Raw genomic sequence first — 72089 nt, forward strand, 5'->3', positions numbered from 1 at the left:
GTTTCTCAACTCCATTGAGCATATTTAATGAATCAGAGTTAGGAAATATAGGTGAGCAAAAGATATTAAGTGGATAGACAAATACACATAATGGATTGCTCATAGTCACCTTTAAAATAAAACTCACATTTTTCTGTGTTCTATTTGGATTACAAAGTCACTGTCACTATAACCCCTGAGGTGCACCAGCTGTATATCTATGTGTGAGGGTCAGTGATGAGAACAGATTGAGGGAACACAACCTATTTTAGCTCTAGCAGTGTGCAGTTGAATGCTGCCAGTAAGATCAGTCATGGAAATCTGTCACCACAGAGCTTAGCACATGATAAGTATGCAATAAATAGTAGGAGTTTCTGTTATTTTTGTTGTTTTTATGGTCCTTATTTTTATTCATCTGTACTTACCACTTTTTATTATTAGACATCCTTGGAGAAAAGAAAAAAATGTACTTTCTTTGGACATATTAGTACAGTACATAAAATAACTCTCTCTTCTCATCCATTAGACATGTCCTCTCACAGTTCTTCATTAGTGGAATTCTGAAAACCTGCATGCACAGCATACTTTTCCCTTCCCCATCCTTAAATTTGCTCTCTTGCCATCCTATTTTCTCACCACAAGCTTCACCATGGCAGAGGTGAGATGATAAATCCAGACAGAAAAGAAAGAAACTATCCTAAGTGCTCAGACTTAAAGCATGTATTCTATTTCTTACCAAACTCATTTAGATGAATCGAAACATTTCCAAACTCATTGATGTACATTTTATTTTATATTGAATATTAAATTTAACAATCAGTCACTTAACACCCCCAAAAAGCTTTTTAGTCATGGTTTCTATTTTGTTTTTCAATTAAAGATCTTCTTAATAACTGGAATATCCTGATGCTTGTGATCCATGGGCTTCATTCAATAAAGCCAGAAAGTGAGGATCCCAACATGAAAATTAAAGTCACTCTGGGGTTCAGATGAATTCATACTAAGAAATGGATTTATCATTTTATGCTCCTTTGTTTCCAACCACTGTTAAAAATATGATAAGAAATCCATAAAGGCTTCTACAGAATTATGTCATCTACATATGAATCCAGCATTTTTCTTAAGCTGAAAGCATCACTCTGCATTTAGGCATATCTGCAATAGAGGAAATGAATTGCAGTTACAGAAATGTTGTACCTGTACTAAATAATCAGAGGAGACATCGGGGGTGAGAGGGCATTTGGACTGCATTTCTACTGGTGTCTGAATACAAACACTGGTATTCTTTCCCTGGGTACTCTTTCCAGGAAACAATTTTTTTCCAAGATTGATTTTTTGGGCATGTTTATGTATCATGAAAAGTAAAGCATTAGGTCAACTATAGGAAATGATCAGTGGATTTGACTGGGCTTCAAGTAGGAGGGCATTTGTCATGTACCTTCTGGGTCTCACAATAGGTATACCTACTCAACAAATCTACTTATGAAATGTGATCTGGATTATACTAGGTGGCTACATATTCTAAATTCTAGAAAACTCAAGGCTGTCTACCTTTCCCTATACCTTTTATGCCTTTAAAAATAAAATTAAGCAGCAGAACCAGAGGATATGGCTTTCAGTAGATGGAATAAAGGTATTATGAATAGAACTTAGCTGGAGCCAGCAATGTCTCTACTCTCGCTATTAAGTTTCTCTCAATGTCCCTCTTCCTTCCCTCTCCTGCGGAGCTGATGTAATAGGGTAAGTCCATAAAAAAATATGCCCTCTTAACTTCTCCCTTAGACTTAGATCCAAGGAAGGCCCTAGGAAAAAGAAGGACAGGGGGCCACTGGAATTACTTTTTCACTGGCACTTCTACCAGTATTTATTGTGCACCAACTCTGTGACAACAACTTCTCTAGGCACTGAGAAATAACAGTGAACAAGGTCAATGGGTCCCTGCCATTCTGCTACTGGAAGTACACTGAGGGGGACAGGCAAGCCAAATGCTTCTAGTTTAGTCCTAAAGCTAGAGGAGAAAAATGAGTTCCAACACTCACATTTAATCTTTTCTTTTTTTACATTTATTCTTAATTAGTTAGAGTTCAAAGCTAAATTTTCAGAGAGTAGTCAGAAGTGTTTTTCCTGTCTTTTCTTCTTAGTACTATGCTGTTGTAAGGGAAAAGCTGGGTAAGGCAGCGACCAGAAATTTGGGGTATTGGATCTCAGCTCTTTTTTCTTGAATATTGGGATTGCCAGTTGTGGGTTCTGCACCTGCTGAAACTAAATAGAAAAAAATGAGCATCTTTTTTTCTTTAAATGAGGACGTACAGAAGAGCAGTGGTGGAACAAAGAGACATCTCATTTTTATGTTACTGGGGGCTTTTCCTTGTCCTTGTTGTGGCCTATATTATTCTCCCAGTCAGGTGATATGGAGAACAAATGTTGAAATACTTTTTAACACTTTAAGACAACTTATTTTCATATAAAGAGAATGGGATTTTACAGATGAGTTTGTGGAGTTTTATTCTTTCTTTCCCTTTTTCTTTTCTTCCCTCTTTTTTTTTTTTTTGCTTTCTTTTTTCTCTTGAAAAGCAATTTTGGGAGGTAAGAAAAGGTCAAATATACACTTCATTTTTTTAGAGCATCAATCTCATGTTCTATTACCCTAATTCTTTCCTTCTTCCTTCCCTCCCTCCCTCCCTCCTTTCCTTCCTTCCTTCCTTTCTCTCTATCCCTTTTTTTCTTCCTTCCTTCCTTTTCTTTTCTTTCCTCCTTCCCTCCCATCCCACCCACCCACCCTCTCTCCCTCCCTTCCTCCCTCTCCCTTTCTTTCTTTTCTTTTGCCCTGTCTTCTTGCTTACATTATTTGGCTATTTCGTAGTCACATGCACTTAGATATCAGAGACACTCAACCAAAGATTACCTTTTCTAATGTATTCTCATAAAACTTATTTGTGTACAATAGTTGTAACATTAGTACAGGACCTTGCTGCTATGTAGTCATAAATATAAGGATTCAGATGGTATTCTCTCTACTCCCACATCTACTATTTTTATATCTTAAGCAAAAATCTTATCTTTCAAAGCAAGCAACTTCTACTCTTTTAAGTTTCCTATTCTTATACAGATCACTTTTCTCATCAGACTAATAATATGACACTGTTTTCTGGGGAATTTTGGCATTAAAATTTCCATAAAAAGATCATCATTTTCTTCAGCTCAATCATTAGATAATTTGCTACATGAGTTAATTTGGCTTTGTTCCTATTTGGCATGCTTTAAAAAGCAGTGAGAATATGGTCCTCTCTCATTTGCTAATATAAAGAAAATAATTTTGATTTGGGTTTTAGTAGATTCACTTGTTTGTTCACAAATAGTTGCAACAAACAAATTAAATAAATAGCCAAGACAATAAAAAAGTCTTCTACACATTATAGTTTGAGACATGTTATTAGGTAGCCATAACTAATATTATCTCCACAGATGCCTGAAGTTTTCTCCTTTCATCCATTCATTCATTAAATGATCTGTTATTGAATTATAGGCCTACTTAGTGTCTGAAGAGAATTGTTCTAAAGATTGTTAGGAAGCAACCTAAAGATTGTTCTAAAGATTGGAGGAAAACATAGCTCATAGTCAAGTGAAGCCAGTGAGAAAGTAAAGTGAGTAATAATGATTTAACAATGTGGGTACTATGATATAGGACTAAGGAGGATTTTCCACATTATGGGTGGCTGGGGGAGAGGAGGAAGTTAGGGCACTTTTCATAAGAAAATATTAAGGTAACTTCATCAATATACTTAGCTAATTTAACTGGTACATATGGAGTCCATCACCCAACTCCACCCTGACCCACTTTAACTTTTATTTAATTAGTTTTAAATATATTAAAAACGGGTAACCATATATATTCCATATCAAAAGTTTTAAGTTACCTTGTTATCTCCGGAGACCTACAAATTCATGATTTCGTGAAGAGGTGGGAATCAACGATCTTATATTAAAAGAAATCTTTAGAATTAAAATATGTCACTGGAGTCCAGAGCTAGTAAAAGCTCCAGTTCTATAACTTCCTCAGCTCATGACCACATTAATGCTCTGCTCTTATCTATGAGGAAAATTCTGTTGCGATCTGGCAGGGTTACATCATGGTGGGGAGGAATGTTTGAGCTGATTATTTGCCTCTAAAACACAATAGCTTTCCTCATCTAAAGGATGCATTTAGCATTTAATACCGGCAAAAGATATTCTGTGCTGTCTTTTCAGGAGCACATATCACATCCAAGGTAAATTTCAGCTCTATAAAGCCAGAGACCATGCCTTATGCTTCACTAATTCAGTCACAGTCCCTTATATATAGTAGACTTTGAAAAGTACCTGTGGTTAATAACCTGGAAAAAGAGAGCATCCCAGAAAGTATGGTATAATAATGAACTGATTTAAAGATGTGCTCTAAGAGCACAAAGACAAAAAGAACTAGCTGCCAGGTTTGCCCCTTGAAAATATGGAGGCAGCAATTTGACTATCCCAAGATTAGAGTTTAGGCTCATCGCAGATTAACAGAAAAAATCTTTACACTCCATCCACTAGAGGGCAATCAATTCATTAGTCACAGACACTTTCCCCCTACCCCGACTGGGAACCTAGTAACTTGAAAGGAATCAGGTAGCCACAAAGAGGACAGAGATCTGTATGGAACTCTTCTCACCAACAATAGCACTGTAGTTTCTTTTGGACTCCCTTCATGAAGAATGACCCTGGAAAAGCCAACTAAAAGTGAGCAAGACCTCTCCCTTTGGCTTTAAAACTGTCTCTTGCAGGGACTTAAAATAGCTCACAAGTGAATAAACATTTACTTGTGGGTAAAGCAGCATTTACCTGAAGGAAATGAGATTTCACTCTAAATGGATCAGCATTTGAGTTTGCCGCCGAGTTCACTCTATCCATTGCCTCTGCCAGAAGGCAGCGGTAATACACACACGATACCAGTACTGTGTATAAAGCTTGTCAAGCCATCTTGGTGGTTAGACTGTTTCTCTGCTGATGACTTTTCCTACAAGGCAATCTCTGTAACTTTTGCTAATACTGATACCACGAATGCAAAAAGTACTTTAAGAAAGAGGATTTTAGCACTTTTATCATTAATAAAATACTGGAAGGACTTGGAATCAGGAAAAAACAAAACAAAACACATGACCTGCTGTTATTACCGGAAGCACTCACATTGAGCATGGCTGACCCCCTGCAGACAGTTATTTTGGAGGCTTCAGTATTTGGGGAAATCTATTGGTTTATTACAAGAGTGAGGTCCCAGATGAGCTGTGGGTTGCTTATTCCTTGTCTGAGAATGAATAAAATAAAATCTTCCCATCTCGTGCATAGGGCTTTATGAAGTTCTCACAAATCAAAATTTTAAAAAAATTCTCAGGAATACCAAGGAGATACCTTCCTTCAAAGTTGACTAGGAAACCATGTGTGCACATGGAAGTTTTTCTTTTTTTCTTTACTTATTTTCATATTATGAAATAGTTGTACTCCTCTACAAATAAAGGGTACTGTTATATAGTAAAATCTTTCTTAGAAATTAGCAAAATTTTTAATGTGTACAGTTCCAAGTATATTAATTATTGAAAAATGAAAATTGATCATAATTCTCAAATTTATTTTGCAAAATAAAGATACTAGAATCTATGATGATTGCTTTGTGAGACTAGTTCTTAATGTTTTCTTGATGTAATGACAGTGTTCACTTAATGAGCTGGCTCACACTTCCTTAGATATCCTAGGACTCCTTTCTTGGGGAATGACTGCTGAAATTAATTCAGTGATCTTCTTTCCCAGTTTCCATTGATACAGTATGAACTTCAAAGCTCTAGCTTTCCTCTAGACCTTAGCTTATCTGGTATCTACAACTACAGACAGGTACCAACACATCTATTTGCACCCATTCCTAACTTCCTCAGTGCTTCTAATTTTAAATCAAGGATATAATTGTAATTTTGATTTCTAAGGCAAACAAATATGTATGTTGGCATTTTTTGCTATAACTTGTACATCGTGACTTCTTTCTAGGTAGTCTTAGGCTCCCAGATTAACATAAAGGTTGCAAAGAGGGAGTAGACATTTGCGTCATACTGAAATAAACACTGGCCTTGAAACCAGACACATGAGTTTGACTCTTGGCACCACAGTTGACTAACAAAAGTGAGTGAACTTGGTCAAGTGTCTAACCTTCCTGAGACTCTTGTTCCTTGTTTAAAAATGAGGCTAATAGCTTATCTCTTTGGGATACTGTGCGCATTTAAAAACTTACCATAGATAATGGTGGATTCTACCTTTTGCTAAACCCGCATGTGCAAGTATCTGGACAAATATTTAATTTGCCTCTCAATGCTTTCCTAACACTACCTTCACTGTCCCTTATATCTTTCACTTCTTCAAAACTAGAAAACGTGTGTTATTGGCCATCAAAAATAAATAATTACACCATGGGAAATCCATATTTTTTTCATTTTCTCATACTAATTTAGTTTAATTCTACAAACCTTATTAAGTATCTATGATGTACAAAAACACTGTGCTGGGCTCAGGAGAAAATAAAAGTTGTGTCCCTATCTTATAAGATTTTGTGATCTAGCTGGGGAGCCTGACATCTATATTATGACTCTGCTTCAAGGTATACTGGAGAAAACATTAACACATGGGTTCAAATGAACTGTGTGATAATATGTGGCATCATCCGTTTTGATTTTTTAGTGGTAGGAGTCCATAAAGAGTCAGAAGCCAGGTTTTGTTAGGAATTGGAGACACAGAAATTACTATGAAGAGTTAGGCAGACATAGGATTGCATCAATCTCTTTCATCACTGAATTATAGTTAAGTAAAATTGTCTATATAGCAGAACATTTTTAGTGTCACACACTGTTCCATCAATTTCAGGACAATGCTGTTTCCCTACCATCCTCTGTATCTCAAGCCACACTGCCTCCTTCTTGACAGAGTAGACGACTCTGTTGATGTTTGCTCTTGGTGGTACAGAGCACTCTTGCAGTGAAGTAGCACTGTACACATTTCTACGTGTCCCCACAGTCACAGTTACCTGAAAGGGACAATCCCTAATGCAGAAAGAACACATGGAGGAGGCAGTAGTCAAACCCGAGCAGTAATCTTGGCAGCAGCAGTGGATGGCATTGAGGTTGTTAAGCTATTTATGCCTCACTAGCAGTCTCCAGAATTGGCTTCGATGCCACGGGTTCCAGACAGTAGAGTTCCCTTTTTGCATTCACAACTCTTTTCATGCTAAATTTAAATAGTAGCATATACTACATTCTATATATTGTACACTAAATGTAGTGTACACTGCATTTAAGAAAATAGTTAAATTCAAATGTTTTGTGTATTTCTCCATTATTCAAATATTGGTGATCTAATGCTTTGAGTTCTTCTCAGAAAGAAGGATGCTCAGAAATTTTGTTTTACTTTAGTTTCAGTTTCACCCCAGGAAATTGCTTTGATAATAAAAGTCTGTTCTATATAACACTTCTCACACAGTTAAAGTTGTTAGAGCAGTATACACGGAATTTACATCTTTTAAACTTAAGTAATTGCATCTGATAATTGTAGGAATAAGAACTGTATCTAATAGGATAAGGAGTTGTATCTAATAATGAGAAATATAAAAAAATTTTTTTTCAAGCCAGAGATATTTCTCTTCCAAAACCTGATAGCATGCCGATAGTATGTACCAGTCTTCTCAGAGGAGGTGACCTAGATCATAGAGTTCTCCTGGCAACTGACTACATGGACTTTAGTTTCCTAATCTGTCAGTAATAAATTTTGGCCTAATTACTTTATTGGGATGTCATGAAGATTAACCCAGCAATGTTTGTGAAAATGTTTGAAAATTAAAGCTCTGCAAAAATGATCAAACAGAAAAGGAACATCTACTTTGTGCCAGGAAATTATATTTTCCCACTCTACACAACAACCCTGTGCAGTAAGTATCATTATCTTCATTTACAATGAGGAAATTAGTTTAAGTCATGCAAGTCCATTTAGCCAGTAAGTGAAAGAGCTGGGCTTTGACCCCAAGTAGAGCTGATTACAAAGCTAGCTAATATGGCCTCCCAGCAACCAAAACAATTAACTATTTCTGAACAGCAAACAACAGCTACTTTCTTGCCGATTGTTACAAAACTCCAGTCTATCCTGATTTAGGTGCCATGTGGCAGGGATGGAAGGGTGGTAAGTCATCCAATTATTTGAATGGGAATTTAGCTTCAGAGGGTACTGTGGCTATGAAATACCTACAAAATTAACATTAAAATGTGCAGATTAAAATATATGAGAGGTATGCCAATGGCACAGTAACCAGCATGCCTTGTTTTTCAGAAGGATGAAATGTAACTTACAAGTATATCAATATACCTCGCACGAATACCTTTTTTCCATTTAGAAAAATGCTTACCCACACATCTGTGTCCACACTCACACAGATTTCAAATTTATGGATTTGGTTGCCCTGCAAAAATGACCAGTGCAATGAAGAATAAAAACAGGCTGTTGCCATATACATCATCATTCTTACTATTAATTTAACTGCAATAATTATGACTGTAGTTTTTATGAACAGTGTGCCACATCTACAGAAGGTTAACAATGCTAAAACACAGTGCCTGTGTGTTCTCAACATTAGCAAGCTACATTCAGAAAGATGTTTTAAATAAACGCATGCTGCTAATGAATAAGATAGCAGGAAAGGAGGAGATGAGGGATTTTAAAAAGCAAAGAGAAAATATCCCTATTATCCTGAGCTCTAAACAGAAGTAGAAATTTGAAATTGTCATTTCTTACTTAGTGAGTCAATATATGGGGATAAAAGTATTAATTCACAAAGGGTCTCAGGATTCTTGGAGATTTTCCCTCTTTGGTCTGATTTTTTATTTTCTTAAGTGAGGAATAAGCACGTACAAAGAGCATCATTCTTAAGCATTTCACTTCATCAGAATTCATTAGAGCAGATCTGAAGGTTTCATTATTCTTTAAGAGTACATTAATAAAACCACCACACACTTATTTTTAATACTATGCATATGAATTATTCTGACAGTCAGTTGCAAAGCCAACATATCAATCCTGAAATTAAAAATGCAGTAAGACAAATTAGTATGTTTCAGCCAACACAAGCCAGGCTGAACAATCCACTCTGTGCTTAGAACCCAGGACAGAGTTATCCTGCAGATGAAAATGATAGTAACCACTAAAGTGGTAAAAAGCTGGGGCCTAATTGGCATTTGAATCAAAAGAATGCATTTCTACAAATTAAATGTTCTTTCTCTCCAGCTCTGCTGCCTCCCATTTCCTTCACAAGCATTCCCTCCCAAGGCAAGCTTTCAGCCCTGTCACTTGTGCTTACAGTGTCCACTTGTGAAAATCCTTCTACAGTGCTTACAGCTCAGACAGTACAGAGCGCTGGCAATGGCAATCTTTTTGTCCTTACTTTCCCTCTCTGCATGTGTAACAACCCATATTAAAAAATATTTGAAATCAAAGTGTGTTGCTAACTTATTGCTCCATGAAGTAACGCACCGCACTAGGTTGCATCAGTTCCCCAGCCTAATCTGGCTTTCCCCAGTGGCTCCTGTTCCCTGGGGGAGTGATACTGTATCTGTTCCATTTATGAGTAGAAAGATAAATGGTTTTGCCCTTAATAAATGTAGAGGACTAGATGAAGAGCTGAGGACAACCTGCTTTTTACACCCTTAAGCAATAAGACCTTTTTAATCCTCATTCCCTCCTCCACTAATTTTGCATGAACTATGCTGTTAGCCACAAAAGATGATGAATGTTTGATATAGTCAAGTAAAGCTGAGCTAATGAGAGTGTTGTCATTAAAATTGTGCACTATAGCTAAGAGGCAGGACCCAAACTTCTGAGCACAATAGGTTTTATATTATACTTCTTTTCCCACCACTGCGGATGTAACATTACATATTTAGTCCTTTTCAGCATTGGGGCTCAGTCAGTGGAGGGGCGGTTTCTCACCCAGTGTCGATGACGCTTTTGACTGCCCTTACCTAGAGTTTTAACTATTTCCTCTGTGCTACAGGGCTCTGAGTTTTCCCTGTGCACCAGCTGTGTGCCAAACCTGTCCCTACAGTGTCACACTATGAACTGTGATTGTTAATAAACTATTTGCTGTGTGTTCTTTTACAAGTTGTTCCACTTCCTCAGGTAGAGAAGAATACCTGGAGGGTCAAGTATGAAGCTAAAATGTTTCATATCTAGTTAGGGAAAATCACACTCTTCCAGAGAGGCAGGAACTAACCCTCTGCTTTAATCAGCTAGGACAGATAAAAACATAACAGGCTAAAATTAGTTAATCAGCAGTAATTATATTCATCAATTATATTGGTTTATATATTTATTTTTCAGAATTTATAAAAGATACCCATCATTGCACACCCTTTGGGCACAATTAAAGAAGTTAATTAAAAGTTTGGTGTAGTAGAAGAGTTAGTTTTATCTACTTCAATAAACCCTTTAGTTTCAAATCACACTAGTTACATTTTTCAATATTAAGTTTAAATGTCTCCTGCATGGTTCATCTCTTCAAAATTGGCTATTTGAGAAGGTAAATGCATGTCTGAATACCTTTTTACTCCTTTTTCTGTTTGATCTGATTCCATCCCCTAACCCCCAGCAAAACTGTTAGAGTCACAGAAATAAAGAATGGAAGGCAGTATTCAAAATTCTGATTTTACACATCATAGCACATCAACATTAAGATGGTTTATAGGCACTATGTGTAGTCATATAATTGGAAAAAACTGAGAACCATCTTAAGTAGTACAACAAATCAGACTGCTTATTCTATGATTTGAATTGGAAGGAAGAAGGGGAGGAAGAAAGAAGAGAAGGAAAGAAGGGAGGGAAGGAAGAAAAAAGAAAAGAAAAAGAAAATCTAAAAGCAGTTTTTCATCCTATAGAATTTGTTTCAGGAGACTTTCAGATTATCACATCAAAGTAAGTTGATGGACTTAATGATGTTAAAATCATTGTGTAACTCCTTTGGTGCCTTAAACCCAAGAATTCCCAACTTTCTTCTCTTTCTTTCTCTCAGAAACAAACATGGTTTCTTCAAATCAAACATTGGAAAGTCTTGTTTATGTTGCCTATTTTAGGGGGTGCATGGGTTAAAGGGAAGAATAGACAAATATGACTGATCACTGAACCATTTTTAAAAATTGATCATGTAGCAACCTCAATGACTCATGTGGTGAGCTAATGCTGCTGATAAAACTGCAAAAATAACTATACCTACTATGTACGATTCTGTTCAACTGTGGATATGTTGATATTAAGGCTGTAATTATGTGGCCTGAGTTTACAGAAACATGAAATGAAATGAAATCAGTAGTTGAATATTAACCACTGAAGAAAAGCTGTTGAGATAATTTGGATTTGGGGCCAAGGGACTTCATTATCTACCACAGATACATAGATTGGTCATATTAAGTAGATCCATAAAAACAAAATTATATGTTGCCATTTAGACACAACCCCAGTAAAGATATAATTTTCTTAGTCCAACTCTATGATTCTCTTTTCAAACTGCTGATTCATCTCAATGATCCAATTAACTGGATATATTAAAAATAAAAACAAAAAAATATATTTTGCCCTAATAGCCATAATCTTAGTGAAGATCCAGTTTTCTTAGTCCAGCTCTCTGATTATCTTTTCATCTTGCCAATTTCTTTCAAGTTTTAAGTAGATGGACATGTGGTAATTTGTGCTGTGAGTATCTAACACAGTGGCTAGTGGTATATGTGAACATTTTTGATAATAGTCCATCAAACCATCAAGAGATTCAAAGGGAATTTATATGGATACCAGATGGTGCAGTTCAGATAGTCAAGGTTTTGTAAAGAATTTTCACAAATTTTCCAATGTCAGTATTCCTGTAAAGATCTCTTTAAACATTTTTCATCTGTTCAGAGTTTCTGAAAAGGACTAAGGTAGTTCAATTCAGTCACATCTTTATTGCATTCATGATGAACAGTAATTATCAGCAAAATAAAAGCAACAATAACAAAAAGCAATCAAATAGCAATCTGTATCTCAGATTTTAAAATTGCATGGCCATTCCAGGATCTATTTATGTCACCTGTTTTGGCTGATGCCAATCTGACATCAAATTACTGACTGATTCATCAGTTTTGTCATGCAATCATTCATCTCAGTGGACTAATTTTTTGTAACAGTTGGTGGACTGAATTGACCATTAAGTTCTGGCAATATCTAATCATTTCAGGATCAAAAATTTACATTTACATATATATATACACAAATATATTCTACATGTTATTCTTAAGCTATGTCCATAAGGAAAAAATTAATTAATTAAATCAGCCATTCTGATATTTTTAGCCACTTTAGAGATTAAATGAGATCAAATCCAGAGTCATCAATATGACTAGATTGTGGTATAACCAAAAACAAGTCACATAGTCAAACATGAGGCTCAGTAATGTACCAGAGTCAGAAAAGAACAAACACCAAGAGGAGAAAACTATGTATAAGAAGATTACAGCCAGTTTTCTAAATCATGACATATATAACATAAATGATTTAACATATGTTTAATTTTCACTGTGTTCAGTTTAGTACTTTCTTATAAAATCCCACAAATAATAACTACACAACCTTAGAACATAGACCTATTGAATAATGCATAATAAGGTCAAGCCAAAATGGAGGTCACAACTTGTAAAGTTAGCTATTCTATATAGATTATAGTTGCAGTGACTCAAGCAGAGTGATGTATTTCCTGAAAAGTCCCATTCCATATGTTCTCAAGTGACTTTGTTTTGTTGGAACAAGTTACTACGCTGGCCTATATGATAATTCATGCCTCTTCTGGTAGTGGTACTGGTAGTCGGTTAAGTGTGACAATGTAATAAGAATTTGTTACAAATTCAAATAAACAGAGTTTTTTTTTAAAAATCAACTTCCCTGCATTTGTTAGGATATATACCAGCAGTTAATACATTTGGAGTGAGGTAAAATTAGATCCTAGACAGCAGCATAGATTGATTTTCTTTTTGCAATGAACAGAAACTGTCACCAACAAACATGTCGATAGCTTAGGTTACACCCAAATAGCTGAACCAAGTTTTTGCCACTGTGCCCTCTGTCTCATTCTCAGAGTTGATGCCTTGTGACTAAAAGATGATACAGCTAATGAGATAAAGGAAGTTTATTCTGGAGACAATCATTCTTTAAAAGATACCCCCTTCCCTTAATCTGTAAGTCTGACTTTTCACCGATGACCAGAACAAAAGACAAGGGCAGCAGGATATAACCCTATTAGTGCTTTCTTGGGAATGCAAATATATAGAATTTCCATTAGCAATTTTTTTTTCAAAGCTATTGCCTCCTATATTTTAAAGAAAGTCTCCCCTCCTCTTGCTGCTAATATCTGCAGTTCTGTGCATGTAGAAATGAAAATTTAGGGCAAATGCATGTATATTAATAAACAGTTATTCCTAACTCCTAGCTGTTGAAGAATTTCCAACTAGACTTGACGTAGTACCTTTCACTTAGCCTTAACGGTTAAAAATTGTTCAGTTAAAAAAAAAAATTAAAGGGAACTGCTTGGAAAGTCGTGGCTTTATATTCTGTTGCTGATTTTGGCTTTAATCCCATTCTTAGGCTGATTAAAACTCTTATTTGTGGAGTTATTATTCAGACAATCCTAGCTAACATTTCTCCAACTGCTAATTCATTAAGACAAAATCCAGGCTGAAAAATGTTTTAATGTTCTTTTCAAAAGCATAATTGAATCCTAGTGACCCTGATTCTTCCTAGTCTTCCCTGGGAAGAAGTAAGGGCACTGGATGGAGTCGTGGATATAAATTCAGCCAGAGGAGAAACTTTGAGAAAGGGCATAAATTGGAAAATGCTTACATCTTCTATGCTTAAAATCATATTTATTTGGGGCTGATCAGGAAAGCCAAGCTTCCAGTTTGGGCTTCATGCTTCCCTCTGCAGACTCAGGAATCAATGTAGTTTGGCTGTGACATGTAATCATCCATGTTTGTCATATTATCAAGACTAGAAAAGACCTTCCCCAAAGAAATAATAATTCCTTATTTACAGAACATGTTGTATGAACACGTTACTTGGCTGCTAAAGAAGTCATGTGACTTCCAATAACAGGCTCCAGATTTACCCTCCTGCATAAAAGAAGCAACAAACCTCGACAACAAAAATAAAACAATGATTTTCAAGACAGTGAATACCAGGCAATGAAAGACAGTGACCCCTAAGGGACAAGAAACAGCAAACTAAGCCCTATGATTCCTGCATTTTTTTACCTTGATGAGTTCAAAGCTGCAGAGCAGGGAGGGGAAATCCAGTGGAGCCCTGTAGACTCCCTGAATTGAGGAGACAGAGCCAAGTCCAAAAAGATCAAGGTGGCTAGAGTTCACAGGACAGAGTACAGGAGAGAAGTGAGCTGCAAAAAAAGAGAACTTCTGAGACCTACAAAGGGTCCCCTTCAAGTCTTCAGCAGAGTGCTGATCAGTACATGTAAGTTAGGAAACTACCAGGTCCTTCCCAAAAGGATTAGAGATAAAGGTGCCCACACTCATGCAAGGCTGGGAACAGTGATTGTTCTCATTAACCAGACTGGAAAACTTCATGATTCACAGGAAATTGAGTAGAGTACACAGTCGGGTCTTGCTTCAGTAGTGGGGAGTAATTAGCTCTACACTGAACACTGCTCTGCTCTCACCTAACAAATCTTAAAATCAAGACCTAAAAGGATCACACTGCTTCCAAGTAATTTAACTACATCCCAGAAGAAAGTTAAAAAATATTTTTGGAATACAAGAATATCTACCACCCAGTGCTGGTTACATAATTTGCAGAGTTCAGGGGCCTCTTATTTAAAAAAACAGGAAAAGTATCACTAAGGGTATTAAAGAATAATGCTTATTTTCCCCTTCTTCCAATCTCTCCTATCACTGTATTTTTAATTTTCTGTTTAATATTGCTCTAAGTAAAGAAAAAGTAAAATTATAAATTTTTAGCTGGATTCTTATCATTCATCTTTATATTGTGCAATAGTCATTTTAAATGCAAATATAAAAACATTCAACTCATTTGCAGAATCACCAAAATTAAAAAATTCCTCCTTGAGACAACCAGAGTAGACAAACACACACCAATGTCAGAAGGCTGGATAAAGAGATGGTCATCCTAACTATGCAATCAGCCTGACGGAGCTCTCCCTTGGGCATGATACACCCTTGAGCATGGAGATCTTTTCTTACACTTGGTGGTCCTGCTTGGTGGATTGTGGTGTGCACACTCACTTGGGCCTGATGGCTATTGAATTTCACCTTCCACAAGCCTCCAGACTGATGTGGTACACTCTAAGCCATCAGCAAGCTCTGAAGAAGATGAGCCGGGCATCTCTTGTTCCCACGTTACCACTTCAGTGCACAGTTGGATGAGTGACTTCCAAGGGTCTTTACTCTTGATGTGCCAGGTACTTGAAATGGGGGTGGGAGAGAGGTTCACCCCACTTAAAAATGTGCCTTTCTGAAGAGAGCCCAATATATGAGGTGACATTGTGAGCCCAGGACAGGGACGGTTGCCACCTTAACTTGCTGATAAAGAAGGATGACCTCTCCCTGAGCCCATGTCCAGATTCCCAGTAATGCGGGACCATTTCTTCAAATTAAATTCAAAAGGAAATCGAATGTTTAAAACCGATCAATGTAAGTCTGATTTTCTTGAAGTTGGGATAGATTTCCTATACCCTAAAATTTCTCTGTAGAAATTCCAAAGATACTTAGAACACAGTTTTAAAGACACTGTTCAGACCAATGGCAAAGGACTTGGGATAACTGGAAAAAAGCTCTGTATGTTAGCCTAAGTCTGAAAGTCCCTGGGCAATAAACTTTCCTTCTGCTCCACATCAGAGGGTAATGTCTTTGTCCACACTTACCGTATATTTAACTGTGAACACTGTCTGGCACTGCAATAGACCCCTCGCCACTGAGAACAGGGGTTTCAGCTAGAGATAGGCTCCCGACCCAATAGTAGACAATCAGAAGGAGTATGAGGTGACCATGCATGAGATCCACTGCCTGCTCAGGGATAAAATGAGCTGATTTGACTCTCACTTTCAAAAGTGAGAATTAGGAAATAAGGAAGGAAGTGGACATAAGTTCAATATGAAAGCATGTATAGAGAGAAGCCATGAGACTGAGTTGGGGCCACGAGAAGTCATTATCAAAGAAAAGACATGAACTAGAAATGAAAAGATATGAAACAGAAACTATAAGCAAGAGCTGTGCATTAGAGAAAAAGATACAGAGGGTAAGCATCTGCTTGCTAATGGAAAAGATCTGTTTCTCACAACCAGAAGAGTGAAGCAAATCAGATGTCTTACAGAATGATCAGTAACTACTTCTAGCTGTAAGGTTCTGACCTAGAAGAGGGTGGAGGGAGCTGTCAGGGAAGGTTTCACCTGAGGACATAAGTTTTTAGTTATGATTTGAACAATGAGTATCTCTTAACAGAGCGAAAGAGGGGAATCACATTGCAGGGCAAGGTTAAAGACTATGCCAAGTCCTTATAGCAGGAAGGGGCATGGTATATTCTAGGAAATGGAAAAATGCCAGTATGACTGGGACATAGAAAGTGAAGGAAACATGGTGAGATGACCCTGGAAGCATGAAGGAACTTGGCAGTATCAATTTATATAGATCAGCAGCTTCTGCCTCCTTCCATTCTTTCATTCTACTCCTTAGATATCTAGCAGTAATCCCTAACTCCTCTTCCCGTCTGTGATCACTATGTACAGTACTTGAGGACTTCTTAGGAATGCTTGCACAAGTACTATGTCTGATCTGAAAGCCAGATAATCAGATTCAAGCTGAGAAGATACTGCCTACAGTTGGACAGCCTGATGGTCAAAAGGAGAGACAGCAGAAGTTTCAATCATTAAGCCTCCAAGTGAACTAGCTCGTCACACGTTCCTTGTAAAAGAACTTAAGGAGCCTACTTCTTCATCATAGGCCAGAGTGCATATCTTCTCCAAGCCCAGACAGATACATCTTCGACAGTAGCAGCTATAACTATGTCATTCTTAATAAAGGACTAAGAAGCAGAGAAATGGTGTTCACCTTGTTCATTTATTTGGGTTGTGGAAACATCCTCTGTGGTACCAGAAGGTAATAATGTAGGAGCATCTTGCTTCTACAATAACACTGTCAGAAAACTAAAATTCTCACTTACTCAAACTTTCCCTATATCAGTTAATTTACAATGTTTGATACTGTTTTTGAGGAAATCACCATTTGATAGCCATTACATTATGTCATGTAATGTAATCCCTAACTCCTCTTCCCATATGTGATCATTATGATAGCAATACGTTTGTCATGACAACTAAGTCATTAATGTGTGCAGCTGTTACATTTAGATTACATTCTCCCTAAACCTGTATTATTTACTCTGCCTTTGATGCTATTACTGGCTACTAGGTATATTGTGCAGACAACATTTGGTGGAATGCTTGTTTTAGAAAAACACAATGCATTTCTTTTAGAGTCATCTTTTTTATCAATATAAACCTATTTAGGGACAGTTTATAAAATAACATTTTTCATAAAAGAGGCTCTAATGCCTTGTTTAAAATCATCATGGGATGTAGAGTCTCAATGTTTCCTGCATAAAAATGTCACTTTTTTCAATTTCTTGATCTTTTACATCTCTGTGCTATAGAGCAATGCTCCAAAACAATGAAGGATTTGGGTTTTTTTTATTTTTGTTTTTTGTTTTTGTATTGTTGAACCAACACATATTTACAGAACGATTTTTGGAATGCGACAAGGCTAATAACACTAGTACGTCCAGGTATCTAGAGTGACAATATTGACGTACTAACTAAATGGATGTTTGGGAGTCCTGAGTGCCAAGGCCCAAACCTTGGCTCTATCTTTTATTAGGTTGGTGACCTTAGGGAAGTTGCTTAATTCCCTTGACCTTAATTTGCTCATCTATAAAATAAGTATAATAATCATGTTGATCTCCCAGGTTGATGTGGTAAATATCTAATAAGTTAATAAATTTGCAAAACAGGACAGTGCCTGATACAAATCAAGCAACTCGGTGAATATTAGCTATCATCATTATTAATTGCATATAAGGGGGTAAATAGATGAGAAATTTGCATAAAATGGGCTAATTATGCTTGTTAACTAAAACATGAAATTTGATCATATATTTGGTAGCCTATTTTACTGTCTTGTACAAGTTGAGCTAGTATGGACTGTGGATTTAGGAGAACACAGGGGTTAAATGGTAATTAATTTGGCACAATTCACATACCCTCTCTGAATTTCAGCTCCTCCTCCTCTCTCAGATGAAAGATGTAATCTATCCTACCTTCCTTCAAGACTTGTTAGGAGAACCAAATGAAATAATATATTTGAAAACACTTTGGATACTGTAAAGCCCTGTACAAATTTGAAGTGTTATTATAAAAATGGCCTTAAGTTGAAGTGCTCAAAGAAATACTGAACCATCCCATGAGCTATAAAATTTGGAGGCCTATGATTGTACCTCCAGTTTGGAGTGCCTTCCTTCTCTCAACTAGAGTAGAAAAATTACTGAACTGACTGACAATCAACTGTTCAAGGTCCTTTTCCTTAGACTGCCACCAATGAGCTGTGTATCCTGGGAAAAGTCACTTCCCATATGTGCGCCTCAGTTTCCTTATGTAAAATGAATACATGGAGTTATTTGATTTGTAAGGTGCCTTCCAGTTCTGACATCCAAGAACACTAATTAATCCCTGGAATTAACTCTGATGGGTTTCCAAAGAAAAGCAAACGGTAAGCTATTGCCAAAAGTGCTTCTAAAGCCAGCAGTGAAAACATATTTTTACTTGAGGTATTGAGTTCCATCAATACTGATAACCACAAGGGTACACACAGAATCAACTCAGGCAACCTCTTTTGACAGGTGTTTCAGGATCTGATTATAGCCCAAGGTTTTACCAGAGCCTAGGTAACATGGCTGGTCTAGTAAGTCTTCAACAAATTGCACATATTGGAGAGAGACCCATAAAGCTATTTTTAGACTTCATTCGTGGACTGCTAGAGACATGTGGTCCCCTTGGTGCTTCCTTCATGGAATTAAAACCAGGTCTTATTTAGGACTACTCAAGCTATAGTCACAGGAGCTCATTATGTGACATTTCCCCCAGAACAGTATTTCTGTCTGAGCCTTCAGTTGGTAGGAAACTTGAATGAGGGAATTAAATATCACTGGTTGCCCTGCTGAAGCTTTGCTGAGCTTTCCACAGTATATGGGCTAAGTCATTTGGGGACTTCAGGCTCTCAGTCGTCCTCTTAGAATAGTTGAAGCAATTACTTTAGAGGCAAACGTGGACTAATCATTTTGAAATTTCAGTTTAAGTCCACAGCCTTTTTGAGTTACACAAGCACTAAAATGACCACAAGAGATTCATGTCTCAGGGCCTGGTGACAGGCCACAGCCTAGCGCTGCTGGCAAATCTTTCAGCACCACAAATGTACAAAAGTGCTTTCCTTTACTTCCCCACTTTAAAAGCACATTGCCAGAGAGATAAGTAGCTTTATCGTGTCGATTATACGATCCCTGAGACTGAAGAGTGACGTTAAACTTGAAGAGACTATCCTCATTTCTGAATAGTTATTAATAGCAGAGGGACAGCCAGGCATTTTACATAGCTCTGATGAGGCTCATCACTCATGGCTCTGAACTTATGAGATGTATCATTTGATTCATGAACTTATCAGTGAGTCCTACATCTGGAAAAGCAACTTCAGTACTTGTTTCAGTACTCAATATTGAACAGTGATGTTAAGGTTAATCACAAGCAACTCAATATTGGAGGCCCCTTTTCACTTAGAAAATGCCATGATAGTTGCCATTCATATGAGAGAAGCATTCAGGAATAAACATGCTGGTAGATTAAATGTGCGTATCTATTTGGTTGTCTGGAAAAGAATCATTCCTGTTTGAGACAGACACTAGAATGGGAGCTTGGGAGCAGTCCTAAAGTGCCCCAGTCCTTAAAATGAGTATGTCAAGGTTAGACTGGCGGAATGAAAAGCAGTGGGAGGCCTCCAGATGAGGCTGCTACAAATTCCTTCTCAGAATTTAGAATGTTTACTTAGCCAAACGGAAATAGAGGGGAAACCCACAAGGCCTTGGTTCATGAGGGGAATCTCCCCAGAGTAGTTCCTCCACAAAACCTTCCCTGACAATTCAGATAGACAAGAAATTATGTTTTCTCTAACTCTGGTTAGATCTCCTCTCTATTACCCAAGGGTTATTTAACTACATTTTATTTTGTTATTTTTTTCATGAACTACTTTTCTTTATATCACTAGAGCCTAAGTAGCTTTTGTGCAGCGGACAGGTCATATTTCCCTTGCACCCCTTGTCCCAGGGGTGCTGAGCACATTCTCTGGCACATTGTGGGAGCTCAATAAATCTCTTCTGGGTGACTGCTTTTCTTCATTCATACAAACTAGGAGCTATATCTAATTGGATAAGCTAGAGAGTTTATCTAATTTTGAAATGCTAATTTCTGAGCTAATTCTTATTCAGATTTGGCTTTTCTGGTAGTGCCTACTCAGAGAAGAGAAATTGCTCCTTCTTGGGGTCATTTGATTTCACAATCTGCTGCTTCCTGAAACAATGAAGTCAAACCTTTTATCTGCCAAAGCTTTTTAAATGCTAAAAACATGCATCCAATTGTACTTAATATGAAACACCCTCTCTTCCGGGGAGGAGGTTGTCATTGTAACCCTGGGCTAAGGGGTGTAAGATTAAGTTACCAGAGCAGTTAGTGCACTGTCAGGTGGTCCGGTGCTGGCTGAATCTCAGTGCCTGAGAGTTAATGGGAAGCTGAATGTCATCCAGTTCACAAGCTTCTAATCATGACCGGCTGGTGTTTATAGGTCTTATGCCAATAAAGGCATCCAAAAATGACAAATGTAACTGGATCAGAGAGCATTTGGCTCCAACTCACTGTCAATTAGAAATAAAATGAGAGATTCCAGATCTCTTCTTCTGAATTGGTGTGTATTTAAATTTCTACCCCCCAAAACAATCTCTGCACTGCAGCAGAAAGGGATAGCACTTGATAAACAAATTCAGAATCAGGAGAAACAACTTTATTTTCTCACTGTTTTCGTTTCTAAATGGTTCCAGTTTTTCTTTTCATCTTTTCCAAAACTTACTATTGCTCTCCTAATGGCAACAGACTTGAGTGGAGGAGAAGAAATGATCCATTTTAAGTGGACTTCTAAAGACACAAACACAGCACAAAGAAAAATGGGTGAAGGAGACAGGCTCTCTGTGAATGATTGTGCCAAAGCTAAGTGTTCTGGAATCTCTCAAATTCTTCCATTTTTATCACTGACCGGTTAAATGTTAGTTTTATCTTCTAACTGTGTACTCATTGATAAACATAGTCCTGGGTACTATAGAGCAGCACCAAAGGAGTGAACAGTAAGGTCTCTATTCCAGCCCAGCAGATGATGAGGTCTGAGAGAGCAAGGGGAGACATTTCAGGACTACCTAATCAATAAATGCAGATGCACATTTGGCACTGGGAAATGAGTGCAAATGGAGTTCTTAGTGAACAGAATGTGGATCAATCACAGAAGGCTTCCAGAATATCTACTGAATTCAGTAACTTCCATTCAAACCTATCACTAGGACCCTAGTTGAGCTGGCAATTGTCTCTCAAATGGACTAAGAAAAAGATGCCTAACTGGTTTCAACTCCTCCTATCCTATACCCTTCCTATCAATATCCCATATTGATTGTCCAACTGGCGTTCATAAAAAGAAAACTTGAGAAATTTGTCTTTCCTTTCCCAAAACCCTTAAGTAGCTTTGCATTTCTCCCAGTATAAAGTCCTAACTCCTTATCATTTGGCAAATAAAACTCCCAAAAAGCCTATTTACAATCTGATTGTAAAAAGCTGACTTCTTCCTCATTTCTTATTATTCCCATTCCTATAATCTATGAATAATTCAATCACTTTTTCATTCAACAAATATTAATTGAGCACCTACTGTGTATCAGGCACTGTTGTAGGTGCTGAAGAAACAACAGGAGGAAAAACAGATATTAAACATTCTCTATCTTCACCTCAGATTACAATCAAGTGGGTAGAAAAAGAAAATAAACAAAAATAAAGCATTTAAGTTGCCAGATGGTGATAAATTTTGTGTAGAAAAAGTATAGGAATAAACAACAGGGAAGGGTTAGAGTTAAAAATAAAGCATCAGTGGAAAGGTGACATTTGAAGAAAGACTTAGAAGAAGTGAGGGAACAAACTTGTAGTTATCCAGGCAAAGTGCGTTCCAGGCACAGGGAATTACAAGTTCAAAATCTTGAAGGTAGAAGTTTGTTTTGATGTGTTTAAGAAGACCAAGGGGCCAGTGTGGTTGGAGATGTGCATGTGAAAGAGAAAGTAATAGGTGAGGCAATCAAAGAAGGGGAAGATTATGTAGGGTTCTGTGAAGACTTGGCTTTTATTCCTAGTGTAATGGGGAGCCATTGCATGTTTTGAACAGAGAAAGCATATGGTCTGATTTGCTTTATGAAATATTAAAATTCTTTGGTTTCCTGTTATTTTCCATTTTTTAATTAAGGTATGATTTGTACACATTTAAATTCACATATTTTAATACAGCTCTGAGTTTAACAAAGGTGTACAATCATGTAGCTACCATGATAATCAAGATACGGATGAGTTCCATCACTTTCCCAAATTCTTTTGAACCCCTCTATATAGTCAACACTGACCCCTATGCATAGCAACTGCTAACCACTGCAGGTTTCTACCTTGTAATTTTGCCTTTTCCATGTGTCATATAAGTGAAATCATAGCATTTACAGCCTTTTGAGCATGATTTCTTTTACTTAGCAAATGCATTTGAAATTCATTCATGTTGTTGCATGTGTATCAGTAATGTATCCCTATTTATTACTGAGTAGAATTCCATTGTAGAGATGCATCAGTTTATTTATTGATTCATCTTTTGAAGGACTTTTGTGTTGTTTCCACTTTTTGGCTATTATGAACAATGAATAATGCTATGAATATTAAAATAAGTCTTTTTGTGAATGTATATTTCCATTGTCTTGGATAAATACCTGTAAGTGAGATTGGTGGGTCTCACGGTAAGTATAGGGCAAATTGTTTTCCAAAGTGACTATAATGATACATTACCACCAGCAATGTATTACAGTTGTTGTTTGTCATCTTTAACAAAATTCATCAGCTTTTTTTCCCATTTTAATATGCATATACTGGTATCTCTTTGTTGACTTATTGAGTAGAGATATTAATGAAGTGATATTAAATACCTTTTAGTAAGCTTATTTGCCATATATACATTTTTTGGTGAAGGTTCTATTCACACCTTTGGACCAATTTGTTTTATTGGGTCGTTTGTTTTCTTAGTGTTGAATTTTGGAAGTCCTTTGTATATTCTAGATGCAAGTCCTTCACCAGATAGGAATTTTGAAGCTGTTTTCTTCAACTCTAGTCTACTTTTTCATTTCTTAATGCTATCATTTCATTTTACACTTCAGTGACATATAATCTACATCTAAGAAACTGCATATATTTGAAGTATACAACTTGATAAGTTTTCACATATACATACATTCATGAAACCATTACCACATTTAAGATGGTGAACATATCCATCACCCTAAAAGTTTCTTTGTGCCCTTTTTAATTCATCTGCTTCATCCCTCTCTGCTCCTCCTTCCCAGGCAATCCCTGTTTTACTTTCTCTCACTCTTGAAGAGCTTATGAGTTTTAGAATGTTATAAGGTGTAATCTTACAATATTTATCTTTTCATTATGTGGCTAATTTGACTCAAATTGTTATTTTGAGCTTTATCCATGTTATTCTGTGTTAGTACGGGGAAAGGAAATCCCGGGGCAAAATACCTCTAAAAATCAAAATCAGTCAAAGGGAGAAATAAAGTTTAAAACCCATTTATTGCTTACAAAACTGCAGTCCAGCCCATCTCTCTCTCCTGCTCAAGCAGCCACAACACCGGCCCTCCACCTCACCTCTCAGGTACTGATAAGCCCTCTGTTGCCCAGGTAATCACCCATTGATATGGAGATGAACTTCTCCACCCCTGAGGAAAGATGCAAATGTTCTAAAGCCTACTTGTTTACACCTCTGAATGTCTGTTAATATGCAGATGTACCAAAGCCAGGCGAGATATTCTGGAAATGTTTCAATTTTACCCACATTCTGTGTATCAATAGTTCATTCTTTTCTGTTAGTTTTATTTCGTTGTATGGATATACCACTATTTATCCAGTCATCTGTTGAACATTTGGATTATTAGCAGTATCTTTTGAAGAGCAATTTTAAAATCTGACCAAGTTCAATTTATCACTTTTATTGTATTTAATGATTTTACATTTTGTTTTGTGTCTAGGAAACTTGATTACAGCAAAAGTTGTAAATATATTTTCTTACATTTTATCTTAGAACTTTAATAGTTTTTGATTTTGCATCTAATCCTATGTCATTTTTGTATATGACGTAAGGTGTAAGTTGAAGTTATTATTTCTTTACATTTGAAATTCCAATTATTCTAGGTCCATTAGTTGAAGAGTATGTCTTACTCATTTAATTTTCCTTGAATCTTTGTTGAAACTTGATTGACTAATACACCTCTGTATTGAGTAGTGTGAGTCTTCCAGTTTTGCTTTTCTTTTCTAAAATTATTTTGGATATTTTAGATACTTTGTTTTTCCATATAAACTTTATAACCAGCTTATTTATTTCTATAAATTTTGTTGAATCAATACATCAGGTTTGGAAGAAATGACATATTAAAAATATGAGACTTACAAACCATAAGTACAGTATATAGTATATCTCTCCATATTTTTAGGTCTTCATTGACTTTCTCCACAGAGCTTCATGTCATTCAGCATGCAGATACTGCACACATTTAAAAACAATTACACCAAAGTAACTCATGGTTTTGTTGCTATCATAAATGGTGCTATATTTTAAATTTTAATTTTCAGTTATTCACTGCTAGTGTTTAGAAATACAATTGATTTTTAAATATTGATCTTTTATAACTTTGGTAAGATAGTGTATTAGTTTGCATGGCTTTTTTATCAACCCTAGGATTTTCTACTTAGGGAATCATGTCATAAGAGAATAAAAACAGTATTATTCCTTTCTAATTTGGATGATTTTCATTTCATTTCATTTGGTTATTACACTCATTAGGACTTCCATTACAGTTTGAAGAGAGGTGGTGAGAGTGGGCATTTTTTCCTTGTTTGTGATCTTAAAGAGAAGCATTCGGTCTTTCACCATTAAGTATGTCATATGTGGGTTTTCCATATATGTCCATTATCAGGGTGAAGAAGTTCCCTTTTATTCCTTGTTCAATGAAAATTTTGTGATGAAGGACTATTGAATTTTGATAAATTTTTCTTCTGCATCAATTGAGATGATTATATAGATTTTCTTCTATAGTGTTTTAATATTGTGAAGCATGTTAATTTTTAAATGTTGAACAGTATTGCATTTCTGAGATAAAACTTTCTTGTTCATGAAATATTATTTATATACTTTTGGATTTATTGTGCTGATATTATTTTGAGATTTTTTGAGTCTATATTCATGAGACACATTAGTTTTCTGGTTATCTATTTTGTAATTCCTTTGTCTAATTTTGGTATCAGGGTAAGACTGATCTGAAAAACAAAGATGTTAGAAAATCTTTAATTTTTTGGATATTTATCCAGACCATTGAATTGTTTAGCAGTCCATCTCTTTGTGTTGCTAAGTAGTATTTCAAGGTATGGATGTAAAACAGTTTGTTTTACCATTAACCTATTCAGGCACATCTACGTTGTTTCCAATTTGGGGCTATTATAAATAAAATTACTATAAATAAACAAAAAGAAAGTGTTTACTCATACTCTGTTTTCTTGAAGATGTTGTGCAAATTTGATATTACTTCCTGAAATGGTTGGTGGATATTTCCTGTGAAGAAATATGTCATACTTAATGGTGAGAAACTTGAAGTTTTCTTACTAGAATAGGTACAAGGTAAGGATGTCCCTTCCACCATTCCTTTCCAACACTATACTGGTTGTTGTAGCTAATGCAATAAGACAAGATAAGAAGGCATACAAATTGGAATGGAAGACATAAAACTGTCTTTGTCCACAGACAATATGATCAACTATAAAGAAAATCAGAAAGAATAGACAAAATAATTCCCAGAATCAATGAGTGATTATAGTAAGGTGTCAGGATAAAAGGTTAAAATAAAAAAGTCAATCTACCCTATATACAATAAATAAACAAGTAAAATTTGAAATATAAAATGTAATACCATTTACATTAGCACTCCCCAAAATGAAATATGTAGGTATGAATGTAACAAAATATGTGCAAAATCTACATGAGGAAAATTACAAAACTCTGATGAATGATATCAGAGACTAAATAAATGGAGAGATATTCCATTTCATAGATAGGAAGATTCAATACTTTCAAGATGTCTGCTCTTCCCAATTTAATTTATAGATAATAAAATATCAGTCAAAATACCAGTAAGTTATTTTGTGGATATCAAAATGATTCTAAAGTTTTTATGGCAAGGTAAAAGACACATAATAGGGAACACAATATTGAAAGAAGAGCAAAATTGGAGGCTTCAAAACTTGCTATAAAGTTATAGTAACCAAGGCACTGTAGCATTAGCAAAATAAGACACAAATAGATCAATGGAACAGAACAGAGGTTAAAAATAGGCCCTCGTAAACATAGTCAATCGATCTTTGACAAGGAAGAAAAGACAATACAATAGAGCAAAGATAGTCTTTTCAGCAAATGATGCTGGAATCACAGGATATCCACATGCAAAAAAAAAAACGTGAGTCTAGACACAACTTACATCCTTTACAAAAATGATCACCAGCCCAAATGCAAAACATAAAACTATACAACATCTATAAGATAACATAGGAGAAAGCCTAGGTGACCTTGGGTGTGGTCACGCTTTTTTAGATTCAACGCCAAAGACATGATGCATGAAAGAAACAACTGACACTCTGGACTTCATTAAAATTTAAAACGTGTGCTCTGTGAAAGACAAAGTCAAGACAATGGGAAGATAAGCCACAGATGGAAGAAAATATTTACAAAAGACATATCTTATAAAGGAAAATTATACAAATAAACGAAGAATTCTTGAAACTCAAGAATAAGAAAACAAACAACCTTATTTTAAAAATGAGGCAAAGCCCTGAAAAGACACCTTATCAAAGAAGATATACAAATGGCAAAGAAGCATATTAAAAGATACTCGACATCATTTGGCATCAAGGAAATGCAGATTTCAGTAACTGTGACACACCAGTACACACCTATCAGAATGGCCAAAATCCAGAACACTGATAACAACAAATGCTGCTGAGGATGCAAAGAAACAGAAACTCATGCATTGCTGGTGGAAATTCAGAATGGTACCGCCATTTTGGAAGACAGTTTGGTGGTTTCTTACAAAACTAAACATATTCTTACAAACAGTCTAGCAAACACACTCCTTGCTATTTATCCAGAGTTGCTGAAAACTTTTGTCCACTCAAAATCCTGCATAAGGATGCTTATATAAGTTTTATTTATATTTGCCAAAACTTGGAAGAAACCAAGATGTCTTTCACTAGGTGAATGGATAAATGAACTGTAACATACCTTTAGTTATAACAATGAAATATTATCCAGCACTAAATAAATGAATTATCAAGTCATGAAGAGCCACAGAGGAAACAAACATGCATATTTCTAAGAAGACAATATTAAAAGAGTACATAATGTGATTCCACCTACATGACATTTTGGGAAAAGGAAAACTACCGAGACAGTTAAAAGATCGGTGGTTGCCAGGGTGAAAGGTAGGAAGAGATAAAAACAATCAGAGCAGAGAGGATTTTTGGAGCAGTGAAAATACACTCTATGATACCACAATGATGGACATGTGTCAATACACATTTGTCCAAACCCATAGAATGTAAAACACAAAAATGAGCCATAACATAAACTATGGACTTCACGTGATTATGATTTGCCATTTTAGGTTCATCAGCTATAACAAATATACCACTCTAGTGAGGGATGTTTGTAATGGGGGAGACAATACATGTGTGGTCAGGGAATATATGAAAAATCCCTTCATTTTCCTGAGAACCTTAAATTTTTCTAAAAGAATTAAGCCTTAAAAAAAAAAACTTACTCAGTAGAGATTAAAGATGGTGGTGTGAGAGGAGAGACAGAGGCTTCCTCCTAAAACTGGATACAATTAGAAAATTTAATAGGCGCAACTAATCCTGAGAGAGCAACAGGAAAGAGGACACATCAGACTGCACACACCTGGAGAAAACAGCAGACCACAGCGAAAGGGGTAACGTACCAGAGCTGTGGCTCAGCCGGACCCGAGCCCCTCCCCCACCCCAGCTCACCAGCGGGAGGAAGACGAATGGAGCAGGGAGGGAGTGGAATCCTTGGGACTGCTGAATACCTAGCTCTGGAGATCTGCTCTGGGAGCACAAACCTACATTTCATGCTGCTTTCATGAGACGCACATGACTACTGGGTTGGAAAGTTAATACAGGCAGAGTTCCTGGAGAGACTGGGATTCCGGATGCCTGTGGAAAGCAGGGATCCATATCTGGCTGCTCTGGGACAAAAACTTATACCTGTGTGCCTGGCCCACTGGTTCAGGCAGTGGAGACAGGCACAGCAGCCAGGAGGCGGGAAACAGCTCTTTCCTACCCCCAGGCACCAGTACCGCTCTCCTGCGACCCACGACATTGCTTCAGGGGCTCAGCAGCTCCAGAATAGACCTTCTGGAAACTAGAGGGCGCCATATACAAACACGAAACGCCAAAGAAACCATGTCCAGAGTAAAATTCTTAATACAACTCCCGAGAAAAATTTAAATGATATGGACCTCGTGACTCTTCCTGAAAGGGAGTTCAAAATAAAAATCATCAACATCCTAATGGAGGTACGGAAAGACATCCAAGAACTCAGGAATGAATTCAGGTCAGAGATCCAATCGTTAAAGAACAGGATGGAGGGTATTAAAAGCAGGTTGGATACAGTGGAGGAGACAATAAATGAAATAGAAACTAGAGAAGAGGAATACAAAGAAGCTGAGGCATAGAGAGAAAAGAGGATCTCTAGGAATGAAAGAATATTGAGAGAACTGTATGACCAATCCAAGAGGAACAATATTTGCATTATAGGGATACCAGAAGAAGAAGAGAGAGAGAAAGGGATAGAAAATGCCTTTGAGGAGGTAGTTGCTGAAAACTTCCCCAATCGGGGGAAGGACATAGTCTAACAGGCCATGGAGATCCACAGATCCCTCAACACAAAGGACCCAAGGAAGACAACAGCCAGACACATAATAATTTAAGTGGGAAAGATCAAGAATAAGGACAGACTGTTAAAAGTAGCCAGAGGCAGAAATAAGATCACATACAAAGGAAAGCCCTTCAGACTAACATCAGACTTCTCAGCAGAAACCTTACAGGCCAGAAGGGAGTGGCATGATGTATTAAATGCTATGAAGCAGAAGGGCCTGGAACCAAGATTACCTTATCCAGCAAGATTATCATTTAAATTTGAAGGAGGGATTAAACAATTTCCAGATAAGCAAAACCTGAGAGAGTTTACCTCCCACAAACCATCTCTGCAGTCTATTTTGGAGGGACTGCTATAGATGGAAGTGTTTCTAGGGGTGGATAGCTGTCACCAGAGGTAGTAAAATCACGGTAGGGAGGGAGGAACAGTTGATTGCGAGGCAAATGCAAAATTAAATTGACTATCCCCAAAGTCAATCAGGGGATAGACAAAAAGTACAGAATTTGATACCTAATATATAAAGAATGAAGCAGGAAGAAAAGGAGGAGAAATAGAAAAGAACCTTTAGATTGTGTTTGTAACAGCATACTAAGTGAGTTAAGTTAGACTCTTAGATAGTAGGAAAGTAATCTGGAACCTTTGGTAACCACAAATCTAAAGCCTGAAATGGCAATAAGTACATACCTATCAATAATCACCCTAAACGTAAATGGACTGAATGCACCAATCAAAAGACACAGAGTCACTGAATGGATAAAGAAACAAGACCCATCTATATGCTGCTTACAAGAGAATCACCTCAAACCCAAAGACATGCACAGACTAAAAGTCAAGGGATGGTAAAAGATATTTCATGTAAACAATAGGGAGAAAAAAGCAGGTGTTGCAGTACTAGTATCAGACAAAATAGACTTCAAAACAAAGAAAGTAACAAGAGATAAAGAAGGACATTACATAATGATAAAGGGCTCAGTCCAACAAGAGGATATAATATGGATATATATATGCACTCAACACAGGAGCACCAGCATATGTGAAACAAATACTAACAGAACTAAAGGAGGAAATAGACTGCAATGCATTCATTTTAGGAGACTTCAACACACCATTCATTCCAAAGGACAGATCCACAAGACAGAAAATAAGTAAGGACACAGAGGCACTGAACAACACACTAGAACAGATGGACCTAATAGATATCTATGGAACTCTACACCCAAAAGCAACAGGATACACATTTTCTCAAGTGCACATGGAACATTCTCCAGAATAGACCACATACTAGGCCACAAAAAGAGTCTCAGTAAATTCAGAAAGATTGAAATCCTACCAACCAACTTTTCAGACCACAAAGGTATAAAACTAGAAATAAATTGTACCAAGAAAGCAAAAAGACTCACAAACACACAAAGGCTCAACAATATGCTTCTAAATAGTCAATGGAACAATGACCAAATTAAAATGGAGATCCAGGAATATATGGAAATAAATGACAACAAAAACACGAAACCCCAACTTCTGTGGGATGCAGCAAAAGCAGTCTTAAGAGGAAAGTATATAGCAATCCAGGCATATTTAAAGAAGGAAGAAAAAACCCAAATGAATAGTCTAATGTCACAATTATCAAAATTGGAAAAAGAAGAACAAATGAGGCCTAAAGTCAGCAGAAAGAGGGACATAATAAAGATCAGAGAAGAAATAAACAAAATTGAGAAGAATAAAACAACAGAAAAAATCAATGAAACCAAGAGTTGGTTGTTTGAGAAAATAAACAAAATAGATAAGCCTCTAGCCAGACTTATTAAGAGAAAAACAGAATCAACACACATCAACAGAATCAGAAATGAGAAAGGAATCATCACGACAGACCCCAGAGAAATACAAAGAATTATTAGAGACTACTATGAAAACCTATATGCTAAGAAGCTGGAAAACCTAGAAGAAATGGACAACTTCCTAGAAAAATACAACCTTCCAAAACTGACCAAGGAAGAAACACAAAATCTAAACAAACCAATTACCAGCAATGAAATTGAAGCGGTAATAAAAAAACTACCCAAGAGAAAAAACCCTGGGCCAGATGGATTTACCTCGGAATTTTATCAGACATACAGAGAAGATATAATACCCATTCTCCTTAAAGTTTTCCAAAAAATAGAATAGGAGGGAATACTCCCAAACTCATTCTATGAAGCCAACATCACCCTAATATCAAAACCAGGTAAAGACCCCACCAAAAAAGAAAATTACAGACCAATATCCCTGATGAATGTAGATGCAAAAATACTCAATAAAATATTAGCAAACCGAATTCAAAAATACATCAAAAGGATCATACACCATGACCAAGTGGGATTCATCCCAGGGATGCAAGGATGGTACAACATTCGAAAGTCCATCAACATCATCCACCACATCAACAAAAAGAAGGACAAAAACGACATGATCATCTCCATAGATGCTGAAAAAGCATTTGACAAAGTTCAACATCCATTCATGATAAAAACTCTCAACAAAATGGGCATAGAGGGGAAGTACCTCAACATAATAAAGGCCATATATGATAAACCCACAGCCAACATCATACTGAACAGCAAGAAGCTGAAAGCTTTTCCTCTGAGATCGGGAAGAAGACAGGGATGCCCACTCTCCCCACTGTTATTTAGCATAGTACTGGAGGTCCTAGCCATGGCATTTAGACAAAACAAAGAAATACAAGGAATCCAGATTGGTAAAGAAGAAGTTAAACTGTCACTATTTGCAGATGACATGATATTGTACATAAAATACGCTAAAGACTCCACTCCAAAACTACTAGAACTGATATTGGAATACAGCAAAGTTGCAGGATACAAAATTAACACACAGAAATCTGTGGCTTTCCAATACACTAACAATGAGCCAATAGAAAGACAAATCAGGAAAACAATTCCATTCACAATTGCATCAGAAAGAATAAAATACCTAGGAATAAACCTAACCAAAGAAGTGAAAGACCTATACCCTGAAAAGTATAAGAGACTCTAAAGAGAAATTAAAGAGGACACTAATGAATGAAACTCATCCCATGCTCTTGGTTAGGAAGAATTAATATTGTTAAAATGGCCATCCTGCCCAAAGCAATATACAGATTTGATGCAATCCCTATCAAATTACCAACAACATTCTTCAACGAACTGGAACAAATATTTCAAAAATTCACATGGAAACACAAAAGACCACGAATAGCCAAAGCAATCCTGAGAAAGAAGAATAAAATGGCGGGGATCTCACTCCCCAACTTCAAGCTCTACTACAAAGCCATTGTAATCAAGACAATTTGGTACTGCTATAAGAACAGAGCCACAGACCAGTGTAACAGATTAGAGACTCCAGACATTAAACCAAAGATATATGGTCAATTAATATTCGATAAAGGAGCCATGGACATACAATGGGGAAATGACAGTCTCTTCAACAGATGTTGCTGGCAAAACTGGACAGCTACATGTAAGAGAATGAAACTGGACCACTGTCTAACCCCATACACAAAAGTAAATTCAAAATGGATCAAAGACCTGAATGTAAGTCATGAAACCATAAAACTCTTAGAAAAAAACATAGGCAAAAATCTCTTGGACATAAACATGAATGACTTCTTCATGAATATATCTCCCTGGGCAAGGAAAACAAAGGCAAAAATGAACAAGTGGGACTATATTAAGCTGAAAGCTTCTGTACAGCAAAGGACACCATCAATAGAACAAAAAGGTACCCTACTGTATGGGAGAATATATTCGTAAATGACAGATCCGATAAAGGCTTGACATACAAAATATATAAAGAGCTCACGTACCTCAACAAACAAAAAGCAAATAATCCAATTAAAAAATGGGCAGAGGAGCTGAACAGACAGTTCTCCAAAGAAGAAATTCAGATGGCCAACAGACACATGAAAAGATGCTCCACATCGCTAGTTATCAGAGAAATGCAAATTAAACCCACAATGAGATATCACCTCACACCAGGTAGGATGGCTACCATCCAAAAGACAAACAACAACAAATGTTGGTGAGGTTGTGGAGAAAGGGGAACCCTCCTACACTGCTGGTGGGAATGTAAATTAGTTCAACCATTGTGGAAAGCAGTATGGAGGTTCCTCAAAATGCTCCAAATAGACTTACCATTTGTCCCAGGAATTCCACTTCTAGGAATTTACCCTAAGGATGCAGCACTCCAGTTTGAAAAGGACAGATTGACCCCTATGTTTATCGCAGCACTATTTACAATAGCCAAGAAATGGAAGCAACCTAAGTGTCCATCAGTAGATGAATGGATAAAGAAGAAGTGGTACATATACACAATGGAATATTATTCAGCCATAAGAAGAAAAGAAATCCTATCATTTGCAACAACATGGATGTAGCTAGAGGATATTATGCTCAGTGAAATAAGCCAAGCGGAGAAAGACAAATACCAAATGATTTCCCTCATTTGTGGAGTATAAGAACAAAAGAAAAACTGAAAGAACAAAACAGCAGCAGAATCACAGAACCCAAGAATGGACTAACAGTTACCAAAGGGAAAGAGACTGGGGAGAATGGGAGGGTAGGGAGGGATAAATGCGGGGAAGAAGAAAGGGGTTATTATTATTAGCATGTAGAATGTGGGGGGTGGGGGAAAGGGGAGGGCTTTGCAACACAGAGAAGACAAGTAGTGATTCTACAACATCTTACTATGCTGATGGACAGTGACTGTAATGGGGTTTGTGGGGGGGGACTTGTGGTAGGGGAGAGCCTAGTAAACATAATGTTCTTCATGTAATTGTAGATTAATAACAACAACAACAACAAAAAACTTATGGACCTAGAGGCCTTTTTGGTTGGAAAAAATTTATGTGTAATTTCTTTAATTGATACAAAGTTATTCAGGTCATCTCTCTCTTCTTAAGTTAATGTTGGTAGTTTCTTTCCTTCAGGAATTGATCTATTCCAATTTGTAGAATTGGTGCATATAAAATTGTTAATATTGCATTTCTATTTTTTATATATCAGTATGGTCTGTAGTAATTTTACCTCATCTATTTATGATATTGGTAATTGGTATCTTTCCTTTCTTTCCTTTGTTAGTCTGGATAGAAATTTATGAGTTGTATTAATCTTTTCAAAGAGTCATTGAATTGAGTAATGGCTTTTCTCTTCTCATTATAATTAATCTCTAATGTTATATTTATTGTTTCCTTCTTTCTACTTGTTCTGAATTTATTTTGTTCTTTGCTCTTTTTCTAGTTTCTTAAAATGAAGTTTAGATCATTGATTTTTAGATCATTCTTTTTTCTGATATAGACATTCAGTGTTATATATTGCTCTCTAAGCACCTCTCAGCACCACAGAAATTTTGATTTGTTGTGTTTTCATTTACAATGAATTCAAAATACTTTCTAATTTTCTTTGTGATTCCCTCTTTTACCCATGGGTTATTTAGAGTTTTTTTTTTTTTTTGACTTCTAAATACTTGGGTATTCTCAAGAGATTTGCTGTTTTTGATATCTAGTTTAATTCTCTTATGGTTATAAAACATATTTTGAATGATTTCACTTCTTCTTTAAAATCTATCTTTATTGAAGTGTAATTGACATATAACTGTGTGAGTTTAAAGTATACAAAGTGTTGATTTGATACATTTACATATCGCAATATGATTATCACCATAGTGTTAGCTAATACCTTTGTCATGTCACATGATTATCATTCCTAAATAACACATATACAGGTTTATTTTACTAACCAGAATATGGTTTACCTTGGCTAATGTTTTATGATTACATGTAAAGATTGTATAATCTCCTGTTATTGGGTGAATTGTTCTATAAATGTCAATTAGGTCAAGTTGATTGATAATATTGTTCGTGTATTATACATCTTCAGTAATTTTCTGTATTCTTATTCTTTTGATTACTAAGAGATGAGTTTTGAGGTCTTCAAATGTAATTTTTGATCTGTCTATTTCACCTTTCAGTTCTATCACTTTTTGTTTCATGTATTTTTAAGCCTGATTTTGTGTGTATAAATAATTTAGATTGTTGTATCTTCTTGATGAATTGACTCCCTTTATCACTGTATGTATTTCTTTATTCCTGGTAATAAATATTATTTTTAAAGTCTATGTTTTTTGATATCAATATAGCCAATCCAGTTTTTTTTTTTTTTGGTTTAAAGTTTGTGTGGCATATCTTTTTTCATCCTTTCACTTTTACCCTAAGTAAGACTTTACCTTTAAAGTAAATTTCTTATAGACAGCATATGGTTGTCTGTCATATGTTCAATTGGACAATTTCTGTAGGTATCTGCTATGCATAGACTATTAATATTTAATATAACTGGATGTGGTTGGTTTAAAATCTATCATTTTGATAGTCATTTTCTGTTTCTTCCATCTTTTCTCTCTTCTTTCTTTACTCTTTGGATTGATTAATTATTATATATATTTTTATACCCACTTTTTATTTATTTTCAGCTTGGTTAAATTTAAAATTTCAACTATTTTTGGTAACTAAGGTGCATGATGCACATCTCTATTTAATCACAGTCTGCTTTCAAATAATATTATACTACTTCAATTATAGGGTCTGAGGTTTATAATAGTATACCCCCAATTCCAGCCTCCCATCTTTTGTAACATTGTTTACATACAAGCACACCTCAGAGATAGTACAGGTTTGGTTCCACTGCCATAAAGAAAACATCACAACAAAATGAAGCCAATGAATATTTTGGTTTCCCACTGCATATAAAAGTAATATTTTACATTATACTTTAGTCTACTAAATGTGCAATAGCATTATGGCTTTAAAAAACTGTATATATACCTTAAGTTAAAAATACTTCATTGCTAAAAAATGTTAACCATCATCTGAGCTTTCAGTGAGTCATAGTCACTGATCACAGTTCACCACAACAAATATAACAATAATGAAAAAGTTTGAAATATTGCAAGAATAACCAAAATGTGGCATGAAGTGAGCCAGTGTTGGAAAAAATGGTGTCTTTAGACTTGCTTGATGCATGGTTGCCACAATTTGTAAAAAATACAATATCTGCTAAGAGCAATAAAGTGAAGTGTAATAAAACCAGGTATGCCTGTAAATTTTTCTTTTACATAGACTATAAACATATATCACATTCTTTCTATATTTTGCCTTAATGTAATCAATCTTTTTAGTGTGATAAAAATAACACAAAATGAATTTTATATTCATCCTAATTTTTACCATTTCTAGCACTCTTGATTTCTTTGGGAAGATCCAGGTTTCATATCTTTTATCTGAAAAAAAAATTATTTAACATTTTTTACAGTCCAAGTCTGGTATAATGGATGATTTTCATTTTAGACTGCTTGAAAAATGTCTTCATTCATTTTTGAAATATATTTTTACTGGGTAGAGAATTACTGGTTGACAGTAATTTTTTTCTCTTTAATTATTCTAATGATACTAGTTCATTAATTTTTGTTTTACATAGTTTATAACAAGAAGTCTGCTATTATTCTTCTTTGTTCCTCTGTAACATGATCTCTCTCACACCCAAGTACCTTCAAGATTTTCTCTTTATTTTTCATTTTCAGCATCTTAAATATGATATGTGTGTGTGTGCATGTGTGTGTGAGAAAGAGTGAGTGAGTTTATTATACTTGGTGCCTCTGCCATTCTTGAATTTGTCATTTAATGTCTTTCTTTACTTTCAGAAACTTCACAGCTGTTTCCTTTCTATATATTGCTTCTGCCAGATTCTCTCTTTCTTCTTTCTTAGAATTTAACTACATATAGGTTAAACTGATGTTGTTCCAATGTTTGAAATCTTGGATAATATTTTTCTTTTTCACATGTTGCAGTTTGGATAATTTCTGTTGACTTATCTTAAAATTCAGTGTTCTCTCTGCTCTGTTGAGTCTAGTGATGAGCCCATCAAAAGCATTCTTCATCTGTCATTTTTTTTTTAACCAGCATTTCCAAATGATCCTCTATTTTCCATTTCTTTGCTGAAATTATCCAATTGTTCCTGCACATTGTACATATTTTCCATGTATAGCCTTTAACTTATTAATCATACTTACCTTAACATTCTCTCTATAAGTACCAACTTTTGAGTCATACCTGTGTCTCATTTTACTGATCATTTTGTTTTGCAACAACATTCTTTTCTTCTTTTGTCATTTGACTCTTATTTTTGCTAAAGCTCTACACTATGTGCAGAACAGAACACACTCAGGTAAATAGTATTTATGCCTGGGAATATTTATGATAAGTCTTCTGTTAAGTCTTTATTGTGGGTGATTGAATCAGTCTAGTCAAGAGTTGAGCTGGATTTCTCTTTTCTTATTTACCTGCACTGCACTATAGTCTTTAAGTTCTTAATTTTATTTGAAGCTTAGTGTATGAATTAGATTGGTCAAATTGGTTTTACTCTTCTTCCATTTCCACCACCAGTTTTAGGTTGCACTTGTGAACCAGATCCTTAGAGAGAAGTCTCTTTCTCTAACATTCTCCAAAGATAGTCTGCTATCATTTGTTATTCAGTGCTTGCTGGCCTATTGAGAAGATGTTTGGGGAATTCTCTGTTGTTTCAGTTCAGTATCAGACTTAGGTGGGCCCTGTGTCCCTGACTCTTGGGAGTGGCACTTTCTCAAATAATTTTCCCCTTGTACCTGTAACAACCAAACTCTGTCTTGTATCTTGTATCTTTAATGGATCTTGTGCAGGAGATAGTTTATGGTTCTTCCCTTAGAAGATGTGGATTTCTAATTGAGCCCAAGATGGTTTCCTTCCTGCACTTTTCTGAAGAGGTAGAGGGTTTTATTTATTTATTTTATTTCTTTACCTTCATCTAGGAATGGAACTTCAAATGCACTCTGGGAGATTTTCCTGCCCTTCTCCATAATGACTTAAGGCTTATGTTCTGTAGAAATATAGAGGAATAGGATCTAGGCAAGGTTGCTTGCCTTTCCTGTAGCTGACACTAAACCTTTCTTTTCACTCAGCCATGTAGCATTCAAGGGAGTGCTCTCTAGTATCTCACCTTGGTCTCCATGTTTCTCATGAGAATATAGTAAGGTTCATGGAGACAGAAAGTGGGTGCAAACTCCCCTGTATCTCCAGGTATCAAAGTTTCCATACAGTTACATTAAACTACACTAAGCCTTTAGCAATTCATTTAAAAATTTATTTTAAATCTCCCTGTTTCTATGACAGCCCCATCTTCCTCCTAGGCACTGATCCTGGTAAACAAATGTGTGAATCCCATATATCCTTCCAGACACCTTTCTTTCCTTAGGTTTATTCAGCCTTCTGAAGAATTCAAGAAAATTCATGATTTTGTAGATTTTCTGTTTTATTTTCTGGGGGTTAATTTAGGGATGAGTCTCTTTCCAGCTTTCTATAAACACCCAAAACCAGATGTCCCGACTTAGATTTTTAAAGGATTATTGTGGCCACTGTGTTAAAACAAGACTATAGGGAAGCAAAGTGGAAATAGAGTATAGTTAGAAATTTATTGCAGAAATACAGGCAAGAAATTATGGTGACAAAAATTGTTGTGACAGAGGTGCTAAAACCATACAGATTCTGGATATATTTTGAAGGCAGAATCAATAGGATTTTCTCATGAAGGGTTTGAGAGAAGGGGAGCAGTCAAGGATTTTTCTGAGAGTTGGTTTTAAGCAAGTGGGAAGATAGAAATGGCTTCTCAAAATAGGTAAGTCTATGAAAAGAGTTGGTTTTTGGGGAAATTAAGAAGCTTTTTCTTTTGAGCAAGCAACATGTTATATATTGAGGTGTCCATTAGATATTCAAGTGGGATATGAATCTAAGGATATATGAACTTCATGTTCAAAAACATTTGGACTACATGTATACATTTGATGTTATCAGAGTGTAGATACTGTTTAAATCCCTGAGACTGGATGAGATTCTCAAGGGAGTACGTGGACATCAAAAATATAAGAGTTTCAAGGACTTATATCAGGGTATTTCAACATGAAGTGGTTGAGAAGATGAGAAATTAGCAAAGGAAATTGAGCTGGACAGGCCAGAAACGTAGAAAGAAAACCACATAAAGGTTAAGTTCTGGTTTTTAAAAAATGACTCAAGGAAAAGAGATGAATTAACTATATCAAATCCTGCTCATAGGTTGAGTAAGATGAGGACTAAGGATTAACTAACTGATGTCCTTGATTTGTCAGGAGGGGACAGAATCTTGTTTGTAAGTGGAGTATTCCTCTTTTGATAAGAAGAGACATGCCGTATATCATGAAATGAGGGAAGACATCAAATATGTAGTATAGTTGGAGTAGATGGTGGCAGCAGAACCATGTGGGTTGTGTGCATGTGTGCATGTGATGGGTGTGTGAATTAGGAAACAAAGTCATCAGAAAGGAGTAAAGTATATAGAAAGGGATTTGGAGGTCTAAGGAGAGGGAAGAAAATGTGAAATAGATGTTCAGATTTGTGAATAGAAAACTGTAGTCATATTTAGAAGCATATGAAGCTTTGTGTGTGATGTTAGTTAATTATCCTTGGGGAAATCTTTGACAAATTCAACTGAGCTTATATTTTTAAATTAGGGATAAATTAACTTTCCTTCCTTCATGAAATAGCTTACAAATAGCTAATATTTTAACTCTTTTCATTAATAATGGAGTCTATTTTCTAGCCCATAAATCTGTGCTGGCCTTATGACTTGCCTTCAGTTGAATGCACAGAAGTAAGCTTGTATAAGGCCTAAACAAGCCTGCAGCTTTCACATGTAAGCTCTTGGAATACTGTTGCCATGTGAAAATCATCATAAGGATGATAGGGTGGGTGACTGGAGATAGAGGCACAGTCAGCCAATAATGTCAGTTGTACTGGTCTTCCCAACCAACCCTGTTGAGAAATCTGTTCTATGTATAAAACCAGTGGAGCCCATGGGGAGCTGTGATAAGCCTATTCAGTTAGATACAGTTCAAATTGTCAACCTGAAGAATCATAAGCAAATAAATTATTGTTGTTTTAAGCCACAGATACAGCAAAAGCAAAAATAAACACCTCCACCATGTAAACTGCCCTTAGACAGTATTTCAAGTGTCCTCTCTATGACAGGACACTCTTAGAGGGTTAGTCTTATTATCCTGGGATTTTCTTGGTTTTATTATTGATATGGAAAGTCCCATATCCCCAGAGCCCTGCCAGTCTTTGGCAAACCCAGATGATTGGTCACCCTATTGGTAATGGATATCACAAATAGGAGACAACATAAAGGCTACTGAGTTTCTACCTTCTAGTGAGCTACATGGGTTAGTCTAGTGCACACTATAATTTGAAAACCAGGGTTGAACACTGGACTATGATGTGAGAAAACAACACAATTACAAAAGTTTGATCATATTGTAACTGAATGTGGACTGATTTTCTTGAGGTAATGAGGAAAGAGGATTGAAGAAATTGTGTTTTTGTCTACTGACACTAATAAATAACTTTTTGAGTATTTATGAGGCACTATGTCCTGAGAAAAGTGATACATTTATACTCTCACTGAGGATCTGAGATTTAATGGAGTTAAACAACTAGACCCCAAATAAATTGGATTATTTGTTTTACAATTCCTGTAATTTGGGGGTTGGCATAAATAAAATGGAAGAAAGTTGCCATAGATGTATTGGACAGGAGATAAAACAGCATACATTCCTGAAATTTGAACAGAAAATGTAACAATAGGAAATTGGAAAATAAGCAAAGACTGCTATCAAAACATTTTAGCACAGCTCACTAGGCAGCAAATGACCCTAGGTCGGGGAGAACAGGAACTCAGAAATAAAAATAGTACTACCAGGTGTAGAAAATAATGGCCATAGAAGAAAAACAAAAATCATATCATCAAATGGCAGTCTTCTCAATATTTTGAGTTATTATTATGCCCTCCCTGTATCTTCTTTTTCCCAGGTGAAACATCCACTACTGTTTTTATTACTATTCATATCCCTTGGTCTTGGTTTCCCGGCCCTGGTTACCCTCTGCAATACAAAATGATGGGTGTAATGTTACAACATATGGTTGTTAGTTTGGCTGCTTATAGACTGTTACAATAAAAACATTTTCCCTCAGATTTGAAGACATTGCTCATAGCCTTCTAGAATCTAGCATTGCTGAGGAGAAATCTGCAGCTAATCTGATTCATATTCCTTTGGAGGTTACCTTTTTATTTATTTATTTTAAACTTTTGAAGCTTTGGGGATCATATTTTTATTCTGGGTGTTAGGAAATTTCATTAGCAAGTTCCTGTATTGGTCTTTTTTCACTCATCCTGAATAGCATACTGTAGCTTCTCACTTCAGCTCTGGGAAATATTTTTCTTTTATTTGTTCCATTATTTTTCTGTTGGATCCTTTGGATTGATCTTCTAAGACTTTTACCTTTAATGTATGTGATGTGATTTACTTCCTGAAATAATTCCTCAACTTTTTTTCACCCCTAGCCTAGAGGAGACTGGTACAGCAATGACCAAAGGAGTGAATAGAGCACAAATCAGGGTGGTAATCATAGAAATGAAATAGAATTGGTAAACTTGAGAATGAATTTGGAACTTAACTGACACTATAAGCCAATATTTCAAATATTGCAGGTGAACAAAAAACTTAAGTATGAAAATCAGACCACCATAGATGAAATTTTAAAAAATGGGGAGAGGGAATGAGTAAATTATCCTCTAACCTAGAATATAAATATCTTCTTATATTTTTCTGCTAAGCATATGTCTTGCCAATGGGTTTCAGCCTGGGCACGTTCCCTATGGATTCAGTGTGACCAAATAAATTGAACGCAAAACGCTCTTTGGACTGAAAGGGTCTTACAAAACTGCCCTCTGGCCCATCTCTCTCTCCTGCTCAAGCAGCAGCAACACCAGCCCTCTCCCCCACCTCTCAGGTAGAGATAAGCCCTCCGTTGCCCAGGTAATTACCCACTGACATGGAGATGAACTTCTCCACCCCTGAGGAAAGATGCAAATGCACTAAAGCCACATTTCTTGCCACCTCTGAACACCTATTGATATGCAGATGTACTAAAGCCAGGCGAGATATTCTGGAAATATTACAATTTTACCCACAGGTCACCCCTCCAGAAATCTTGCCTTACAATTTACTCGATCCCCCTCTGCCGACCAATTTAGTAACATGCAATAGCAACAGCAATAAAATCTTGGTAATCCTCAAGCCAGAGGATTCAGCCTAAATGTACTTTACAGCACACTATCTCACTAAGCACAAAATACATTTCTACACTTGTTTACTCATTCCTAACAATCAGGCTAAATTGCTCACAAAACTTTTACCAAACATTAGAACAAAGTCAAGCCTCTCTTTAAACATTATTTTCTTGACAACAGCAACACAATCATAACTCTCAAACCAGAGGATTCAGCTAGATTCAAAGTTCCATGCAGATTAAGTCCAAAACTCGTCCATTCCAGCCATTACTCGGCAGCTGCAGCCAGGGGGCGCATCCAGGACACAAAGACTGTAGAAGCAAAAGCCATGATTGTCGGGGGCCAATTTGCTGTTATTACAGGAATACACAGAAGGCCAGCTTCCAGGCCTTTTCCCCAAGGTGCCAGAAGAGCCAGCCATCATTGGTCCATGTGGTGAAATGTCCAGGGCCTTGTCCATTTTACTCCTAACTGCTGCACCCATCCTTGCAACACATGTCCAAAGCAGTGGGTACCTCGATCACTCTCAGTAACCAGCGACTGACCACAGGCTGCAGAGAGACACTCTAGGCCCCTCTTGGTGGTTTGCTGATCTGCACAACGTGCATGGCACTCCTTCCGGGCTTGGCTGACTTCTTCAAAGGTGAAAGACAAGCCCCGCCAACGGGCCCACATTGTCTTTTGAGGTGTCTGTGCCACACCACTCCGTGGCCTTTGGGTCCAGTCTCGCACCCATCCCGCGATGGGATAGAATGTTATTACCTTGGTTGGAGCTGTTCCGGCAATGGGCTCTGTAGCCAGCAAGGCGTGGTACACAGCAGCCAGTTGCTTCTCTATCAGGGTGACCCGGACCTCTGCTCCTTTCCATGGTTGTGGCCAGGCTCAGGCCGGCAGCAAGAGCAGCAGCAGTGACAGAAGCAGGAGCCTTAGGCTTGGGCAACGTGCCAGGGTCGGCGTGGGCAGCAGCGGTGGTGGCGCCTCCATGACCACACGCGTTGTAGACACATGTCCCTCAGCGCGAGCGCCGCTTCTCCCCATCATTTCTAGGGGCGGCCCTCCCAAAGGTTGCACCCATTATGACAGATTTCGGGTTCACAGGAATCCTGTCGACTTTCGCCAACTGTAAGTCCGGGGAAAGGAAATCCCGGGGCAAAATACCCCTAAAAACCAAAATCAGTGAAAGGGAGAAATAAAGTTTAAACCTGTTTATTGCTCACAAACTCCAGTCCCAGGCCGTCTTTATTCTCTGCTCTAGCAGCCACAATGCCAGCCCTCCCCCTCACCTCTCAGGTACAGATAAGCCCTCTGTTGCCCAGGTAATCACCAATTGATATGGAGATGAACTTCTCCACCCCTGAGGAAAGATGCAAATGCACTAAAGCCACATTTCTTGCCACCTCTGAACGCCTATTGATATGCAGATGTACTAAAGCCAGGGGAGATATTCTGGAAATGTTACAATTTTACCCACATCTTAAAAGCAAAGGAACACCAATGAATTTGATTACATAGGTATTAAAATAATCTCTAATTATACAAGAACAAAATCTGCCTTAAAAAGCAAACTACAAAGTAAAGGAAATACTTGCAAATTTCATGGCATATGATGGGTTGGTATCTTTAATATAAACAGAGTTGTTATCAGTAAGAAAAATACAAATATACAAGTCCGAGAGGCCAAAGAAGAGGAAGAAACCATTTTTTGGAAGGAAATATAAGCAGATGATAAAGCATGGAGCAGGGATATTTTCACTTTCATTTCTATGTACCCAGCAACAAGAGCAAGACTGTTATGTAAAAGGCGCTTGATTAACATTTGTTGAACAAATAGATGGAAAATGTAAGCTTACTCTTAATCACATAAAAGCAAACGGAAATAACAAGATGAGATTTTTTTTTAACCTATCAGACTGGCAAAGTGATTTTAGATGATACTATCTAGTGTTGTCAAGTTTACAGAAGAATAACTATTCACATACACTGCTGATGGTAATGAAAAATTACCAGAAATTTTCTGAAGGGGAATAAAAAAAGCCTTAGATGATCTTCTAACCCAGAAATTCAATTTAACAAATAATCAGAGATGTTCCAAAAGACTTATCTAAAGTATGTTCAGTACAACATATTTTATAAAACAAACAATTTACAAACTACTTAAATGACCTAGTATGAGGATATTGTTAAAAGAATTATGACAATCCAAAAGCTATAATATATTTAGGAATTCAGGCTTCTCTGATCAAGAATATATAAGAATTTGTAGAAAGACGAAGGTTATAAGTAAAAAACTGGTGTGAAAGGTAAAAAACATTTCTAAACTGTATTGCCACTAAGAAAATGGTGAGTCCTGTTTACTGGCGGGTTTTGCCTTTGGTGAGCCTCTTGATGGAAACTATCATGAACACTGGGGTAGAAGGGAAGACAACTGAATTATCCTGCAAAGCACATGGGTGCAGCAGGTGAAGTTATGTTGGGGAAATGTTGAAGGGAAAAAAAAAGAGCTAATCAGGAACTGCTGGCAGACAAATTATATGTACCATTCTGAGCTTGACGAAGAAAGGACATATAGAACAGAAATGTCTGAAATAATCTTAAATTCTTTTTGTGTGTTGTCCACTGGGGCAAGGGGATGTGAAATGTGATGTAAGTTTCCTATTCTGACTCCTCAAAATCTTCAATAAAGTTAGCATTTCTTAATAAGGCTTTTATGCAAGGGAATTCAATTGGTGAAAAGTGAGACTGTTTACTATGTGAGTGATGAAAAGATAGCTGTCTATTACAAGCAAGAAATTATTTGAAATATAGCATAAGCCCCATATTTTTAAAATGATATGAGTGAATTTTATATGTCTATTCATATAAGGGGTATGAGTGTGGGTGTATAGAGATGGAGGGAGAGAGATTGAAGCTGGAGGTACGTACACAAAAAATATTAAGGGTTATTTTTATTGAGTGGTAGGTTCTTTTGATATTAATTTTTTCTTCAGTTTATATGCACATTACAATGCTTTAATAATGAAATATTTTGATTTTTAAATCAGAAAAATATTCATTAAATGACTGGTGATATTATGTTAATATTATCATAAAATGCCTTTCTGGTTTCCTTTTACTTCATAAAAATGCCTCCAAAATGCATATTCAGGACAGTTTAAACAACCATGAAATTAAAGGTGCATGAACTTCATCATGATTTATATTTTGAGCATTCTTCTTCCTTTCAGATGTGGCAATGTTGAAATCATCAAAACAAAAAATAAGTTGCTCTTTTTACAGAGTTATTGACAAAGAATGCCCCTTAATTTTCCTGGCATGTTGGCTGTGGTTAGATTCCAAAAAAGATGAGGGCACTAAGACAGACATTTGCCTTCATCTGAGATAAATGTTGAACCATTTCAGGTCTTCCAAACCTGACAAAACAGCTGTTAAATACCAAGAAAGCAAAACCTCTAAAGTAATACTCCTCAAATTATCTGTGATGAAGAAATAGGTTTGTTTGTTCGTTTTGCAATCTCTTGTGCATAAGTACCTTTGAAAAATACAATAAAATAAATTGTTAGAAATATACTGACTTCTTGATCCTTTTGCCATAATTTTAGAAATATGAAGTGAAAAGTTGCAAAAATATTCAAAATGTAATCCTGAGTACCTTATTGTTGGGTTGAACAGGTAGAAAACAATTCTGTCAAATGGCTATAATTTCTATACTTATCTCTTTATGGACTGGTAGTGGTTTCTGGATTAGCATGAGTTACAGATCACACTTTGAAAAGCTCTAAAGCATATAATGCATAGAGTATGTAAGAATAGGTGAGAATCTCTTCTCCTGTTATATTCACCTTACCTGGCTGATATTTTAAGCACATACAGGTGTGGTCTCTATTTTAAAATGGATATGGAAGAATCTGGGACTCGTGAGAACAAAAAAACTGGTGGGTTGGAAGACAAATTTTGTAATTACATGTTATAACAATTAGAATTGTAAAGCGTGGGGGAAAAAGAAAATAACATTCTTCAGAAATACAATGATTTGTTGGCCTTTTTTGGTAAGAAAACATAGATACAGAAAACTACAAGAAACAAATTCATGCCTGTGGGGAAAATTGAAACATTTCCCCTCATCTAAGATTGGTTACTCACTGGTACAGATCATATATAAATAATGGGAAAAATCATTATTTTTTTAATTTAGACAGTTTTCAAGATAACGAATTAGCTCCCCATTCTCTTCATTCTCTTTAAGTAATAACTTTGCTTTTTTTTTTCTAGAGTTCATAATTCATATTTGAATTTCCTGAATTTCAATTCAGGACTAGACTGCTTTATCTAATCTCTTCCATATTAAATCTCTAACCCCTTTCTTTCATACCAAGAATCTTGGTTCTCAAAGATACAAGGTATGAGATAAACATGAGACTCCAAAATTTGCTCATTTGCTTAATCCCACAGCACACTGAAACCATCTCAGAATAACAATACTATTGTTACTACTACCAATTACTAGTACTGAAAAAAGTAAGTGGAAAGAAACTTACATATGATCTCTGTAATCTCCTAGTTTTTAATGTTGTACTCCATCTGTATCTTCAGATCATATAGCCATATTGTATGACAATTGTTTCCTCTTAATTCTCATTTGGTTTGAATTTTGCATATTGCAATATATTTAGTTTTCACTACCCAGTCTTTATGTTACCATCTCTCTGGTCATTTTGACTGTCTGAAACTTGTTCTCTGTCGGTTGTTTAGAAAGTATCCCTCAGAACAATATTTGGTAAATTCTCCCTTATTGGTAATCTGGGAGTTTGTGGGATTCAGGAAAATCCCAAAACTATGCTATGATCAGCACCATCATTTTCCCAGAATCTTTCTTTTTATCTTAAGAACATTGAACACTTTTTATTTTCCCCCAAAGGGCTGAGTGGGACTTGTCTTCAGTTAAGGCTGAAGTTCTTTAAAGCTGACTTTCTTGATGTCTGTGAAGGGATAATGGAATAAATGTTCTTCTGCCCTGGTACAGTTAGCAGTTCATCTATATGAAAGCAATGGGAATGAACTAGATGATCTCTCCAGATTTCCTCTACTCTAGAATTACAGGACATGGAATTAAGTTCTACATAAAAGAGTAGTTCCAATTTATATCTGGGCATCTCACAATATATTGTTTGGTTAGAATAGAGCCAGAAGTTGTGATGTTTGCTGTCACCCCCACAGGTTACCATCTCATCATGTCAGATTTCTACATCCTGCACAGGCTTCTACTGCTTCTTCTGAAACAAGTCACCAAAACAACATTTTTTCAGTGCCATGGCAGGGACTCAGATGAGCCATAAAGAGGATGTAAAAAAAATAAATGTGTTTAGGTGCTCTAGAGGCATATACTGTTATAAGATGAACTGAGGCATATTAAAGTTTTTAAGAGTTTATTTGAACAAAAATCAGTTCAAATCAGGCAGCATTCAATCTACCAGATGGAAAGGAGCTCCAAGGACCTGTACAAAATGAAAGACAGGAGGAAGGGAGCAGGAACCAGGATGCTATAGTAGGCAAAAAAGTAGTTCGGTTATTGCAAAATTACTCTCCTTTAGGGAATGGAAGGAGTCTTATCAGGTAGATTACCTAACTAGTGCTGATCTGGCTATTACTGATTGACTGGTTTAAGATCTCGTTTCTGGGGGAATCTAAACTGTAATTAAGTTAAGTCTCAGTTTGGTGATGTGGAGATTAGCTTAAGTGACTCTATCTTGGGCCTTCTGTCTTGTTTTTAACAGCACAATATTGTAGTCAGAGAAATGAGAAAGTGAAAATAAATTTGGATTTGCAGAAAGAAAATATATTTGATTTTTTTTTTCACATTTTGCACCAAGAAGAACCAATTTAACACTGGCACAATAGAAACGCAAGCATGAATTTAATACCCCTGGCAAGAATTCAGCTCTTTGCTTTGAAATGAGAAATTTCTGTGGTTATAATTATTTCTTTCTGTATACTAAGACTTTTTTTATGTTATAATATTATAGTCTGAAAATTAGAAATTTATTTATTTATTTTTGTATCTTATGACACTTCAAGGCTTGATGGTGCAACATTATATACTTTATTTTACATATTCTGAATAAATTAGACCAAGCCTAGAATATTGTACCTTATTGTGGATGCCACAGTTTAAAAGATTCATTAAAAAACTGGCACTTTTCCAAAGAAATCCACCTAAAAAGGCTAAGGGTCTGATAGCCAGCTTACATGAGGAGAATTGACAATGGGAATGTTTTAGCCTAAAAAGAAGTCTTAAAGAGATAGGATTTAAAAGTGCAAAAACAAAAAATATTTGAAGGATATGAAAAGGGATTGCTATTTCTAACTCTGAGTCCAGAATAAGAACTAGATCCAGAGTGACACATTAGGGAAACCAATTTGTAGATCAATATCAGGAAAAACAGCAAGATCAATTTACCAAATGAAATGGACTTTCTCAAAAAGTGACTTTCCTGACACTGTAAATACTTTATTGGAGGCTGACTGGGAATGTTCTTTATATAACTCATGTTTCTTTCATTTTTAAATATTATAAAATAATAATGATTAGGGTTTTTATAATAGTCAAGTTTTTTAATCAAGTTGCTTTCCAAAATAATGTAGAAAATAACCATGAAATAAATTCAACAATTGAAAGTTATCTGGAATACCCATAATGAGACCATCATTGGGATTTTTTGTGGTAATGGAATATTCTGTATCTTGATTGCAGTGGTGGTTACATGACTCTGCTCATGTATATTTCCTAGTTTCCAAAAAATAGTCATGAAATATGTTCCCAGGTATTCACCGTTCAGCTCTATTTCCCTCTAAATATTAAGTTGTGGTTTGCAAGGGTTGCAGGATACCTGTACTACTGAAAAAATTATTAAGGATCTCAAAGAACTTCTGTTTACCTGCTTTTATCTACTGATATTTATACAAGATCTTGAACCTGAGAAAATTTCTAAAACATTTATTTTAATTTAAATACAATAATAATAATAAATGCATTATATATTAACACTTTAAAACTATATTTCACAAAACAAAAATGTAATCAACAACATAGCATTGTTTTTCACTTTTGCAAATCTCTAATACCTGGCTTCCTGAAGATAGCTGGATAGTAAGATCTGCTTCTACAGTCAAGCCACTTCATTGTGTTGTGGTGGTTAAAGGATATGAAGAAAATCTGCTCACACAAATATGTAGATGGAAAAAGAAATGCAAATAATGTTAATGTACTTTTCAGAGTGTGGAGATTCTTCTAGAATGTTTGACTAAAATTCCACAAGGGGAAGTTTCCTGAAGAGTAGTCACAATGTCTAATCAGAAGCCATATCAATGAACTTCTCATACTCTGTTCTATTAAAAGTTATTGGTCAGTCTTGTAGTTTAGTGGCTTATCGATGTACATATTTGTAATATCATGAATTATTCCTGTATTTAGTAACTTTTAATGTTAAGTTCATATTCTTTGCAACTTTCTGCTAAATAATGAAAGCCTTTAAGTCACTTTTCTTCAAAGAATGTGAGCATTTTCTTCTGTGTTGCCACTTGAAAATTGAAATTTCTATTTCTTTATTTTTATGGGAAAGACTCATGTGGTTTAAGAAATATAGTCCCAAATCTGCGTGACTAGAGCAGATTGGTGTATTAGTTTTCTAGGGCTGCTATAATAAATTGCCACAACTAGGTAGATTAATACAACATAAATAAATTGTCTCATAGTTCTGGATGTAGAAGTCTGGTGTCACCAGGTTCTATGGGATTTTTCCTTGGGTTTTAGCTTTTGGTAGTTTCTAGAAATCCTTGGTGTTCCTTGGCTTGTAGACACATCACTCTGACCTGTTCCTCCATTGTCATTGGGGTTCTTCCTCTGTGTCTGTTCTTTTATAAGGATACTAGTTATATTTGGATTTTGGGCCCATCCTATTCCAGTATGACATCTTAACCAATTGTATCTGCAATCACCCTATTCCCAAATAAGGTCATATACTGAGGTTCTGGGAAAAATATGAATTTTTTTTTTTTTGTCAAGGCACTATCTAACCCAGTGCATTTGATTAAAAATTGTTAAAAGAGATTTAAATTTTCTTTTGCTTATTTACTTGTTTAGATTTTTGTTTTTACATAGAGCTAAGGCAGAGACAGGCATGCATTCCTACCATCTGCCTGTGTAGATTTTGTTTCTAGTTCACTCACTGTTGGTGTAACCCATTATGGGCACTCCATGTAACTTCCAAATGCTGATGTGCCTCCAGGTTCTCTCTTGAGCTCTCCTCTCTTTGGGTCTACACTCCACTTCAAAGTAGTCTCATATACTCTTAGAGTTTCAACAAGCACTTATATACTGGTAATTCCCACACTTTATTTCCAATCTAACTCTCTTTTTCTGAGCTGTTAATCAATAGCACACTAATTGACTTTATGCATGGATATCTCATGAGTTAACTTGATTTTTCATTTGTCATTTCTCTCATCCACTGGCCCTTCACAACTACTTTCTACTTTCTGTCATTATGTTACCTTTTCTAGAATTGCATACACATGAAATCATATAGTATATAGTGTTCTGTGTCTAATCTCTTACAGTTCGCTTAATGCTTTTGAGATTCATTCACATTATTGTGTGTCAGTAGTTTGTCTGCTTTGATTTTTGAGTAGCATTCCACTGTACACATTTACCACACTTTGTTTACCCATTCACCAATTGATAAACATTTCAGTTATTTTCATTTTGGGGCTGTTATGAACAAAGTTAAGAATATTAGTATGCAAATATTGATCTCACTGTTATGGTCTCACTGTTCTTGGGTAAATACTTAGGATTTGAATTGCTATGTTAAATGGTAAGTGTGTGGTTGACTTTTAAAGAGACTGCAAACTGTTTTCCAAATTAACTTGAATGTTTTTCCTTCCCTTCAGAAATGTGTTAGAGTTCCAGTTTATCCAAATACTTGTATTGTTATTTTTAAATGTAGGCATTCTTCTGAATATATAGTGTACTATATTGTGGTTTTAATTTCACCAATTTACAGTAATGTTGAATATGTTTTCATGTGCTTGTTATTCATATACCTTCTTTGGTGAAATGTCTATTCACATATTATGCCTATTATTCTAAAACTGGGTTGTCTGCCTTACTATTTGGTTGTAAATATATATATATATATTTGCCTGATTTATGTTTTCAGAATCTTCTTCACAGCCTGTGGCTTGCATTGGCATTTTCTTAGTAGTGTCTTTTGAAAAGCAAAAGCTTTTAATTTTGATGAAGTTCAATTTATATTTTTTTCATGGTTCTTTATTTTTGTGTTTAATTTAAAAACTTTTTCTTCACCCAAGATTTCTAAGAATTTATCCTGTCTTCTTCTAGAAGTCTTATATATATATATACATACACACATATATATGTATATATATATAATGTTGGTTTTTACATTTAAGTCTTACAAGTTTAGTTTTTTACATTTGTGTGTATGATTCATTTTAAGCTACTTTTGTAAATGATGTAAGGGTCAAATACATTTTTTTAATATGGACATGTAAATTCTGTTGTTAATTCTTGAAAATATAATCCTTTCATATTGATTTTCCTTGAAACCTTGAAACATTTATGAGTCACATATATGTGAGCTTTTTATGAACTCTCTATTTTGTAATCTGTATTATATATCCATCCAAGGCATGTTTTCAAGGTTTCTGTGAAGCTGGGTTGCAGGAATGGAAATAAGTCAGGTTAAAATGCCATAAATCTTACTGTTCTTACCAGGATTAAGCCAGTTTTCTTTAATAAGTATTTCATGGATTATTGCAAGTCTTTGGTTAGTATCCAGAGTTCTAAAAAGTTGACAGAGCAATTTTACCAATGTTCTCATTGCATTTATGGAGGAGAGGATTTCCAGAGACCTTTAATTTGCCATTCATTCTGCTGGCTGCTGGAGTCTTTTTTTACATGTCCCCCATTCTTATCTCCACTTACCTAAGCTATCACCAAATCCTGATAACTATGTGTTCATTGTATTTCTTGAATTACTTTACTTTTCTCTACATCCTTTATCAAAATCCTAAACCAAGTCACCAGAATCTCTGGCTTGGAACTTTAATAGACTCCTAATAATCCTCCCAAGCTTCCTTGTGCCCGCCCCAATCCATCTGACCACTGCAGCCAGAAATATATTTTAATGCCAAGTCCCTGCTTAATACTTGTTCATTGTTTCTCATTGCACTAGGAATAAAATATAAAATCCTTCCTATGACCCAAAAGGTCCTTCAGGATCTGGCCCCTGTCTACTTCTCTGACCTTATCTAAAATTGTTGTTCATCTTAATTCTCTGTGCTCCTGTTATATTAATAGAATTTCAATTTCCAGAATATGCCAGACACTTTTCTACCTTTGTACCTTAATTAGACATCATCTGTCTACAACATACTTTCCCTCACATCTTGGCTGGCTAAATCTTACTTAGTACTACAAGTGCCAGTTTACATATCACATCTTCATAAAAGATGTGATAGGAACTCTCAAATAAAATTAGATGGCCACAGTTATTTGTTCTCTTTCACATAAACAGTGTTCATAAATATTTTTGGGGTTCATAATAACTCAGCATCTAACATTAAGTTTGGAAAACTAGCCTAATATCTTCCCTAGAAATTCATCCAAACTGGCCATGAAGAATGCATTTTGCACATACCTATTTTCATGGTAGGGTATTGTTCTGTAGCACACTTACTTTATTTTTTTTTATTTTTTTTATTTTTTGGAATTTAGTATTTATTTATTTCTGAATTGTTAATGTGAGATGCCTTCACTGTGTTTTTTTTTTTTTTTTTATTTATTGAAGGGTAGTTGACAACAGTATTGCATTACATTAGTTTCGGGTGTACAACACAGTGATTCAACATTTATATACATGATAATTCTAGGTACCAGGTATCACCATACCAAGTTGTTACAATATTTTGACTATATTCCTTATGCTATACATTACATCCCGGTTACTTATTTATTTTACAATTGGAAGTGTGTTTATATATATATATATATATATATATATTTTGTGAGGGCATCTCTCATATTTATTGATCAAATAGTTGTTAACCACAATAAATTTCTGTATAGGGGGGTCAATACTCAATGCACATTCATTAATCCACCCCAAGCCTAATTTTCGTCAGTCTCCAATCTTCTGATGCATAACGAACAAATTCTTACATGGAGTACAAATTCTTACATAGTGAATAAGTTACATGGTGAACAGTGCAAGGGCAGTCATCACAGAAGCTTTCGGTTTTGTTCATGCATTATGAACTATACACAGTCAGTTCAAATATGAATACTCATTTGGTTTTTATACTTGATTTATATGTGGATACCACATTTCTCCCTTTATTATTATTATTTTTAATAAAATGCTGAAGTGGTAGGTAGATACAAGATAAAGGTAGAAAACATAGTTTAGTGTTGTAAGAGAGCAAATGTAGATGATCAAGTGTGTGCCTGTAGACTATGTGTTAATCCGAGCTAGACGAGGGCAATAAACATCCATGTATGCAGAAGATTTCTCTCAGAACATGAGGGGGGGAGGTTCTAAGCCTCACCTCTGCTGCTCCCCATTTTCTCACCAGATGGCCCCCTGCGACTGTGCCTGTCTTAGGTTGTTCTTCCCTTGAGGAATCTTACCCGTCTCTGGCTAACCAGTCATCTTCCGGGGCCATACAGGGAAACGTTAAGTTGGTAAGTGAGAGAGAAGCCTTATTGTTTGAAAAGGTTAGCTTTTTACTTCTTTGCATATTTATGTCCTATGGCTTCTATGCCCAGCATTTGTCTTGAGGTGTCTTTACCACTTGGAAGAATTATGATACTCGGAAAATTCGACATGTGGCAAGAGTTCTATTTAAAGGTTGTGATTAGGTAGGAAGAAGAAAAGCTATAGAAGTAGCAGGCAGAAGAAAACCTGGGAAGATTGATTATTTCTTTGACATATCTTCTTGTAGAGTAACTTCAGCATGGATAGGTTTTAAACTACTAATTAAATTGTGCACACACATTAACATAATAGGAATATAGTTACCTATCCAAAGCATACCTGTAATTACCAGCCATCTCCAGTGAGACCAAGAAAACCAGTTAGGCACCTTAGGCATTTGTGAAAACTTATCTATGATATGGTGGATATTGTCCGACTGAACTTAAACAGTCTGAGAGAATTCAGATAAACTAGAACAACCCATTCCTGGGGACTGTTCATATCCCATATGTTCTTTTAACGATAAATAATCTGTGGTTGTAAGATTTTGGAGTGCTACAATTTGCACTTCTCCTAATTGTTGGTTGAGTTCCAACAGTATAGATCCAGTCCAATTTTTGTTTTACTGTATGCACAGGCCAGCTTAGATATCTCCTTCATCATTCCCATGGCAAGTCCAGGAACTGGTGGGATGAGTGCATCTACATCTGTGTAGCACACTTACTTTAGTTGCACATTAATAATAGAACAGAACAAGTATTGAGGATAAAAAAAAAACATGCAATATAATGTACTGTTACCTCCAATAGTTCATTGGTATTTATATCCCTGGACTTTTATTTAAGTCTAATACATAAAGACAAGGGAGAGAAAAAAAGACCTTGGATAAACTGGATAGAATTTCTGAGTACTTAGGTGTTTACTGTTTGGTTTTTTTCTATAGAGGATCTGATCTTGAAAACTCACAACAATCTGCATGGATATTACTTCAACAACGCACTTAACTTGACCTGATCAACAGAGCTTGACTTTACTATTAGTGGCAGCATTCAGTAAATTCATGACGAAATCTCAGATTGAAAAATTCTGGTTATTTAGGATTGTTTCATGCTCTTGGATTCAAACAGCAGTTACTTTTTACTAGAAATTTCATATCAAATCACTGGATAACTAACCTCTATGACATGAAAAACATACAATTTAGAGGAAAAGCATATAAGTTAATCTAAAATGTTGGCTAAGGGAATACTTTTTGATACATTAGACTTATTGCAAGATGTGTTACAAGTAGTGTTTTGTGATTATTAGCATTCTTTAAAACACCCATATTTAAAATTTCTTTGGCCAGAAATATGAGAAGCCTTATATTTCAGTGGTTATGTTAAATATATTCCTTTATTTCTACTATTATCTATCTAATCAACTATCAGTCATCTATCTATATAGATTGAAAGGTCTCTAATATATGCACTGCTCTGCCAAGAACCAAAATAGAAGTAATACATCTGAGTCCTGATCTTCCAGAATGTGAATTCTTAGAAGAGAAAAAGGAATTCTATTCACATGGGGGGTAAACTAGGCATAAACTGAAGGAGCTCAAAGATACCAGGATATCAAAATGTAGTCACTTTTGTCAATTTGTAAGTTAACAGGAGCCCAACACTAAATGGTCTGAAAGTTCAAAGAGAAACATACACCTCTTTGTGTTTAACGCTCAATTTTCAGATAACAACTAAGTACATCATTGTACCTAGTTAAATAAAAAGGAATACAGAATGCATTATAGTGCCAGCTTCTTTCCCCAAGTGCCACTTGTGATTATTGGAAAACTAATTCTGGCTCATTTTCTTCAAATGGCAATATTTAAGTGAATTTTTGTGCTACAGGTGAAAATCTTAAACAGTGGAAATACACATGCTAAAAATTCTACTAATCTCATTTCTTTCAGCTTTGTAGAGTAGAATGAAATATGCCAAGGGGCACAAAAGAAAGAATTTACACGATCACAAACACACCCTAGCTCTTCCAGCCTAGACCTTAAATGTAAAGCAGGAACAGAAACAGCCACTTCCATTTAGCCAAAATTCATTTTCAATGCTAATCTGGATATTTCTCGTGCAAATGGTTTGGAGGATGGTCATATCACCTCTGAAAATAGTTCAGAAAATGTATATGCCTCTTAGATACCTGTGATTAGTGGGATTTAATCAGAGTTCTAGCTTTTTTACTACATCCCATCCCTTTCATGTATCACTGCATAAACTGAAGAAAAACTTCCCTCAGGTTTGTATTGGTCCAAGAATGACAATCATTAATGTTTAATGCAAATCATTCACTAATTATATACCACAAGAATTGAGTCAGAATCTGGTAGCTGAGGAATCTATTCCAAGGGTGCTCATGGGACACTTTGGGCTGCTAGGAAAGAGTTTAGAACAATGTAGACTCAAGCTAATAAAAAGGTAGTGTGTGGAAACATATGTGAATGGCTAGCATCTGGCTTCCAAATGTGTTAATCCTCCTTACATATTTATGAAGAAATGCATAGAAAGCAGTGTTTCCCTTGGTTGTGAGCTGAAAGGTGGATGCACAGAGACAATAAAAGATTGCCTCTCCATGACTCACTGACAAATACAGGGGTAGAACTCATGTCATTTATTTCTCAATCTAAACTTCTGCAGCTAGGCTGAGTAGCTTTGGAATAATTAAGGATTCTGAAAGCACCTGGTTAACCTGAGTGACAATATTCACATTAAAAGCATTTTGGCTACAATTCATAGCCTCTATATGTATTATGAAGTGAAAAAGGTACAAGAGGTGAAAAGGATCATAACCTGAAACCTGCTGATCACAATGACGTTGGCTTACATTATTTCTTTTTCTTTCTTCCTGTTGTGCATACCTGGGTGAACCCCTGGAAGAGCTCCAGCTAGTGTACAATAGAGCTGTCTACTTGAAGAGCAATATAAGCCATAGGGATCAAAGCACACCTGTACTGCATTTACTCCTTTGAATTTAATACAATGCATAGACTATTTTGGAGGACGTTCTATGTTCACAGCGTAGTGCTACATATGGAGGTGAATGCAGTGATCACTGAAACATGATCCTTGCTCCTACAGGAATACTGATTTCTGAGTAAGTTAAAGTTTGGGATCCTCTTAAAATGGCATATTCCTGACATTTATCCCACTCTGGCTCTTGTCTTCAAGCAGAAATATTCACTGAATAATATCAATCATCCATCCATTCACTCATTCTAAATCATTTCTGTGGCACCCACCATGTGCCAGGGTCTAGACAATGTGCTGGGGATAAAGAGTAAGTCACAAGTGCTGTTCTAAAGGTGCTCAGAATCTATTAGAGAAAGACAGATAACATAAAAAGTAACCTTAGTAAAGTGCACAATTTTTAGAATGTATTATATATGTAAATATTTACATGTATATTTGATCAGAGACCATGATATCCATGATATCTTGATTCTTTCATAAATAAACTACATAATTCAATGTGTATTATCTTCTTTTTATATGATAGCATTCTGAAGAAAAAATAGTTTTTAAAAAGTATACTCTGGTACTTCCTTTAGAATAAGTCCAGATAAAATTCTCATGAATGGCTCTCCATAGACCACATCTAATTTTGTTCCTAAACAGCTTTATTTTAAATAAGCCTTTAATTTATTCTTACTAAGACAATAAAGAGGGAAATCACCTGTCCAAAATATAGTTGATATGTGTTTGACCTATTGATATCATATTTATTTGGTAAGACCTACTTCTAAGTGTTTGCAATATCCACAGAAGAGCTTTGTCATAGGTTTGGCATTTTCCCAATTAAATTTGAAAGGGAGCAAATAATACTTGGGTAGACCTAATACATTATAGTTTTCTATAAAAATAATTTTTTACACTTTTGAAATATTTCAAAAATATGCAACAGTAGAAAAAATTATTGAATACAATAAAGTGAGTAAAATAATAAGTCTTCTTTTATCTCAGACACATTCAATAGATTTCTATGCTTGGACAAAATGGTCCCTTAGCTTACATGGTAAATTTCAGATTTTAACACCTGTTCATACATATTAGGAAGTTCAGTCTGATCAGAATAAAAACACTTAAATCTCACAATCAATTGAAACTGTATTCCTGTGCAAAGAGATCTTGTCCGGAATCAGATTAAAAAACTTAAAGTGAAAACGTAGAATGACCTGTATCTAATTTTCCTATGCCACCTCTTCCACAACTTGATCTGCCTACTTCTGTTTCTTCCATGTTCAGGGTGTAAAGGAAGGGGAGGTGAAAGGTTGAAAAAGTATTACCTGACTAATCGTAATCTATATTTTTCATTATATTATGTTATGACCTGGAAATGGTGCCCTCTTTGGGACAGATGCCTCGACTCTGGGTCTTTGTTTCTGCAGTAATTTGGTGGCTTCATTGGGAAAAAACTGTAGGGACTCCCATTACACTATTTGAAAGGCAATTTACTATTTACAGCTTCTAATTCCCTTTTAGGTTCTGGTCCTGGCAATGCATTCAGCACAGATCTGTCTGTTGGGTTGATCACACTGTAGCAGATAAATTTCTTGGGATGGGATGCTAGTTAAGATGGTACATGTTGAGCTACATTCTTTACTTTATGTTCTGGCCCACGGTGGGCATGGGCCTCTCCCTACTTACTTTTTACCCCAGACCCTGGTAACCAATAATTTACTTTCTGTCTCTCTGAATTTGCTCATTCTGCACATTTTATATAAATGGAATTGTACAGTATGTGCCCTTTTGTTCTGACTTCTTTCACTGAACATGATGTTTACAAGGTTCATCCATATTCTAACATGTAGTAGAACTACATTTTTTTTATTGCCCAATAGAATTCTGTCATATGAATCCATCTCATTTTGTGTATCTATTCATTAATTGATAGGTATTTGGGTTGTTTCTGCCTTTGATATATTATGAATAATGCTGCTTTGGGTATTGGTGTACACTTTTTTGTGTCGATACATGATTTATATATATATATATATATATATATAAGAACAGAATTGCTGGGTCATTTAGTAAATCTGTTTAACTTTTTATATGTTAAAATCCTTTTTATATGTTGCTGGTTTTCATTTCTTGGCATTTTGTTGAAGGTTTTTGTATGTATGTAAATGAAGGATGTTGGTCTGTAGTTTTCTTGTGATATCTTGGTCAGATTTTGATATCAGTAATACTGGCATCAAAGAATGAGCTTGGAAATGTCCCTCTCCTCTTCTTCAATTTTTGGAAGAGTTTTTGAAAGATTGTTTTTAATTTTTCTTTAAACATTTGACAGAATTCAGCAATAAGGGCCTCTGGTTCTGCACTTTTCTCTGTGGGAGGTTCTTTAGAGGTAATTTAATATCTCTGCTTGTTACAGGTCTACACAGATTTTATTTTTCCTGAGTTTGTTTGGTAGTTTAAGTGTTCCTAGGATTTGTTCATTTCACCTAGGTTACCTACTATATTGACAAATATTTTCATAGTGTTTTGTTGATTTTGCTAATCTTTTGAAATAATCAATTTTGTTTTATAGATTTTCTTGTTTTTTCTCTTCTGTCTATAGTTTATTTCTCCTATAAACTTTATTATTTCCTTCATGTGCTTGACTGTGTCTAGTTTGCTTTTCCTTTTGTAGTATCATAAATAGAAGATTATTCATATCAGCTATTTGTTCTTTTTAAATGTATTCACTAACACCTACAAACCTTCCTCTGAGCACTGCCTCTGCTGCATCCCGTGTGTTTTGGTATACAGTGCTTCTGTTTCATTTCTCCAGAAATATTCTCTAGTTTACTTTGTGATTTCTTCTTTGATCCACTAGATGTTTAAGAACATATTCTTAAATTTCTACACATTTGTGAATTTCCAAAAGTTCTTTCTGCCATTGATTCCTAATTTAATTCCATTGTGGTTACAGAATGTATTTTGGATTATTTCAATCCATCTAAATGTACTGAGACTTGTTTTATGGCCTAATATATACATAGTCATGGAGAATATTCTATGTGTACTTGAGAATAATGTGTGCATTCTTTCCTGTAAGGTGGAGTGTATATAGAGGTTTGTTAGGTCTACTTAGTTATAGGGTTGTTCAAGTATTTTATTTCTTTGTTGATCTTTACCTAGTTGTTCTAATAATAGAAAATGATGTATTAAAGTGTCCAATTATTCTTCATGAATTTTCTATTTGTCCCTTCATATTATGTAAGTTTGGGGCCTTTAGATCTTCATGGTTGATTGACTTTTTTGGTTGAAATTATTTTGATGTCCGGTTTACAAATTTATTTATTTATTTAATTGAGATATACTTGGCATATAATATTGTGTATGCTTAAGGTGTATACAACATGTTTATTTTGTATATTCATATATTGCAATATGATTTCCACTGTAGCTTTAGCTAACACGTCTATCACATTCTTGATAAGATTTAAAATCTAGTCTTTTAGCAACTTTAAAGTATGTAAGACAGTGTTGTTGACTATAATTACTATGCTGTGCATTAGATCTCCATAACTTATTTATACTGTTTAACAACATTTTCTCTCTGTTGTTCAGTTTGTATAATTTCTATTTTTCTATCTTTAAGTTCACACTTCCTCGAGATCTCTCTATTCTGCTGTTTGTTTTAGTTTAGTTAGTGTATTTTTCAGTTCTAAAATATACATTTGGTTTTTCTTTATATCTTCTATTTCTTTGCTGAGGTGTTGTATTTCTTTGCTGAAACTTATTTTGTTATTTATTTTCAATGTTGCTCAGCTTGCTCATTGAAGCATTTGTATAACAGCTTTAAATTTTCCAGATAATTTCAACATTTGAAATATCTTCATGGTTCAAAGCATCTTTTAAATAGCTTTTCTCATTCAAGTTGAGATTGGGTTTTTGTACGACAAATGATTTTGATTGTATCCTGGATGTTCTGAATGTTATGCTATGAAACACTTCATTTTACATAAATCCTCTATGTTAGCAGGTATCTTCTAGAACCACACAGGCTAGGAAAGGGGATGGTGCTGCCTCTTCACTTTCAAGTTGGGGTGAAAAGTCCATATTCCTCAGTTAGTGTCTATTGATACTGAGTATTAAACATATTCAATAACACCTTCAAATCTTCATCTGAGCACTTTCCCTGCTGCATCCCATACATTTTGGTACATAGTGCTTCTGTTTCAAGGAGTACTTCATTGCTGTTGGGTGGAATGGAAATTCAGGGACTGCACCAGTCCTCTAATGAGTCCACCCTGTATTGCTGGGAAGCGATACTTCTTTGTTGCTCTCTTATGGCCCTCATTGGCTCTACAGTGAGGGGAGTCTCATTACTGCTTAGCAGTGATGTGTATTATGGCTCTTCATTATGTCCCTTCTGACATCACACTGATGTGGAGGGCTGCTTCATTACAACTAATTGTGGGGTGGAAGTCCAGGTTCTCTACATCTTCTCCACTGATACCTTGAGGAAGAGCCCCACTATCATCTGACAGTGATGCAAATTCCAGCTCACCACTAGCTCTTCTCTGTGACCGCTCTGGTGCATGATACGGGAGAGGAGAGGTTTGCCTCCTTACAGCAGGGCAAAGGTAGAAGTCTCGGCTTCCCACTTTGTCTTTGCTGGTGAAGTGGGATTGGGACTACTGTTTTACCTGTGTAGTTTGGCTATAATTAGATGCCTAATGCCTCAAATTTTCTTTCTCACTAGGCTTCTCCTTTCATGATAATTCAGTTATTGAGAACAAGCTTTTATTGGGGCTTTTTTTGGTCACATACATTGGTGTTCTTGAGCTGCTGTATTCTCTACTACTCAGTCTAGTATATGAAGCAACAATGAAACCCTGTGTATATCACCAGTGTTGTTTCTTGGATTCCTAGTTCCCTAGCTACTTTTTCTTCTCTTATCCTTCAAGAGTTTTCTCATGTCTATTTTATATATAGTATACAGAGCTTTATAACTGTACTAATGGGGGAAATAAGAAATATGTCTAATCCATCTTGTCCACAGCCAGTTCTTTCAAAAATCTCTAATTATTCATTAAATAAACTGAATCACAATATAGAATGTTTATCTATTTTTCCTTTGCTTTCAAAATATATGCACTGTCTACCTACCACTTCAGCATTTTATTTAAAAAAAAATAATAATAATAAAGGGAGAAATGTGGGATCCACATATAAATCAAGTATAAAAATCAAACGAATATTCATATTTGACCTGATTGTTTATAGTTCATAATGCGTGATCAAAACTGAAAGTTTCTGTGATGGCTGCCCTTGTACTGTTCACCATGTAAGAACTTATTCACTATGTAAGAATTTGTTCTCCATGTAAGAACTTGTTTGTTATGCCTCAGAAGATTGGAGACTGACGAGAATTAGGCTTGGGGTGGATTAATGATTGTGCATTGAGCATTGACTCCCCTATACAGAATTTTATTGTTGTTAACAACCATTTGATCAATAAATATGAGAGATGCCCTCTCAAAAAAAATATATATATATATGCACTGAAAAGTGTTGTATTTCTGAACAGACAGATTATATCTGGAGGAAAGGCTTCTTTCTATGGTATCTCTTAGAAAAATTTTTGCCTGGTTCACTGAATTGTTGCTGGAAGAAAAACATTACTGTTCCTTTAAGCTTCCTAATTTACTCTTTAGAATTGGCTTAGATTGTAAGAAGTTTTCATTGAATAAAATTGAAAGAAAGGTTACTAAAGTTCATTTGCAGGCTAACAGTTCTGTGAAACATTTTTTCTTACTGTAATTTATTTAGGAAATGGAAAAAAAACTAAAGAAACATTACTGAAATACAGGTATGTCCTGGAATGTTACAAAACAAATCATAAAATAGTGCTAGTTATGGTTGTTGTTCACTCCCCCATGTTAAGCATTAAAGAGATTAAATGAAACAGATTCAAAGCCTAATTCTAACACTAGAAGTCATGTGACTTTGGTTTCCTCACTTTTAAATTTCAGTTAAGTAATGTGTTCTTCATCTATCTCATGAAAGTGTTGTGAAAAGTTAGCGATATACAGTTTAATTTCTCTAAATAATAAAAACTGCCCTATAAATGAAACTATAAAATGCAAATAATAATACATTCTCAATCCTAGATATAATAGATATCTATTGCAAAACATTACAGTACACTGATGGGCAAAAAGGAAGCACACATTAACTAATCCCATCTTTGTTATGTCCATCAGAACTTATCACACACATTATAAAGGGAAACAGACCATACTCTGTGTGCTATTTTTCTACCTGTTTTTTTTTAACAATATGACCATCTTTCAATATCTGCATTAATATTTACATATATACTCACCGACAGATGTTATTCACCAGGATATGTTATTACTATTTTTGTTATTGAATTAATACCATATTTTTTTGACTTATAAGTTATTTGTAAGTTTTCACCATTTATAAACTATTGTACAATATTATTAAAACATACCCAATTCCCTGAACCTGACAGTTGATGTTCCTAAACACTACTTGGTATTTAATTAGGTTATTAACAGAAATTCCTTAAACTTTCTTCATGGTTTCTTTATTTAACAGAGCTCCTTATTTGTATGAAATTGTCCTTCTTCTCAATTGCCTTAAGCAAATCTACTTCACAAAGAGACTTGGATGTCATTATTTCCTCTTCCAATCCCTCCTGCATTCTTCTCTCTCTGCCTTCTGTTTATACATAAACCTAAACTGACTTGGTTTTTTAGTAGATTCAGGCTGATTATTAATAAAATCACCTATGATATGAGTTCTACATGCATTAGGAGCTCAACAAATGCTCACTGAATGAAAATCAATTGGCTACTATTTGAATACCTATTGTGTTCAGAATATTATTCAAGTTGGAACAGTGAATGCAGAGATTTACAATTCACATCCCTTCACCCTCACAGAGTTAATGGATTAATTGGAATAATAGCTAGTAGCTAACATTGAAAAATTACTATGTTTCTGATGGAGTTTTAAATGTCTTACATGCATTAACTATTTCAGTATTGACAACAATCCCATGAGGCAGACTCTACTATTACCTGCCACACCTTATAGATGAAGACAACGAAGCACAGAGAAATTAGTAATATGTCTGAGATCATACAGATAGTAAGTATCAGAGCTGGTATTCAAGCATGTAAAACCTGAGTTTAGAGCCCATACTTTCTTCTTTCTTATACTTTAACATTGTATAAGATATGAATGTATAGCATAATCATTTACTGTCTTGTATTTGCTTTAAGTGAATTCAGAAAAGCTTTTAACAAGGTTTAAAATGATGACTTTGACCAAGATGCAGCAATATTTTCTGGATGACAGTACAAACAGTTATGAAGTTTGTTTTCTGTTTTTAATAGTTTTTCAATTATAAATACACTATATTCATCATCCAGAAGCTTAGTTTTTCAAGATATCTTTTTGGCCCCATCATTTTTTATCAGTCATAAAAAGGAAATATACCATAGTTACCCAATCTGCTAATGGCAAAATCTTGGAGAAACAATATACTAGAACTCAGAATGAGAATTGCAAAATGATTGCCAATGGTTATATAATCTAATATTATATTGTATATGGTTTTGGGATTTTACTATTCAATTTGAAATAGCTAACAGATAGTTACACATTCAGATTACATCATTGGGCAGGCGTTTATGTATGGATATACAAGAAAAGTAAGGAGACACTTGACATCATTGTTTATTCATTTGTTCAACAGCAACAGCAAAAATCTCAGCAGTCACACAGTCAGGCTTCATAAAGATGGGAATGCTATTCAAGCTACAGCAGCAGTTTCCTGGTCTGAAAGCAGATCGGTGAGCCAACAGTAGCCAATAGTCATTCATTTAGAAATGATCCACTTAGAAATGATAAATCAAAATCCACTGCATTCTGTACTAGAAAATTACCATATTTAATAATTCGGCTTATGTCTGCTTCTGATTTTACTTCATCTCCCACCACAAGTTAACTTTTGTCTTATACTCATGATTTCTCTTTTACCCAAAGTATGACTGGTAACAAGCGACAGAACAAGGATCGTGGGTAAAATTGTCAGATATGCTTATTAATATGAGAAATAGCTCTGTTGTGCTCTATACAAAGATGAAATTGAATGCCTTACAAAGCAGCGAGTTCCCTAAGAATAAGAGTGGTCTAAGAAGTGGGATGACCAAATTTAAGGATGCCATAGAAGTTACATGATCATCAAATGGATTGTTAGACTAGATGACTTTTAAATTTCAACCTAACAGTGTGATCCTATGACTGATTAAAATTTCAATAAAATAGTGTAGGAGTTCAGAATAGAGAGAAAAACCTATGGTATTGAGTTGATCATGAAGAAGGTAGAATTTAAATCTTGTCTGAGAGGGATAGGATTTTAGAGATGGATATTATTAGAGGGGGTCATTTCTAAGGAGTAGAATAATTGGGCTACAGGAAGGGTATCCATTTATGCCAGAGTCTTTGTTGATGTAGAGATCTATACATTTTGAGAGCTGAGCATTTCTTAATTGAAATTCTAGAGTTTTTAATTTTAATACTGTAAGTGTAGTTTTACACAGAAAGAGCTTATATTGAAAATGACATGATGAGGGGAGTGTTTTAGGGGTGGTTATCACTGGAGTGTAGATAGGATGGGAAAGGAAGAAGGAAAGATATGGACTATAGGTAGAAAGACTTGCTAAGTAACATTAGAAAGACTCAAATCAATACTGTGACAGTACAAATTCAAAGTAAAAAATAGATATGAGTGGTATGATTAAGCATCAGTATTTGGAAACTGGTTATGAAGGTGGACCAGGATAATACATTTTAAATCTGGTTTGTCATTGGCTTCTGGGTAGCAAGAGAGAAAATCAGGTCTTTGGAAAGAAAGCATCTCTGCTTTAGATGTGAGTACAGGGAAAAAGGGAAGATAAAATACAAAAAATGAGATAATTCCATCACCTTTCTTACAATCATTGAGCATGAGATTTCTTACTAATGAATCAAAGCAATCTACAAAAGTAATTCTGAGAGAGAGAATGACTGCCACTAAAGCCTTTCAGTTCCATAGTGGCAAGGGACAAGGTCTAATCCTAGCCTCTCATCATAATATATGCCTGTTCTACATTATTTTTCACTTAATTATATTCTGCTGGGTGGGTCTCTAGTCCCATTTCTCTCACATTGCCTTTAGGACTAGAGGTAGAAGAATAAAGTAGGTCATAACTCAAGTTCTAAAGTCGGACTGACCGACTGACTAAGAATCCAGGCTCTCCTACTTACTGGTTGTATGGCCTTAGAAAAAGTTACTTTTCTAAGCCTCATGTTTTTCATCTTTAAAATAATTGGTTCTACTTCACAGACTTGCAAGGAAAATAAAAGGAGATAATTCATGAAATAAGGTTAACACAGGTCCTGGCACAGAATGAGTGCTCAATTAAGTGTTGGTATTTTTATACTTCTTTTAATTTCCCATGATACCTAGCATAGTGTTAAATGCATGCTAGAGGTTTTATAAAACTCTTTTGAATTGAATTATTATTTGAACTGAATTAGTAACAAAATTAAATTTCTTCATAGCTAATTTTTATTAAGAAGTTGTGCTTCTTTTTCTCAGTTATCTATAGCTACAGTGATACTTCATGTACCCAGCACCCAAAATGTGAATATGACAATATAGCCAGTTGATAAAATTGTTCCATTTTATTCAGGTATTTGCCCCATGTGAGCATTGTTATAATCTCTTGGGATAAAAGTCATGTTGTATTTCCATTGTAAAATCATATAGCAAGAATGCATATTCATACAAACTTTGATTTAAACTGGAATTGCATGTATGTTCAGTTTAGTTCATATGTAGCAGAAATAACAAGAAAAATAACTCTCTTAGAGATCATAAATTTTCCTTATTTAGAAAGTAGATTTTCATAGCAACTTTTTTTTTCTTGGGGGTTCTTCATATAAAAAAGTGAATAATAAATGCTGTGCTACAGAAATCTCCATATATGTAATGTGAATTAATAAGAAAAATGGCATGGAAAATAATCTCATCAATAAAAATTATAAAACTGAGAAATGTTGACTCTACTATTTGGAAAATTAATGCCATCATTGTAAATTGTTGAGAACACAATACTACTATAAAAATGCCAAATAGGTGCTTCAGAATTTTACCCTCAATGCTTGTGCTTTATCATCACCCATCCCATTGCAGTATCAGATTACAATTTCAGGGATAAGTCTGATAGAAAGAATTTGAAATGACTTCAAAGTCATTTAACTTTAACTCAAGAGACTTCAAAGCCTTTCGACTTTAGAATCCTTATGAAAGCCCACTTCAAACATTATCCAGTGGTCTTTAATAAACAGTTGAGGTTTCAAGATACACTCTCTCCAAGCCATGGAAAAACAAAACAAAACACTTCTTTTGATTCCTTAGTCTTTTGCCAAAAATATTTGAAAATTCTGTTGACTCTATTGAGGAACTTGCCTTTCTAAAAGAATCTTTAGGCCCCAAATTTTACCTTGCACAGATTTTCAGTTCAGAGCACATTTTTCTTGATGGCCATGCATTGATTTAGACTTACAAGAAGTCAATTACAAAATCAAGGAAAGCTTCTCCCATGTGCTTATACAAAAGCTGATTGACTCACCTTGCTAGTAATCAAAGAACCCTTGGTAGCTTATTTCATTCTTTTAGCATCTTCCAATGTTCCTGATCCAGAAAAATGTTTTCCTTCACACCTGATTGCCTTCTTCCATTACTGCTTTGTCCTTTTCTTTACTTTTCACATTCCTTGTTGTTATGGTTCCTTTTCTAGATTCTTTATACACCAAATTCATTTTTTGTCACGTTTCTAACCACTCTTGTGGTGAAACGCTCTATGTAACATTATCTGTTACATTTTTCTACACAATTAGAGTTCTTATTCTTTTTTAACCTAAGAAAATACATATATGATATACACAATGGTTAAATATATATGATATATAACGGTTAGCTATAAATTATATATAATGGTTTTAAATGGTATATATGGTTTTATTTTACATACACAGACACACACACACACGCACACACATACTGGTTATTCATGAGATGTATGAGAACCATTTTATAACATTTAGAGCTTTTGTATCATTATTCTGTATCATTTTCAGGTTAATTAATTTTTAATTAATAATCTTTGGACCATTCTAAAATGTCAGGTTTAAGAACTTCTCCAAGTAACATTTAAAGCCTATTTGACTATTGCAGTTAAGACATTCACAGCCAGAGAAACAAAACCTGTTAATTTTCAACTATTGTAGAATCTTGCTTTAGCAATATTTATTTCTATTCAAGTAAATTATACATGCCACTTTCATCTATATGATTACTTCTCAAAGAAGCAAATTTTTCTGAAGATATCTAATGAAAAGAGAGTCAATTGTCAAATAGAATCTAAACAGTGAATCTTTGGAGTTTCCTTAATCTTTGTCATTTAATTTACACATTGAATATAAACTCTCCCTGTCAATATACAGTTGTTTTCTTGATATTTCTACTTGAAAGTCTCAAAGCATTCTCAAACTTAAAATATGTGAAATAAACAACCCAAATATCCATCAACAAATGAGTAAATAAACAAAAATGATCTATACATACAATGGAATATTATTCAGCCTTAAAAGGCAAGGAAATCCTGTCATTTGTTACAAGAGGAATGAACCTTGAGGACATTATGCTAAATGAAATAATCTGGAAACAAAAAGGCAAATATTATATTATTCCTCTTATATGAAGCATATAAAGTAGTCAAAATTCATTGAAAAGGAAAGCAAAACGGTGGTTACCAGGGCCTAGTTGGAGGGGTAAACAGGGAATTATTAAGTGAATATAAAGTTTCAGTTTTGTAAGATAAAAAAGTCCTGGAGATCTGTTGCATTAAAACGTGAATACACAGACTACTTCTGAACTGTACATTTTTTTTTTTTTTATTATTGAAGGGTAGTTGACAACAGTATTGCATTACATTAGTTTCAGGTGTACAACACAGTGATTCAACATTTATATACATGATAATTCTAGGTACCAGCTATCACCATACCAGGTTGTTACAATATTTTGACTATATTCCTTATGCTATACATTACATCCCGGTTACTTATTTATTTTACAATTGGAAGTGTGTTTATATATATATATATATGTATATATATATTTTGTGAGGGCATCTCTCATATTTATTGATCAAATAGTTGTTAACCACAATAAACCTCTGTATAGGGGGGTCAATGCTCAATGCACAATCATTAATCCACCCCAAGCCCAATTTTCGTCAGTCTCCAATCTTCTGATGCACAACGAACAAATTCTTACATGGAGCACAAATTCTTACATAGTGAATAAGTTACATGGTGAACAGTGCAAGGGCAGTCATCACAGAAGCTTTCGGTTTTGTTCATGCATTATGAACTATACACAGTCAGTTCAAATATGAATATTCATTTGATTTTTAAACTTGATTTATATGTGGATACCACATTTCTCTATTATTATTATTTTTAATAAAATGCTGAAGTAGGTAGATACGAGATAAAGGTAGAAAACAGAGTTTAGTGTTGTAAGAGAGCAAATGTAGATGATCAGGTGTGTGCCTGTAGACTATGTGTTAATCCGAGCTAGACGAGGGCAATAAACATCCATGTATGCAGAAGATTTCTCTCAGAACATGAGGGGGGAGGTTCTAAGCCTCACCTCTGCTGCTCCCCATTTTCTCACCACATGGCCCCCTGCGACTGTGCCTGTCTTAGGTTGTTCCTCCCTTGAGGAATCTTACCCGTCTCTGGCTTGAACTGTACATTTTAAACGAGTTAAGATGGTTAGTTTTATAAATTTTTCCATAATTAAAAATTAAATACATATGCATCTGAAATTAATATATACACAAGTATGTTATATAAAGTTCATATATATGAAATTAAATTTGTATTCTTCCCTCCAAATCTACTTTTTCTTAAGTCTTCTCCATTCCTCCAGCATAACCCAGCTGAACAAGCCAAATATTTGTAAATGAAATAATAAATATATCCTCTTTACTTCCCAGAACCAAACTATCACCAATTCCTGCTAATTTTGTCACTAAAATATTTCTTGAATACTTACACTTATTTTGAATTCCATTGCCCCGAACTTGATGCAAACCATTATCATGTCTTATGTAGACTTCTAATCAGTTTCCTATCACTCAGTTTTGCTACACTCCAATACAGTATTCTCACAGTATGCAATATCCTAAAAATCAGAAATTAAAATATACCACAACACTGATTAAAATTCTTCTGTGACTCCCCTTTGCTCTTAGAATAAAGTTCATAATCCTCAATATGGTATTTGGAGCTGTACACCAGCCTTATCACATGCCATTCTCCCTCTAGATCTTGACATTCCTGCTATATTGGTCTTCTTCCATTTCCTCCAAAATGTCAATTTTTTTTTTTCTTCCACGAAGATTTCATGCATTGTGTTTCTGCTTCACTAGTCTCTTTTGGGAAAAAGTCATACTCATCTCAAATGTAACTTCCTCAAAGATATCTCATTTTGCCACTAAACAGTGTTTTATTTTTAATTGTAAGTCTAATTTTTTATTGAGATATAGTTGATATACAATATTATATTGGTTTCAGATGTATGACATATTGATTCAACAATATATAATTACTAAATATTCACCATGATAAATGTAGTTACCATTTCTCAACATACAAAAATATTAAAATATTCTTGACTATATTCCCCATGCTGTACTTCATCCCTGTGACAAACTTATTTTATAATTGAAAATTTGTACATCTTTATCCCCTTCACCTATTTCACCCATCACCCCATTCTTCTCCCTTATGGCAATCACTGTTCTCTGTGTTTATGAGTCTGTTTCTGTGTTTTTGTTTGTTTTTTGTTTGTTTGTTTGTTTTAGATTCCACATATAAGTGGAATCATATGGTATTTGTATTTCTCTAACTTACTTAAGTTAGCATGATGTTCTCTAGGTCCATCCATGTTGTCACAAAAGCCAACTCTCATTCTTTTTATAGCTGAGTAATATTCCATTGTAGATATGTACATCTTCTTTATCCATTCATCTATCAATGAGCACTTAGGTGCTTGCATATGTTGGCTATTGTATGTAATGCTGTGATGACCATAAACATTCATAGGGAAAAGTATACATATCATAATTGTAGAGCTCAATTAATTGTTAGATCCTCGAAAAGAACCATATCACTAATACCTATATCAAGAAACAGAAGTTCCCTTATGTTCTTCTCTAGGAACAAACTCCATCCTTAAGTGTGTAGATCAGTCTTGCCTCTATATGAATAGTAAATAAACAGATTAATACTATATATACTCTTTGTGGGCAGGTTATTTTTATTATCATGCTTCAAGATTCATGCATATTTTTATTCTGTTTGTTGTTTATTTTAATTGTTGCATAGTATTTCATTATATGAATAAATCAAAATGTATTGATCCAGTCTACTTAAGATAGATATTTCAGCTGTTTCTTGATTTGACTATCATGAATACAT

This window comes from Manis pentadactyla, chromosome X, assembly GCF_030020395.1.
Source record: "Manis pentadactyla isolate mManPen7 chromosome X, mManPen7.hap1, whole genome shotgun sequence".
Classification (NCBI taxonomy): domain Eukaryota; kingdom Metazoa; phylum Chordata; class Mammalia; order Pholidota; family Manidae; genus Manis; species Manis pentadactyla.